Source organism: Thamnophis sirtalis, unplaced genomic scaffold, assembly GCF_051295495.1.
Source record: "Thamnophis sirtalis isolate CommonGarterSnake01/CBP01778 unplaced genomic scaffold, rThaSir2_p1.2 scaffold_4, whole genome shotgun sequence".
In the NCBI taxonomy this organism is placed as follows: domain Eukaryota; kingdom Metazoa; phylum Chordata; class Lepidosauria; order Squamata; family Natricidae; genus Thamnophis; species Thamnophis sirtalis.
Genome location: NW_028261384.1, coordinates 108,477,536 through 108,549,624, shown reverse-complemented (window position 1 = coordinate 108,549,624; position 72,089 = coordinate 108,477,536). Strand labels below are relative to the sequence as shown.

The 72,089-nt window shown below is 36.7% G+C and overlaps 3 protein-coding genes across 3 annotated transcripts; all 3 read right to left on the bottom strand.

Annotated features, from left to right (window-relative positions):
* Positions 1 to 726: 726 nt before the first annotated feature.
* LOC148046075 (vomeronasal type-2 receptor 26-like) lies at positions 727 to 1,572 on the bottom strand. The gene has a single exon (XM_087714484.1). The coding sequence runs from the start codon at positions 1,570 to 1,572 to the stop codon at positions 727 to 729; it is 846 nt and encodes a 281-aa protein (XP_087570610.1).
* A 28,732-nt stretch (positions 1,573 to 30,304) lies between these two features.
* LOC148046074 (olfactory receptor 10AG1-like) lies at positions 30,305 to 56,541 on the bottom strand. The gene is given in 3 exon segments (XM_087714483.1): positions 30,305 to 30,739; positions 30,741 to 30,869; positions 56,251 to 56,541. Coding segments are annotated over 3 exon segments (855 nt in total).
* Positions 56,542 to 62,266: 5,725 nt separating this feature from the next.
* LOC148046073 (vomeronasal type-2 receptor 26-like) lies at positions 62,267 to 70,951 on the bottom strand. Its single transcript, XM_087714482.1, has 5 exons — positions 70,664 to 70,951; positions 65,756 to 66,601; positions 64,959 to 65,186; positions 64,233 to 64,359; positions 62,267 to 63,168 (listed from the first exon to the last, which is right to left on the bottom strand). The coding sequence occupies exons 1-5, from the start codon at positions 70,949 to 70,951 to the stop codon at positions 62,267 to 62,269; spliced, it is 2,391 nt and encodes a 796-aa protein (XP_087570608.1).
* Positions 70,952 to 72,089: the final 1,138 nt, after the last annotated feature.

Below are 72,089 nucleotides of genomic sequence, written 5' to 3'. Positions count from 1 at the left end.
CTGATATTAATGGCATGAGGATCCGTGAAAAAAAAATCAAGTAGCTGAAGTCATTCCATATGTGATAATTAGATGTTATTTACATGGTTAAATCCAGGATGCCATACAATATCCTCTTCCTTCCTGATCAAATGAAATTTCATCTCCAGCACTGTTATTGAATGATAATGTTTTTATTAGATTAGAAAGCTGAAATGGGAAATAAAAAGGCAGACGTTAATGAGGTTTTGGTCAATCCAGTTCTGGATTTAGAGACAATGTAAAGGAAGGTCACCTGACATCAAAACTGTCATTTCAACATCAAATAGGATTACTTTATTTGTTAAACTTTCTTTCATTGTTATTTTTCTGGTGACATTTTAAATTGTTTTATTTTGAAATTTGTTATCTTTTGGTTTGAAACCAAAACATCAGAATTTTCATAAAAGACCATATACAAGTGATATATTATGGTTTTAAATTCATGGTTATCATATAACTTTTAAACTCCAGTAGTCTTTATATCTTATTTGACTATTGGTTGCATAGATTGACTTTCTTCATTCTTTGTTAACTACAATTTTAACTCTTTTGTGGAAATGAATTCATGATGGTAATGAAACATTAACAACAAGAATACAATCTTGATTACCTGTCAAATGACCTATAGGTTCTCATTGACTATACTGGTTAGGATTAAAAAGATACTGCAACTCTGCCAAATCAGAAGTATCATATCATTCTTTTTTATAATTTTTGGGTCATTACCTGCCAGAGCTGCTGATTTAGATGTTTCCTTTTTTCCCTTTCATTCATTGCCTTTTGTCTGGATATTGATGCATAGATGACATGTAAGGCATGAGCCACAGCATAAACAGCATTGTAGTTGCTATAGCTTTGGCCTGTTATTCTCGTGGGAAAGACATGCTCAGGAAGGTTCTCCAGTCTTTCCATCCCTGTGCAGGCATCCCTATTCTTACGATGGAACCTAGAGTCCTGGAATGTACAGTCAAATGTCCGAGTCCAGAAATCTCTAATGAAACCATCCCCTACTGAATTCAAAGGGTTTCTATTCTGGAGAAATTGCTGGAATCCCTGGATTTCATCGGAATGGACTGAAAAGGAAAATGAACCGTGGAATTCATGTATTGGCCACTCAGTGGCTGTAATGACGTTTTTCAGCTCCATCCCAACAGTTAGAAGCCAAACATGGCCGTTAGTTTTTCCTATAATTTGCCCAAATTTAAAAGATAGCAACCATCTCAAAAGATTCATGGAACGCAGGTCTCCACTGAAAACCAGAACCTTGGCTTTGCTATTCATGACATCATAATAAGATTTCTCTATACATTTCATGCAGTTTTCACCATGACACAAAATGAATGTATATACCTTTGCAGTACAGATACCATTTTTTGCAAATTCTGGAATGATGACATTCATAACAGTCTCTAGATGCATCCCATTGGCAATGAAGAATGTGATCCAATTCCAGTTGAAATGCTGCAGTAATTTCATAATTCCTCTATATTGATGAAGTAGATTTGGATTCATCTGATAGTAGTAAAGAAGATGGTCCTTTTCTGTCAGCATAATTGCAGAGCCATAGATGAACTGAAAAGATATTCAGATAAGAAATAAAGTTTTTCAAATGATCATGAATGTCCACTATTTCAATAAGGGATAGAAAGTAGTTGGAAGTGGACCTGATGTTGTGGTGATATGACACATCTCCTTGGGGTTACATGGAATTGTGTGGAATTTGACTTGTCATGAGGTTCCAAGGGACCCAAGTTATCCCGGAGTAGTGATGAAGACAGTGAGAACATGCTGTTGATTAGAAGGAGATCACAAACTCCTTGTTTGATCTGGAGGAAGCTCCCAATCAGGTGGGAAGAAAAAAGATAGCCATTGTGTGCCTGACATAAGCTGGGACAGCCGACGAATGAAGCAAGCATAAAAACTGAGGAACTGTGTGGTTGATCTTAGTGAGACTTTTCCAAATTCTGTTGAGGAACTTGTTTCCTAAAAACAAACCTGGTTCTATTGGGTCTCAAAGAGAAGGAGGTGGAATTCTTTGTTTTCCACTACCCAAGAATAGTGTTGAGCAATCTGGAGAGTATCTATAGAAGTTGAAATAGTGAAGAGAACCTTTCAGGAAAGAAACATTTGTTTACAGCTAGAAATGTCAGACTGTTTTTTAACTACAATAGTGCCTAAGTTGTAATTTTTTTTGAAATTTGAAATTCTGACTCTTGGGACTTTTAAAAAGCTTTGGATCAGTTACAATACAAGTTAATGACAGAGGAAAAATAAATAAACGGAACAACAGTGACATCCACAGGGGGATGAAACAAAAAGAATTAAAAGTGAGTGAAAGAATGACATTAAATATCTGCTGAAGATTAGCTTTTTGCTGAAAATAACAGCTGCACTGGCAAATTGTTTATATGGGACAGCAGAGACAAAATTGCTGTTAATTAACAGAAATGGACTGAATTTTCCTATGAAAAGGAAAAGAATTTTTTTTTTAATTGGGAAATCTAAAGTAATATTTTATTTGCCTTCAAGAGGTCTACATCAAAAAACAACATAATATATTATTGGAATATCCTAAAATTGGGAAATTATACTCTGCACTAGCACAGCAAAAAAAGAGGGGTGGCCATATATATTAAAGAAACAATAAATACTAGACAAATGTTTGTAGATGAAGGGGAGAAGTTTGATGGTGGAGGTAACAATGAACCATAAGCAGATAATTTTGGTAGCAATATATATATATATATCACAACTACCATTCAACTGGTGTTGATGGTTGATACGTATTGCTGCCAGCATCTAAGTACCTTTTTAAAATATAGGCTGTTCTGAGCTGTTGTTGTTGTTACTAATGCAATGAACACTGTTGTAAATAGTTTTATTCCTAAAACTGTTTGAACCCAGATAGCACACTGTTTAATTGAAAATGACATTTTTATATTATAAAATAAAATAAAAAACTTGAAGGAAAAAAGAAAGTGGGACTTATTCATTATATAATTTTTCATTGATTTTTTTGCATTTATTACAATCATAGAACTTTAATAATATATGAGCCCCTTAATCAAACCTAAGGCACCAAAGAGATCTTTACCTTTCCATTAAATTGTTCTCCAATTTCCAGTTTTTTTAAAAAAATTATTATTAAAATTTGTTTAACATATTTAAGTATTTAGTAAACAGTGCATTGTCTGGTTTTTTAAAACATATGTAAAATATTAAAAGTAATAATATTCTTTACTTGCACATAATAATATTCTTCCTACTTCTACCTTTATTATCTGACCATTGATAAAACAAATCGCAAGTTAAAAATATTTGTGTCTTCTTTGTGCTTTATCTTTAATGTTAACCTACCCATTTCTACACAATATAATATAATATAATAATATATTTTAAATATATTTCATCTGTAGTGGTTTCCTCATTTTTCAGTGTTATGGAAATACAATTTTCACTGTGGTCAAAACATGTTATATTAAATATACATTCATTTTGTCATATTTTTCTGGCAATATACCTAACAAATATTTCTGACTTTAAATCTATGTATTGCTTTGTCAGTTTCCCTAACCATATTTGTATTTCCATCCAGATTTTTTTTCCCTCTGAGCATTTCCACTACTTATGGGAAGATGAACCCTATATCTACTTGAATTTCCAACATTTGGTGGATATGGTTTTAAAAATCTTTGCTAGCCTTGTTGGAGGCGAATGCCACCTATAAATTATTTAAAGAGATTTCCCTTGTAGGTGGTTGCCATTGTCATTTTATAATTTCTATCCAAAGTTTTTCCCATTTATCTAGTTCTATACTATATTCAAATTTTTTGCCTATGGTAGCATGTTTTCTTTCACTTCTTCATTTCCATTTTAAGACTTAATAAGTAGCTATAGATTTTCTTTATTAACTTTTCAGCTGTTCCTAGTAGTATCTAATCAAGTATTGTTGCCTCTTTACAGTAACAATATATCTTTACATCTTTCTGTATCTCGATTGTATCGTGGCCACCATTCAAGGTCCACCCCTTAGTTTTGTCATTCCTGTTTTGTTTTAAGTTCCCCTTTCTCATTTAAAATATCTTTATATTTTACAATTTTTTCCCCCAAATTTACATCATTTGGATGTATCAGTGCTTCCATTGTGGAAAGCCAGGCTGGTATTTTCATATAATTCTTTGCTTTACCTTTTTCTCATATTAGAAGTAGAGAGTTCATTACATAATGAAAGTATCTATATATTTTATTAATTCCATACCACAGAAAGGCATGCCATCCCTATTGAAGATCATGTCCCTCTAACAGTAGCCATCTCTATTTCTGAGATTTATCAATTATTCACCCAAGTCAGTGCTGAGGCCTGGTAATAAATCTCCGAATCCTTTGTTTCTGGACCATTTTCAGTCTTATTCTTACTCTTACTCTTCTTCCTTGCCAGACATATTTCAAAGTTATTGCATTTAGTTCATCAAATGCATCATCTATGTTGACAAGAATGGTGTGAAGCAGAAAGAATAGCTTTGGCAGGACATTTATTTTTATAGTTGCCATTCTTCTTACTCTTGACAGCTGGAAGTTTTTTTTCAATTCCCCAAGTCCACTTTTATTTCTCGTATTAACCTTGCATATTTATTTTCTTTAATTATTGCACCTCAGGCTGTTAAGTAAATTCCCAAATATTTTACTTTCTTAATTACCTGAAGATTTTTAACTATATTTTCCTTTTTTCTTCATTTATTTATTTTCAGTCCTGCCACTTTTCCAAATTCCTCTATTTATTCCATTAGCCTGGAGCCAGTTTCCAATGGTTCTTCTAAAATGAACACCAGGTCATCTGCAAATCCCTGTAATTTGTATTTTTTTCTCTTTTGATTTCCATACCTTTTATTTCTGAATCTTGTCTAATACTTCTATTTAACGCTTCCAATGTTAATATTACTATTCATATCCAATTTACAATTTTTAACAAATCACTTTTTAAATGGAAAAAATGAAATTCATTCTTATTTTGAAATAAAATAGCAGACAGTGATTTTGAGCAAAATATCTTTCTACTAGGATAGAAGTATCCTAGATATAGTAAAGCAAAGCAAAGTAAAAGAAAGCAAAGTAAAACATCTATTTCTGGGATTAGAAATCACTGCATTTTACCATTTTAAAATGTTTATTAATAAGGAATGCAGTTTCAAATCATTAAAATATATTTCAGTCTGTATGTTATTTCACCTCTTCCAAACATTGATGACCATCAACGCAACATCATATAGTTGTCCTGTAACTGCTAATGAAATTAAATAAAAATCAAGAACTACCTTTTTGAACATTCCTCAAATGCTGAGAATTTGTCTTTGATGGGCCATACAAAATATACTGTTGGAACTGTAATAGACTTTAAACTCTTAGAGATCACTTTGATTGTGCAAGAATGCAACTATTTCCACATCCTCTATGACATCTTCCTCTTCTTTAGTCTTCTGTCAATAGCATCTATGGGGAAAATCTGTAGGCATGAAAAACCTCTCATGTATTTTCTGTCTCCATCTCTAGATATAAATATCCCACCTGTGGAATCTTGTAGATGCCCAAAATATTGGGTTTCCGATAGGAGCGTTCAGAACTCAGATCTTCAGTTACTGCCAAGAGAGTATCCTAGATGCCACATTTGTAGTTGGGCACAAGGTTGTTTTTTGAAGAGAGAAATTGTATTGCAGCATGATAGGTCCATTTGGAACTTAAATAGCTGTCATAAATATTGAATCCCAGTGTAATGTTTACTAACATCCTAGGATTGTCATTGATTTCCTTTACAGCAAAGGCCAAAGCTAAGATTTGCTGGTAATTCTCTGTCACTATTCTGAAAAAAAAAATCGTTTAATGTTTTCAGCTTTTGAGATTTTATTATAGTATTGTCTGGTTTTTTATTAGTATTTTCTATTATAACATTTTCTGGTTCATTAAAAAAAAATGTTTTTTAATTTGATTAAAAAGACCACTGTTCTTCAATATCCAGTGTATTTAAGAATAAAATTTCCAAATGTCTTGGTATTTGAACTTTTTGAGCTTGATGGTGTTTTTGTTGATATTTCACTATTCAGACTAGCTAACTTCACCAATCCTTGGGTAATAAAATGTCTGCAAGAAAATAAGCAAGTTTAGAGAGCACCAAGCAACCCACATTTGAAATCTGGGCTACAAATATTCTCTTTTATTTCCTAATGTTTGACCAACTATCTCTCCTAGTAATCGTAGTAGGGCTAATCCAGGTGTGCTGAAATGATCTTTTTTCTTTATTTCCACTCTTCAAATTATAAGGGTAAAAGATGCAAAAGTATCATTTTGGGAACATAAGTAAGACTCTCACAGACTGCCTTTCTAAGCTAAGGTATTTGGGGAGGGATTTTTTCTTTGAGTTGAATAGATCACCTTTTAGTGATGGTAGGCAGATGCTTTTGATCTTTATAATAAGAAAAAACTAAAACAGGAAAAACTATTTGGGAGACAGCTATAAAGTAATGGAAATTTTACATGAAAATAATGTAAGCAGTCAATTTCTCACAATATTGTCCAAATGTATTTAAAAAATGCAGGATGTTCATCTACACACATCAATTCATCTCATCTCATTGGAAATTAGGTGAATAGCAGTAGAATCATGAAAAAATCTACATCTAAATATTTTTGTTCACAAGTCCACAATTTAAAATAATGTTCTACAAAATGAATCATTTAATTTCAAAACAGACATTGTAAAAAAATATTGGCATCAATGGGGAAAACAGAAGGGGCTTCAGAGTATATAATCACTTCCTTCAGAAGGTAAATAAATAGACAGTAACTTCAATCACATATATTTAGAGAGTCAGTTTGAAACAGGGAGACCATGATTTTAGTCAATAATTGGTATGAATCAAGAAGTTGACTTTGAGCTATTCATAATCTTTTGGCATTAGCAAGAATACAGCAAGAAGCCACTAGTGAAAATCTTGCTAAGGATTCAAGGATTTATGTAGGCAGTCAACTGGACTCACAGTTCCCTTCAGGAAAAAAATAAGTCACCGCTTGGATTCACTATCTGCTTCTCACAGAAGACAACTATTCCATACTGTTCCCCTTTGCCGGGCTGAATGGAATTATAGTGTAGATTTGTAGATTTGTAGATTTATTTATTTACAGGCCGCCCTTTTCCCTGAGGGGACTCAGGGCGGCTTACAATCAAAAAAGGAAGGGGAGTGTAGGACAATACAAAAAAGAAATGTGCACAAAGTAAATTAGACAGTAAAACTCAACATTCACTCAGCATTCGGGAGGGGCAAAAATAAGATTATCCCCAGGCCTGACGGGCTAGCCAGTTTTTGAGGGCTGTGCGGAAGGCCTGGACGGTGGTGAGGGTACGAATCTCCACGGGGAGATTGTTCCATAGTGTCGGAGCCGCAACAGAGAAGGCTCTCCTCCGAGTAGTCGCCAGTCGGCACTGACTGGCGGATGGGATACGGAGGAGGCCAACTCTATGCGATCTGATGGGACACAGGGAGGTAATTGGCAGAAGGCGGTCTCTCAAATAGCCAGATCCACTACCATGGAGCGCTTTATAGGTGGTGAGTAGGACCTTGAAGTGCACCCGGAGATCAACAGGTAGCCAGTGCAGCTCACGGAGGATCGGTGTTATGTGGGCGAACCGTGGTGCGCCCACGATCACTCGCGCGGCCGCATTCTGGACTAGCTGAAGTCTTCGGATGCTCTTCAAGGGCAGCCCCATGTAGAGCACATTACAGTATTCCAGCCTGGAGATCACAAGGGCTTGAGTGACTGTTGTGAGGGCCTCCCGATTCAGGTAGGGCCGCAACTGGCGCACCAGGCGAACCTGGGCAAATGCCCCCCTGGTGTAAGAAGTTTGTTTTACCAAATATGAAATATAAGTATGAAAGAGAAAATATAAGGAAGGAATACCAACATCACAGATAAGTCAGGTTCGAGTGGAAGTTGATTGAAGTCCAGTTTATTACCGCTGACGATAGACAAGGAAATTATACCTCCATAGATGAAATCTCCTGACTGTGAATATCTGTGAACTCTTGGTGGGGAATGCCATACCCTACATTTAGCAACCTGAGTTTGGCTTACTGTGTGAGGAAACAGAAGCAACAGAAATATTAATGTCAACATTGTGAATTCAAATATATTCTGCAAAGCTAGATACCTGTGTTCACCCATTCCCTGAGTTATTGTGAGAATCTCTTGTGAATTCAAATATATCCTTCAAAGATGGTTTCGTGTGTTCTATCATTCCTTGAATTATTATGAGACTTTCTTACAGCAATTTTGTTATGCTATAGCTAGAAAGGATTTTGCGTGCATATTTATTCTGATCATTTTGGAATTAAATCTGTATTCCATGTGGAATGACTAAATAGCAGGTATCAGTAATAACAGCAACAAAACCTTACATCTATTTTATCTGTTCATAACATCCCAATTTCCCTTTTCTACTTTATTTATTCTGATATATAATTAGTGGAGAGAAAAGGCACCATACTTGTGTCAATGTAGTATAGGGATTTCAGAGTAATATGAGGGAGAACTTTTGTGTGCTTGAATTCCAGGGTCCAATGTCCCCAGCATCTTTTTAAATCATTAACCTACCTCCCTGTTTTGCTGTCAGTTCTGGATCCACCCTGACCTTCCTTCCTACTTCACTGCCTCCCTCCCTGCTGCCTGCATCCTCATTGCCTCCTATAGTAAAACTAAACATATATTTTATGACCTCCCATGTAACTGGTGGATATGATTAGGTGGCGATGTGATTGGGTGGGTATGGCTAGGTGATCACAATCCTAGTCCCCCCCCCCGAGGATTCCAGCATCTGGACCTTTAGCAATCTCCCAAAGGGTCAAAGGACACCAGACTCCATATACAGCTCTGAATCCTTAAGGCAAACCAAATGCAAGTGGTCCTCAACTAATGGCCAGTTGCTTAGCAAGTGTAATAATTTATGACTGACCTCCCCAGAGCTAGTTGATCTGCTTTTGGAGTTTTGACACACAAACACAGACAGACAGACAGACAGACACACACACACACATACACACACTGAGAGTGAGTGAGAGAGAGAGGGAGGGAGAGAGAGAGAGACAGAGAAAGACATATTTGAGCAGCAACAACATCCCACACAGTCATGTGACTGAGATTTTTTATTTCTGAGGTTTTCCCAACAATTCCTTCTAGTTTCCAGTAATAAATGCCCATTGGGGAAAAAGGGGTAGTTTAACAACCACAGTTGTTCATTTAATGCCACAAGGTTTACTTAATGGCTATTGTTATTGTCTAATGCAGTGGTCTACAACCTTAAACAGTCAAAGAGCAATTTTTCTATTTTATTTTAAACAGGGTTGTCTCCCTATCTCTCTCTTTATCCTTCTCCCTCTCATCTCTTTCTCTCTCCCTCTCATATCTCATCTCCTTTCCTCTCATTTCTTATCTCTTTCTCTTTCCTCACTATTTCACTCGTTCTCATCTCTCTCGTCTCTTTCTGTTTCATTTTATCTCTCTTGGTTTCTATCTCTCATCTCTTCCCTCTCCTCCCTCACACTCTCTCACTTCTCTCTTCCCTCTCTCTCTCTGTTCTTTCTCTCTTTATCCCTTGTCTCCTTGTCTCTTCTCTTTTTCTATCCCTTCCGTATTCTCTCTTCTCTCTCTTTCTTTCCCCCCACCACTCACTCTCTGTGTCTCTTGTCTCTCTCTCTTTCCCTCCCTCCATCCCTTTCGCTCTCTCTCTTTCCCTCCCTCCCTTTCTCTCTCTCTCCCTCCCTCCCTTCCTTTCTCTCTCTCTCTCTCTCTCTCACTGTCCATCCTGGGGGATGGGAAAGAACCTTAAAATCGGTGCTGGGTGGTGGGAGCCTAATGCAGCTATGCTTGCTGCTGCTTAGTCTCCTTGATGTGCCAAGGCAGGAGGTAATATTTTTGTTTGCTGCCTAAAAGGTCTGGACGGTGAGCAGTTGAGCAAGAAAGCGAGCAATCTGCCGGCTGCCTCTAATCTGCAGTTTACTCATGAGCACCATTGGCCTTCCTCTCTGCCTCTCCTGGCCAATAGTGCTCATGAACAAACTTGCAGCTAGGATCTCCTGTGTGCTTCCCTTGCAGGCCAGGCCAGCTTAGGAAAAGGGAACGTCTCCGTTGCTGTGATCTCGTGCATTCTTCCCACCCACCCCACCCCCCATGTGCATCAGTCCATCTGCTGTGGATATCACCTTCTGCCAGCTTGCCCTCCGCTGTCCATGCCTCTCCCGTTATCTTCAGACTTACCTTTGTCATCAGCGGTGCACAGAAGTATGCAGAAGTGCAGCTAGGTAAGTAGAGGTGGATCCGGCAAGGTGAGCAAGTAGCAACTGGGAAGGGGGCAGGGCCAGAAGTCACTACCAGTTTGGCAGACCAAGCCAAATTTCCCCAAAAAGTTGACCCAAACCAGTGCGAACTAAGTGAATACCACCTCTGAAGAGAATGCTTGTGTCTTGAAGAATCAATCTACTTTCTTGAAATTTATAGAACAATGATATGGGAATGATTTTATATTCTTAATCCATTTAAATCTCCGGGGCCAGGTGATAGCTAGTTAGACTTATACACCATTTTACAGTGCTTTACAGCCCTCTCTAAGCAGTTTACAGAGTCAATATATTGTCCCAACAATTTGGGTCTTGTTTTATCCAGTTCGGAAGGATGGAAGACTGAGGTGACCTTGAGCCTGGTAAGATTTGAATGCTAAATTTCAGGCAGCCCGCAGGTAGCAGAAGAATCCTGAAGTACTGCACTCTAACCACTGTGCCACCTTGATGCACCTCATGTATTATTTTTGAGAAATGTTGGGAGATGAATAAAAGAAAAAAATAAGTGAAAGAGATCATATGTTGCCCCTTCAAGAGAAATAAAAGAAATGGAAAGGTTTAGCCTTGTTAAAGATAGCTGGAGAACTATTTAGGCTAAGTAGTTAAGGTATCAGGTTAAACTATGAATTGCAGTCCTGTCTTATGCATTAAACCAATACAATTATTATATTTGAAGAGCCACTTTGGTGTAATTTCCAAGGCGTAAGTTTGGAAAAAATAAATTAAAATAAAGATTTGTACATCCAGATAAATACAATAAGGCCATAAAACGGCGGTGGTGAGACCCCTCCTGAAGAAACCATCTTTGGATCCAGCTGTACTTAACAACTACTGTCCAGTCTCCAACCTCCCCTTTATTGGGAAGGTTGTTGAGAAGGTGGTGGCCTACCAGCTTCAGCGATCCTTGGAGGAGGCCGATTACCTGGACCCCTTCCAGTCCGGCTTCAGACCTGGCTACAGCACAGAAACCGCTTTGGCCGCATTGACCGATGATCTCTGGAGAGCCAGGGATGGAGGCCATCCCTCCATCTTGGTTCTTCTTGACCTCTTGGCAGCTTTCGATACCATCGACCATGGTATCCTTCTGCGACGACTGCAGGAGGTGGGGGTGGGAGGCACTGTTTTGTAGTGGTTCTCCTCCTACCTCTTGGATAGGTCGCAGTCGGTGTTGGTCGGGGGACAGAGATCGACCACGAGGCCCCTAACATATGGGGTGCCGCAGGGGTCGGTCCTGTCCCCCATACTATTTAACATTTACATGAAACCGCTGGGCGAGATCATTCGGCGGCACGGGATAAGATACCATCAATATGCGGACGATACACAGCTGTATCTGTCCGCCCCGTGCCAACTCAATGAAGCGGTAGACGTGATGAGCCAGGGTCTTGAGGCCGTTAGAGACTGGATGCGGGCTAACAAGCTTGTACTCAACCCGGAAAAGACCGAGTGGCTGTTGTGTTTACCTCCCAACAATTTGGCTAGCGTTCCACCACTCAGGCTGGGGGGCCAAATTTTACACCCCTCAGACATGGTTCGCAACTTGGGAGTCCTCCTGGATCCACAGCTGACCTTTGATCACCACCTGTCGGCTGTGACCAGGGGGGCATTCGCCCAGGTTCGCCTTGTGCGCCAGTTGCGACCCTACCTGAATCCGGAGGCACTCACAACAGTCACTCGCGCCCTCGTGACCTCTAGGCTGGAATATTGCAACGTGCTCTACATGGGGCTGCCCTTGAAGAGCATCCGGCGACTTCAGCTAGTCCAGAATGCGGCCGCGAGAGTGATTGTGGGTGCACCTCGGTTCACCCACATAACACCTATTCTCCGCGAGCTGCGCTGGCTACCTGTTGATCTTTGTGTGCGCTTCAAGGTGCTTCTTACCACCTATAAAGCCCTCCATGGTAGTGGATCTGGGTACTTGGGAGACCGCCTCCTGCCGATTACCTCCTCGAGACCGATTAGATCTCATAGATTAGGCCTCCTCCGAGTGCCATCTGCCAGCCAGTGCCGGCTGGCTACTATGCGGAGGAGAGCCTTTTCAGTGGCAGCTCCGACCCTCTGGAACGATCTCCCCATGGAGATTCGTACCCTCACCACCCTTCAGACCTTCCGCGCAGTCCTCAAGAACTGGCTATCCCGCCGGGCCTGGGGGTAAAGATCTGATCCGCCCCCACCCGAATGTTGGATGAATGTTGTTTACTTTTTAATTATGTGTTATGTTATATGTTATTGTCTGTATCACCCTCCCTATAAGTTGTTAAAGGGCGGCCTATAAATAAACCTATTCAATTCAAAATAATAAACCTATTCAATTCAAAGAACTTTACACACAGTAGACATTGGGCTGGAATTGTACATTGAAGTGGGGAGGGAGAGAATGCTCTTTCATTTGGCAGCAGTTGTTGCAGCATAGCAGCATTTCTATGTTGCATGACATTTTTTTAATTAAAAAGTATTTATACAAATTTAACCACCCATTCTTGTATATCGGTAGAAGTTATTAGAGCAATCATATAAATTAAATAGATAAAAACAAAAACAGCATCTTGAATTAAATTTGGGAGGGCAATGAGAATTGGAATAGTGAAGCAAGTGACACGTGGGAATGACATGACCATAATTCTTTCCAGACAACTTCCTATGATTTTTCATGATGCTTGTAATATAAGCCCTACCCTCAAAAATAAGCCCCAAACTGATGCATTTCAGTACCATATTTCTCACAAAGTAAAACCTAACCAGAAATTAAGCCTTAATGCATCTTTTGGAGCAAAAGTTAAATATAAGACCAAATTTTATTTTGGGGAAATATGGTATCAGGTCATATTGTGTTCTTTCATCAAAGAGAAATGTTGAGAATGCATTTTTCATTATTCTGAGATGCCTTCGACAGCCCATATTTTGTCTATTGCAAAATCCTCTTTATAGATTCACTCTGAAGACCATGTCTGTGAACTCTGGCTCTGCTTTTTCCCAGGGATGCTCCACTTTATTGAACATGCTGTATACTGTATGCTCTATAAACTGTAATGAAATTATGTTACATTTTCAAAGGAATTTGGACTATGGCCACTATATGTGTATTCAGAAAATGAGCACTGAATATAAAATATAAAAGATATATAAGAGGAAATGAGGGAGGGAGAAGTGGAGGGAGGGAGGAAAAAGCAGAGAAAGGAAAGAAAGAACAAGAGAAAGCAAAAGAGAGCTTAGCTCATGAATATTGAGGATGCTGCCACTGTAAAACTGACATCTTCAGGTTCTCTTGCTGATTAAGTTCTCCCTTTTGTTAAGTTCAGGTCGCAATAAAATAATGCAGCATTTGGGAGCATAGATGCACCCCAGCAATCTGGCACTAGAGGTTAAGATGGAGAAGATCTTTTTTAAAAAAGATATTCTATTTAAAAAAATCCCTAAAAACCATTGTTAAGTATTCAACACACAATAATTTATAGTGTAACCATTTCAAGATATTGTACCAGCAATTATATATAGTGTAACCATTTCAAGGTATTGTTCCACCAATAATTTATACTATAACAATTGCAAGGTATTTTACCAGCAATAATTTATACTGTAACCATTTCAAGTATTGTACCAGCAATAATTTATACTTAAACCCTTACAAGGTATTCTACACACAATAAATTGAAGTAAAACATTTTAAAATATTCTATACTCAATACTTTTAAATAAATGATTAAAAAAATTATATATACATTTTAAAGTATTGAGTATAGAATTTTTACAAATGGTTTATTATAATTTATTTTGTATAGAATCTTTTTTTAAATAGTCTAAGACAATTTTAAAAAGAATCCACACACAATAAATTGAAGAAAACCATTTTAAAATATTCTATATTCAAAACTTTTAAGTAAAACAATTAAAAAATATATATGCACAATATATAAAATATTTTTTAAAAAACATTAAAAAAATAAAAGAAAAAAGGTGGGTCACTTACCAGCAGGCAGAATAAGCAGCTCTCTAATGGAATGGATGCAGCAGGGAGCAGGCAGGCTACGAGGCAACAGGACAGGTAAGCTTACCGAATTGGAGGGGAAAGGGTTGTTAGTTACCTAGGCATGCTGCCTGCAGATGGGGGGCTTTTGGATGCATGGCATACATCAGCTCATGGCTATCATGAGGGAACGCCTGCACACATGGCTGAAAGCAGGTGGTCGGCATCGGGTTAGCTTTCACGAGTGAAGACCTTCAGGCCTTCCCTAACTAAAGCCGTGAAAGCTAGCCTGCAGCCGCCGCTACTGGCCACCCGCTTCGTCCGCATGACATATTTCAGTTCGCAACTTTCACAAAAGCCACAAAAGCAAGCCTGCTGATGCTGCTGTCACTGCTGTCCTGAAGGCCTTCTCTCACAAAAGCTAGCCCACTGCTGCTGCCCACCTGCCTTTGACCATGTGGCATATGCCTGCTTGCAGCTTTCACTAGGGAAGACGTGAAGGCTTTCATTCGCAAAAGGTAACCTGCCGCCTCTGTCACCCACCGGCTTTCGGCCACATGGTACATGCCAGCTCGTGGATTTCATGAAAGCCATAAAAGCTAGACTCCTGCCACCCCCCATCATGTTTATTTGCTTACCTGAAGGAAGCAGCAAGCTGCTGGAAGGCGAATCAAAGTGAAGGGAGGACTGATCAGCAAACTCAAAGTGACAGCTGCTCGGGAATGAAAAAGAGAGGAATGTTGGGCATTCGTGCCACACTTTTAAACAGGTTGCCTCCAGCCCGCTCACAGATTGGCTGGACTCCAGCCAATCAGTGAGTGGCAGTTTGGGCTAGTTTAGTGTGGACAGGCGGGGGAGTGAGTGAGCTGTGAGGGGTTGGCCACAGCGAGCGAACAAAGGGGCCAGGGCAGGAGTTCTGGAAGTTACTTCCGGGTCCACCGGTCGAACCACCTCTCACCGGATTGGTAAATTTCACGAAATGGTTCTCCCGAGCCGTTGCAAACTGGCAGAAACCCACCACCGGACCTCCCCAAAAATAAGGCCAGGTGCTTATTTGGGGAGTCTTATTTTCAGTGAGACATAGGTAGAAATTATCTAATTTATTCGTGAAATTCAACTATCCATTAGGTTTTTTAGATTTCAATAACAGCCATTTCCACAGAGCAAATTATGTGAATAGCAGTAGAATTGTGACAAACATCTACATTTAAATATTTTTGTTCACAGGTTTACATGTTCAAATCATTTCATACAAAATTAATTATTTAATACGAAAACTGAAGTTGTAAAAATAATAAAACATTGGCATCCATGTGGAAAATAGGAGCGGGACAGAGTATATATTCATTGTCTTCAGTTATTTATTCATATAAAAAAGGTAAATAAGTAAATTGTGAAATGGAGAGACCATGATTCTAGTCTATCCTTAGGCATGAATGATGTAGTTGACTTTGGACTAGTCAAACTCCTCTGACTCTAGCAAGAAGACAGTGGAAAGCAACTAGTGAAAATCTTGATAACAAAACTTTATGGCTTTGTGCAGGCAGTCACCTGGACCCAAAATTAAAGTTCCTTTCATAAAAAAGAAGTCACTGCTTGAATTCACTATCTGCTTCTCACAGAAAGTAACTATCCCAGGCAGTTCTCCTTTGCCTGGATAGATGGAATTATTATGCAAAAAGTGCTAGATATGTTTTCTGTATATTTGATCCAACCAAGTATGAAATATAAGTAGGGAAGAGTAAAAATAAGGAAGGGAGCCTAACGTCTCAGATAAGGCAGATTTGAATGGAAGTTGGTTGAAGTCCATTTTCTTGACATTGACGATAGGCAAAGAAAAATACCTCCATAAATGAAATCTCCTGACTGTGAATAACTGTGAACTCTTGGTGAGAAATGCCATACCTACATTTAGCAACATGAGTTTGGCTTACTGAGTGAGGAAACAGAAGCAACAGAAATATTAATGTCAATATAAATATAATAAACAAACAAACAAAACAAATATTGTAAATTCAAGTATGTCCTGCAAAGATTGATTCCTGTGTTCAACCATTCCTTGAATTTTTGTGAGAGTTTCTTAAAGCAGATTTATGATACTATACCTAGAAAGAATTTATGATACTATACCTAGAAAGAATTTTGCACATAGATTTTTTCTGATCGTTTTGGAATTAAAACCTATATTCCATGTGGAATGACTAAATAGCAGGTATCCGTAATAACAGCACAGATCTTATATCTATTTTAACTACAATATTTACAGAGTTTACACCCTCTGCTTTGTTCATAACATCCCCATTTCCCTAAACTATTTTATTTATCTTTGCTCCATAATCAGTGTAAAAGGACCATATTTGTGTCAAAATAGCATTATATTATGAGGGAGAATGTTTTGCATGTCCAAGAATTCCGGGGTCCAATGTCGCCAGCATCTCTTAAAATCAATAATACGTCTCTCTGCTGTGTTGCGAGTTCTGGATCCTCCCCCATCTGCCTCCTGCTTCCTCCCCCCTCCCTACTACCTTCTGCCTCATTGCCTCCTAAAGTAAAACTAAGCCAATATTTTCCCACCTCCTAAACTGTTAATGATAAAGAAACAGGTAGGTGACAGGACACATTATCTCACTGGCCACCAATCAATTACATAACTGTTGCATCCCAAAATGTTTGTGGCAGGGATTGATCCCTGTGTTGGTTGGTACTGGTTCACTTTGCACATCTGCCTGCCACGTGTTGCTTGCGCATGTGCAGTTGAATGAAAATTGTTCAGCTGAACCAGGCTAAACCAGGAGCAACTCACCTCTGGTTTGAGGGCAAGTTATAGGGAGAAAAGCAAAGGCTATCAACTATCCTGAGTCATTTTTGGTGGCACCTAAAGCAACTGAATTGAGGCTTCAGTACAATTAAAAGACTATAAGAAGGATTCAAGGGAAGCTCCATTCAGAGCAAATTGCAATAGTCCATTGCTGATAGCAGGACAACCTAGAAGTAAGAAGAATTACAGGACATTTAGAACAATGAATCAGTGGAACAACTTGTCTCCAGAAGTTGTGAATGCTACAACAATGGAAGTTTTTAAGAAGAGATTGGACAATCATTTGTTTGAAATGGTATAGGGTTTCCTGTCCGGGTGGGGGTTTGGACTAGGAGAACTCCATGGTCCCTTTCAACTCCTTTTGTCTTGTCTTTTTTTCTATAAAGTTTTTAACTGTTTTTTTATCATTTATACTTTCCAATGCATGAATGGTGTGATACCTGCTTATCATAAATTTCAATACAAATAAACATAATATTATTACTCATAGTTATCACATTTCATTTTCATTTTTCATATTGTTTATACATACTTTTTTACTACCACCTTTCAGTTTCTTTTTTATATATATTTATTTTTGTTACACAAACAATACATACAGACAACAATAAAAAAACAAAAAAACAAAAAAACACACAAAAAAGATCATCATATACAACTCTTCCTTCTTTCCATATTGTAGAAAGTGTATCAGCTGTTTACAAAAGGCTTTTGTGCGTCTCTTCCTCCATCATCAAATATAATTCATATTAATTCAAATATCTTAACTCAAATATTTATTATATTAACATCATCGTACCTCCACTTTTATTTAACTATAGTTATTTAAACATCCTTCATCCTTAAATATACCAAGATTCAATACATAACCACATACTGGCATTTTCATTAATTATTTGTAAAATCCTCCATTAACATTAAATCCTCATATCCTGTTTTAGCTAAACATCCATAATATTTAATTCCAAAATTTTCTAATCCTCCATGTATATAATTTATTATCATTATCCTTTCTTTATTTAACTATATCCTATATCATAACATTTCCCCCTATTAGTTAAAATTTATCTGTATCTAGTTTTGTTTTTATATTATAATTGTTATTGTTATTAATAATCTTTATATATAGTCCAAAAATATTTCTAACCTTCCCTTCTCCTACCCAATTATTACTTATCATAACAGCTCAACATTGTATACATTACTATCATTATCAATTTTTATTTAACTATACCTATTACCACTGGATTTAACTAAGTTTAGCTAATTTTGAATTATACTCTTCCATCTATCAACCTGTATCTCTCCAATAACAAAACAATCTTATATCTACTGCCATTTGTGGATCCAATTCTCCAAACATATTTTTTAACAAGTTTGTAGGAAATGATCTTTGCACCTTCTTGTTTGTAGTATCTCTCATATAATGTTGACGCCCTCCTTTTGTTTCCTTTATCAGCTTGTCTTTAATTCTCAGCAGTGTTATCAAATATTTTGCAATTTAGTATTTTATAGTCCATAAGTTCTTTAATGCTTTCTTCTCCTTCTATGTCCTGCCCTTTGAAATAAATTTTCTCTCCATTTAATTCCTCTTCAAATATTCCATTCTTTCCTCCCTCAGAAATAAACCAATCGCCATGAATATCCACAACTCAAACTCTTTATCTCCATTTTCCATTTCAATTTTTTGACTTTCCATCTTCTTATTTTGTATTTGATGAACATCCTCAGTTTTTTCATCACAATTTGTTGCCAAATAAACCAAATAATCCAATTTTCTCTCAATACTTTCCTCTGTATCAAACACCCTCTTCAAAGCTGAAAGTATCGCTTGGAGAGATGCTTAAAGAGACGCCATGTTTATACGCAGTTGTATTTTTTCTTAAAAGCTCAGCAAGACTGAAACACTAGCAAGTGAAAGCAAACTACAAAGGAACAGCTGTACAATCTTATCAGATCTTAAGCCAGAACAGCCAAGCAATAAAAGTATTGAGATGTAAACAGTCAATTTGTAGCTTTCGGAGAGTCAGAAGAAATGTTAGAGAAATCCATCCATTTGAAAAGGTTTATTTAGAATCAATCCATGTAAATAACATTTGAAAAGTAAGATAACCACTGTCCAGAACCATTAGAAAGATAAAAATCACCGCTAAGTTTTTCTATTCTTTGATTTAGGTTAGTTTTAAGATTTTTTTGGCAGTCCATTTTTTTTAAGCAATAAAGGTTTCTTACCACCTTAACACTTCTTCTCCATATTGCCCTGACTTTGTCCGCCTTGAAAGACTGGAATTTTTACTGCCAGCAGAAGACTTTAGGCCTCCTTTGCTCAGAGATTTTGCAATATCCCCGAGATCAGCAAGATGTAATTTTCCTGTTGACCATCTCTTCGGGATGATTTAGGTCCGTTGGAATCCCCCAGCAATAAAAGTAACGAGTGCGATCTCAGAGCTTTGAGATCGCACGTCGTTTCATCACGGCATCAGGATCTGCCCCCACCTTTCAGTTTCTAAAGGTTGGGTGGCACCTTGCTGTGAGTGACATAGAGTTGACCATGGCCACTCAGTCACATGACCCTCCAATAAGTCATGCTCACTGAGCTATGCCCACAGAACCACCTGCAGCCTGTCACTTTATGGTCCCCCTCCCCTTGCATCAATATATCCTGAAGGGACACTGCAGTCTGTCTCCCTTCCAAGTAACTCCACTGTGACACCATCCCTCTGCCACAGTAGGCTATTCTCCTGGCCAGGTCTAGCAATAGGGTGTGGCCACACAAAGGAAGGTAATAGGGTGCATGTGTATGGCTGGCGTGAAGAACAGAGCAGCAACAAGACTTTTTCAGTTCTCTTTTGTAGCCTGTAGTTTTCAGCAAAAGAAGACTGCAGACATCACTCTTGTTCAATGCAAGAAGCCTCCAGCCACCACTGCCAGTTCAGTTCCAGTTGGCAAAAATGTGGTAGCTCGAGGATTCTCATGCCAAAAAGGAAGCTGGAGGCTTCTTGAGCAGACGACTACCCAAAAATACAGTTTGAAAAGGAGACCTTAAGAAGTTCCATCACTGCACAGTAGAATCACAGGGATTGGAAAAAACATGAATAGATGTACTGTAAATGTTTAAATGATTGTGATTGGGACTCTTCTCTGTAACTAAAAAGGTTAAATCATGGCAATCGGACCAAAATGTGCATGTTACTTTTCATTTTGATGATCATCTAGGCTAAAAGTATATAAAAACGTTAAATGATCTCTTTGGTCCAGTTGCCAAATTTTTGTGATGCATTCAACTCAGTTTCCCTATGTTAAATCAATGTTATAACAGCTGCATTGTCTCCCAGCTTATCTCTTTGCATAATTTAAGGGCTGGTTATAAATTTTAAAGCCCAAACTAGCACAGAACAAGGTTATTTTCAGAACTTTCTTGGAGTATCTGCACATTCGATTAAATTGGATAAAGAGGGCATTCTGTATGACCAATTATTTAAACGTTGCCACACAGAGGAGCTTTTCCACAACAGCCCCTGCCCTATAAAAATCTTCCTCTTGACAACCAACAGGCTAAATGGTTTTAACATTGTGGAAATCCTTGAAGATATGCTTTGTCTGGCAGGCATTAAGCTACTGAAGGTACTGGTGGATTCTAAATTTTTTGTTACTGGTTTTGTGGCTGTGTCTAGGTGGGGGGCATGTGAATGAGTGGGCATGGGCAATTTGACATCACTCACACACATTCATTCACATAACCCCCCCCCAAAGACACACCCACCAAAATGGTCTCAAAATTTTTTGGGATTCCAATGAAGGGAAAGGGGGGAAGAGAGGGGGGAAAACTCCCCAAAATACACCACCGGAGGATTTAGGATGTGTAAGTCAAAAGAATCGAAACATTCAACTTTGCAGCCTGGAGGCCATGCCTGTGTTTATAAATCAGAGGGCAAGTTGGGGAGGGAAGCAACTACATGTAGGAAAGAGTGTGAGATAGTAAAAAATGTAGATGGAGGAGGAACTGGCTGCAACCCCCCAAAACACCTCCAGGTGCAGAAGGGGCCATGGGAAATCACATAGCCTGGATTCCATGTGTGCTCATGTGCCCTGTGGTTGTAATATTGTGGCCCAAAGGACCACAGAAAGACAATTCTGGATTGTATCAACAGATCCTGCACCAATCCTAACAACACAAAGTACTAAATATTTCTTTATTAGATTTATATTATCTCTTTCCTCGAGAAGTTCAAAGTAGCCTCCAGTATGCCCCAGCCAATTCAAACACCACATCTTCTTTTTGAGCAGGTACCTCTTCCTCTTGTTCTCCTTGACCTGGCTGAGCTCTTCCTGGCTTTTGCTGCTGTTCATTGTCTCTGCTATTAGATTGAAATGCTCTCTGTGCTTCTCCTCACCTGTCCACAGCACGTCTAAGCTGAGGGGTCACAAATTGTCAGACGCAGCATGGCGAGGAATGGGGAAAGCTGCGGGGCTCATACCCTGGCTGCCAACAGTTCCCCTCAGCTGCATGCAGAGGGAGCTTCCACCCCCACTATGCCCCAGGTTCCCCCTTTTGCATTTTGTTTTTGTGCTTTCAGGTGAAGCAGAGGAGCCATTCGGCTTCATCAAATTCCTGTAATGGGTAAGTTGAGTATTGGGAGGTGCCCAGCCAAGCAGAGCCCTGGCAGGCTGTGGAGCACAGAGCCAGGATGCCGTGCAGGGCCAGCTTCCCTCCACCCAAAGACATGAAATGGAACAAAAAAGGGGTGTTGTTACAGTTGCGCCTAGTTCCTCCTCCACCCCTGTTCCAAGCCAGAATTGGGGGGACTTTCCTTCCTCCCTCCTGCCCCGCTTGCACAATCCAGTGCCCCATCTGCATTTTTTCCTTTCTCCCATCCTTTCCTTCCCATTGTTCTCTCTCCCACCCCACTGGCCCACCTGATTTATAAACACAGGCATGGCCTCTTGTCTGCAAAGTTGAATGCTTCAAATCCTTCTAGGAAACATATGGCTTTTCTTGGCGCTGCACACCACAGCTTGTCTAGGCCTTGCTGGATTGGCACCTCCCATTGCTACAACTCAACTTATCCATTGCAGGAATTCGATGAAGCCGAGTGATTCCTTGCCAAGCCGTAGATCCAAACTAAACCTGGACATTTCCCATGGCCACTGCCCTTTCCTACTTCTGCCCTCTCCTGCTGCAACCACTGCCCACTCCTGCCACTGCCACCCTCTATGTCATGCTGCCACTGTCCCCACCGCAACTGCAAGGGGGCTAGGCTAGCACAAAAACTTACCTGTGTGTAGGCAGGAGGAGGCAGTTCTATGGATGCATCTGGCAAAGGCAAGGCAGGGCGAGCAACTACCGATTTCCCCAAACCAGTCGGAACTGAGAGTAACCCATGTTGTGGGTGGTTTCTCATTATGATATTGTAAATATTGAATAATGTTCAAAATGTTATATCTTACAAATCTAGTTACTTATATTTATTAATTGGTTTGTTGATTAATGGTTCAAGATCATCACAAAACTTAAAAACATAATACACTATAAATACATGCACAAATTACAGTACATACATATATAAAAGGAGAGGTGTTGGACTAGAAGACCTCCAAAGTTCTTTTATATCCTTTTTAAAAGCCCAGTGTATTGTGATCAAAGCTAATATCCTTGCTTTGAGGGATAGCTTTTAACACATTTTTAAGAAAATTACACCACAGTAAAGATACTGTTGAAAGAAATGTGGGACTCCAAGCTAGCCTAACTAATGGATATGGCCCAGGTAAGCCTCCCATGCCGGCACAGACCCCATTGAGTCTGAGGGTGGACTTTATCTTGGCCTTAACCATTGGATCTAGGTTTTAAAGGGGTTTTGAGTTTGAGCTCAAAGGCTGCCTGGAAAGAAGGTGAGTACCTTTAAATTTTAATTCTCTAAAGTTTAATTTTAAAGCATGGCAAAGCATGGGAGATGTGTGTATGCGTGCGTGTGTGGGATCCTTCTCCTGAGCACAGCTGGATCCTGGTTCCTCTGTGTGTTTTACCAAGAGAGCCTGGAAAGTATTAGGGTCAGGCCAGAGCACAGGACCTTCTGTTAGGGAAAGGAGAGAGTGTGTGAAAATGGATGGAAAAATGAATGAAAATTTTGTTGTTGCTGTTGTTCTGTGAAAGCAAAAAGAAAAAGCAAAGGCTCATTGTGTGTAAAGAGAAAGAGGTGCAGGTACTAACTGTTAAAGGGAACAGAGGTCCTCTGCAGATTACCTTTTTGATCTGTAAAACCCTAGCGGAAATTCCCTGGAAGGAAGGGACTGAATACTTCATTAGGGAATTTGAAGTCCTTCCCAGAATCTTTTTTTTTTCTGAAAACTTACGGGGCGGTGGTCACCCGGCTAAGCCAAAGTGAGCCCTGCATGTAATGGGTCATGGGAAGCGTTAGCTCGAGGGTGACAGGAAAATCCCTTGGAGATTTCCTAGAAGCCTGGGACGCCAGGCACATGCCTATCTTGGCAGGCATGAAGGCAAGGAAATTGTGTGAGAAATGAGCTTTGCTGAAAGATAATACAGGAAGACTAATTTGGCTACATAAAGGTACTTAAAAGAAAAGGGGAAAATGTTGCAGTTTCTTTTTTCTCTTGTCTGTTTGTCTGTTTGTCTTCTATGTAACCACGTGGTTTGTTTGTTAAGATTTGTGCCTTCCCTAATTTAACAGATTTGTGCTGGGAATATGTAGGATGTGAAAACCTGAGAGTTCTGTTTTTTCCCCTTCTTATTTTCTCCTTGTTCTTGTGTAAATGTGTGCCTAAGTCTTTGTGCACCCTCAAGGTAATTGTAACTAAGATGTCTCTGAACCAAAAGATAAGGATTTTAAAGTGTTCAATGAAAGAAAAGAGTAAACTGGCAGAAATTGCCTTCGCTCAGTTTGTTGCCCCCTTCCCCCCCCCAAAAAAAAAACCAGAGTACAAAGAAGTATTTTTTTTCCTTCCTTCCTTCCCTTTGCCTTAAAGTAACAACCCAGGAAATGTTTTAAGTTCATTTACAGGAAAAGTTTCATCCTTGCTTCTATCGTGTTAAATGATTTTACCTGTTTATTTCCTTCCTGAAGCATGTGAATCCAGACCCCATTTTGCATCTGTGATATCCCCATAATGTTACCAGTTTATCTGTTTAGTAACTGATGATTTTACCCTTTTTTTTTACTCTGCCTGCAAGCTTTCTACCCCCCCCCCCCAAGCTCCTCCCTTACCCTTAATCCCCCAACAATGCCTTTTCTGTGGGGGAGGGAACCTTGTTTTCATGTTTTTCAGGCCTGGAAGATTTACTCTTCAGGTGAGTAAAGATATTTTTTTTCTTTTGGAGGAGGAGAGTGTTGCCTTGTGTGTGCATGTATAAGATGAAGGAAATTCCTACTAAAGGTTTGCCTTCAACCTGAGTAAAACCCTCTGCACATCTATCTGGCCAACCTACTCGAAACCTGGCCCCTAGAAGACAGTTTTAATTTAGATTTTGTAACAAGTTTGCTGATTTTCTGGCCACCATCAGATGAACTGAAGAGAAGTTCTACCTGAGTTTCTTCCCTGAAGTGACTAAGGAGTCCACAGGGATATGTTAGAAAATTGTTGCAGCTGTAATAGTTGTCTTTTAAAAGAAAAGTAGAGCTCGAGCCCCACCCAGATGCAAATGATGTGTTAATAAAATATCTATATATCTTGCCAGCGCTCTGCTGGGAGAGCTAAGAGTTTGGACCTTTAAAACTATGCCAGCGCTCAGCTGGGAGGACCAACCCGGAACCCTGGCCAATGCAAACAATGTGTGGACAAACATCTCTATACATTGTCTCTATAAATCTTGACCTTTAAAAATATGCCAGCGCTGCTGGGAGTTCAAGATATATAAGAGTTTGGATCTTTAAAAATTAGCCAGCGTGGGCTGGCAGATCCAATTTTAAAACGGAACACCCCAGGGCAGAGACAGGTATTAACCATCTAGTGCATAAGGAGATAGAATGGACGTAACTTCGAGAAAAAATAAGAAAGTCAGCAGGTAATGAGGTAAAGCCTGACTGAATGGGAAGACCTAGGTAATTGGACTTGATTACTTTGATGTAATGTCTGTTAAAAAAAAAAATCTTAGGTGTGCATCTAATAACATGTAGAAATGAATTGACTTGATGGTGATATGTTTGATCAGCTAGCTAAATAAATAAATAAGCTTGGGCTTGAAGCTGTGGGGGAGGGAAGAGTAGTTAGGATTTAAACTGCTCTCTGAGTTTCCCCACTGCTTGGAGAATGAGCCACATGTTCCCCAAGTAAAGGGAATTGAAGACTTAAAGGGACAGAACCTCCCCCAGGCCTGGAGGGAAGTTGAGATCCCTTAATAATAGAAAATGGAGCTCATTGGCTTATGTACAGCTCCCTGAAATAATTGTAATAATCGCTTTGTATGAAGAAAGAATGAAATGGGATATTTTTGTATGTGAAATTAATTTACACAAGCAGTCTGATTGCAGTGCAAATGTGAGTATGTCGATGGTAAAAGTTGGTATGAATATACTTTGATTTCCTTTCATATAAAGAAATAGTAAGTTGCATGGTTGTTTAATGGTATGTGTGTGTATGTGTTTGAGTGAGCGAGGGATCCATTAAGGGAACTGTGCCTATTTAGGAAAGTAGGTAAATTATGAGGACAGGTTGGGCAGTAGAGAGTAAAGAGAAAGTGATGAAAGAGTGGGAGAGGGGAAGAAAGGAAAGAGTGAAAGAGACAGAAAGAGACAAAGAGGAGAGAGAAAAAGAGTGAGAGAAGGGAGAAGGAGAAAGTGACAGAAGAATGGAAGAGAGGGAAAGAGAAAGTGAAGAGAGGGAAAGAGAAAGTGAAAAGAGGGAAAGAGAGAGAAGAGAGGAAGAGGAAAGAGATATCCCACAGCCCTTATAACACCCCTGTGTTTGTTATAAAAAAGAAATCTGGTAAATGGCATTTTTTGCATGATTTGTGGGCTGTTAATAAAATTCTCCAACCCATGGGAGCGCTGCAGTGCGGCCTCCCCAATCCAAATTTGATTCCCCAAGAATGTGATCTCATGACACTTGTCCACTATTTCTCAGACACCCGCCCTTTTTGCAGCCCTAATTACAAAAGCCCTTCCGCTCCAGTGGAAGCCTCCATCAACAGCTTTTTCCTATCAAAGACACTATAACTGTCTTTGCCGATGGGAGCAAACATCGGGGAGCATGTGCCTGGCAGGAGGATGGTACATGGCACACCCAGCTCACAGAGCCACAAAAATCTGCCACTTTAACCATTTTTTTCCTCTCTCTTCTGAGAAATTTGGAGTAAATGGGTGACTTGCTCCTTTACCTTTCACTGTTATCTTTTCATCTATAAAAGTTATGCAATTACATTTCCTTTTCTGCTCTGAATACAATTTTGATTTTTTTTTCTCTTCTGGAAATTTTGAGGTATAAAAAATAATTTTGAGATATTTTGCTTACATTTGTAAATGTTTTAACATACTTAATGAGAATTTGCTTCCATCTGAATGGAATCTAATATCTTGAAGTGTTGACTCAAAGTACCCTTTTTATTGCATTTTTTTAAAAGCTGTTTTTCTTCCCTTTCTCTTCTACACTTGAGTGCATTTTTAAAAGCTTGTGAGTCAAGGTGCTCTACCCTATGATATTTTGTTTGTTTGTTTGCAACACAAGTTGTTGTCCCTTTTCAAAATTTACTCATCTTACTGCAAAAGTGTCTCAATCATAGAAGCAGTGGGAATGTCATGTTCTATGAAATTTACATCGTCTGCTTTCTGGAATAATGTTTGGATTTCCACTTGGACAGAATGGGTGAGATTCCACAACATGAGACTAAAGATATGTCTGTAAAGAACTGTATACTTGGCCTCTCCTCTCTTTTTCTTCACCTCAGAAACAAAGGACTGCTAGCTCAAACCATAACTCTTGAATTGGCTGCTGGTGATTGCATCCTGATAAAACCTGACATGAGGAGAAAAAAAAAACTTAGCCAAGCCTGGGACAGACTCTACCAAGCCTGACTGACCACTCTTACCAGCAAGCTAAGCTTACCAGCAAGCTCAACTAAATTAAGCTTAATGCCATCCAGCAGATATGAAAGAATGGACCCTGAGATGGAGAAGTAAAGACCAAAAGACTTTCTTCCATCCCCAGAAGACAGCTGTAAAGACTATTGGGGAGGGTGAAAATTGATCCTAAAGTTTTCTTTCTTTGCTTCCTTCACAGAAATTCATTGTAAGGTTTCTTTCTTGTCTCATTTATATTGTAATCAGTTTAATGTATTCATGTAAGAATTGTATTTAAGAATGGCTAGTACAGCAATTTTGAACACCTTAGATTTCTGTCTAGTGGGAGGGAAAGTTTGTCCAAAATGTCTGTATTTTCTGTATTGTAGAACCAGCTACACACACACACACACACACACATACACACACACAGAAAAAAAAGGGAGGGAGAGAGAGAGAGAGAAGAGCCTATTCAGAATTAGATTGAAACTATCTCCTCCACACACAGTTTTTTCCTAGCTTGATTTTTGCCCCAGGCACAAAAGCCTAAACAGGGATTTCTCCCTTTTAATCCCATTGGGGGAGGATCAATTCCCCTCAAGCAATTCCCCCAGTTGAAGAGCTGGCAGAGAGGATCTCCAAAAACCCCAAGCCCTCACTGTGACAAAAACAAAAAAAAAACAAAAAACCCCACGCTGCCCAGTAAAACAGGATATGTTGCACTGGTGGTCTCATGAGTAGGGAGTCTCCAGGAGTCCCCAGGCTCATTCTGTGTAATTTTACAAATAATAGATAACCTGGATTGCACACCATCTAAACTCAATTTGGCCTCACTAAAATAAGAGCCAGGGCAGGTTGAAGAACCATCCCTTTTAAAATGGGCAGCCTGTAACTTAAAGGGAAAGCAAGGCTGTGAATAATTTTTGGGATTTCTGTTTTTTTAAAAAACCTGTCTGAAAGCTCACAGAAAATGATATGTGATACTAACTGGCATGGAAAATTGGATACTGTAAATTTCTTTCCAGAAATTTGTGCCCTGGTTGCTAGACCTTCATGGTTGAAAGCTATCTGGGAGCCACTGAAGAGATCCTTCTGCTGTCTCTCAATGCTTTTTCATCAGAAGAATTAAGTCTCCCTGATCTGACCAATTTTAATCTTTTGTCAAAACATGTGCGTTCCACTCACATGTTTTGAAAAAAAAAAAAAGGAGGGATTGTAGGAAGTTATCATCCAGCCCTCTCCCAGAAAAATGAAATATCCTAGGAAATATTGAAAAGGCAGAATATTTCTCTGGATGTGAAAAGAAACCTGTTTCAAAAGACAGAATAGTTGCCTATAGCTTTCCGCCCATCCCCAGCTAATGGGCCATTAAGATGGCCAGGCTAGCCCACTTTACATAATAAAGACTTCTCCTCACTGCAGCTGTAGGGGGAAGGGATATTACTCAACTGACCACAAGGCAACTGAGAATTCATCACAGCCTAGAGAGTAGCCCCCTGCATGGCACCATGGGAGTCTGACAACCAGTCAATACATTTCTTACACAGGAACAGGAAACAGAGAGGTGGGACTGAACAGGGTATAAAAGCCTAGCAAGCCCCTTCCTCAGCCCTTCTCTTCTTCTCCATCAACATTGAAACATGTGATCACCTTTTCTGTACAGGGCTCAAGCCATGTGGCCCTGTACAACAATAAACCATCTTCCCAAGCAGCCTCCATGTCTCCAGTGTCTTCTTCCCCACTTGGAGCTGAACCCAGAAGGACATTTCTTTCAACAATACAAAACCAAAGTAGAAAAAAGTACTAATAAAGCATTAGGGATTTTTTAGTGCTGTTTTTGCCATTTCCCTTATATTGTTCCCCCAACCATTAACTGCAGTTTTAATATTTATAGTCTATATTGAACATTGAAGGTTACTGTTAATATCTCATTTTTAAAGTCTTCCTGCAATCCATATCCCAAATTTCCAAATTTGTCTTGCTGTGTGATGTATTATGTAAAAGAACAACTTCTGCTTATATTTTATTAGATTTCTACTGTGATATATACTGTTATTTTTGTCCTATGTGTAGTCTCCAATTTTAACTTATCCAAGTTGTTTGGATTGACAACTTTTTTTATTATACCCGTTAACATGCATTTTAGTCAATCATGACATTTTCCATTTGGAATTATAACTAATAAAATATCTGTGGTCTCCTTGTATATACAGTGTATTAAAGTCTATTACATTTGTGTTCATTTTGTCCTTGCTAGAAATTGTGTAATTTTTTTACCTGATTATGCTGCAGAACTTCTACTGGAAGAAGTGTTTGGCAATATATAGGGAGTATTATTTCTTGGAAGTAAAATAAGATAACAAAGGATCCAAGTTTGTGTTAAGAATTTAAAGGAAAAGGCTATTTGTTATGTCCATTTTTCTACAGTATTTTTCTAAATGAGGGAATAATTGTACATGTTCCCAAACAGGTGAGTCACCAGGATTTGAATTTGACAAACTAAATTTGACTTGATTGTTTTACTCTGTTTCCTTGAAAATAAGACCTCCTCAGATAATAAGCCCAATTGGGCTTTTGAGTGCATGTGCCAAAATAAAACCTTCCCCGAAAATAAGCCCTCCCTGAAAATACTGCAATAGAGCAGCAGCCATGAGGTCACAGGCTTGCCACCTCCTGCACATCAAAAATAATAAGAGCTTCCCAAAAATAAGGCCAAGTGCATATTTCAGGAATTGAAATATACTACAAGACAGGGTCTTATTTTCAGGGAAACATGGTATGTTTATGAAAGTGTATAGGTTTTTTTTCAGACTCCTGGAGTAAGGCAGTTTCTGTACATCCAATCTACAAAAGTGAATAAGATTTGGCATGTTTACATATTTCTTTATGCAATTTTCACATTTTCACATTAAACAGTTGAATTATATTAGTAGGATAACTAAAACTTTAGGCATTATTTCTATAATGATTACTTCTAATTTGAGATCTTTTATATTTAAGTGAACTGTTCATTCCTCTTCATTGTAGGAATTTTCTAAAAGAATGTTATGACTCTTGGACTCACATGATACAAACTCACAACTACTTCAGATTGTACAATACATGTAAAAAGTCAATCCAGTGGTGTCCTTTCCCAGAGTCTCATAAAGGCACCTTTCACTTCTTTATTCCTCAAACTGTATATGACTGGGTTTAAAGCAGGGCTAATGATTGTATGAAAAAGGGAGATGTATTTGTCTGTATTTGGAGAAGAAGTGGAATTGGGTTTCATATACTTAATACAAGCAGAACCAAAGAATAAGGTCATAACCATGAGATGTGAGGAGCAAGTGAAGAAAGTCTTTTTCCGGCCCTCAGAGGATGAGATCTTTGAAATGGCAGCAATGATTCCAGAGTAAGACATTAAAATCAGAAGAAAAGGAAAAGTTGCAAAAATCACCACAACTACAAAATCAGTTATTTCAATTCTAAACGTATTCCCACAAGCCAATTTCAATAATGGAGGAATGTCACAAAAATAATGATGGATAATATTAGAATTGCAAAAAAGGCATTGTGAATACCATAGTTGTATGGCTAAAAGACATGAGAAATCCACTCAACCAAGAGGCTACAACTAAGTTAGTATAAACTTTTTGCCCCATTAGGACAGAGTAGTGCAGCCTTTCTCTGGAAAACTGTAGTTATTCTATTTCAGAGCAATATGTTTTAACAACAATCAGAACAGAGCAAAATATACAATGCCTTAAGAACTAGAAGGTTCAAGAATTTTAAAACAAAATTTAGTCTATTACAGACATTTCCAGGTTTCTAGAGAAATGTAAGTATAAAGTTTAAATTATAAAAAGGATAATGAGAAACCAGAATACTGATACAGGAAAATCCAATGAAAATGATTTTTCAACCCAATTTCATGCTTCTACTGTTTGAAATGTTTCTTTCAACAGAAGAATCATTTGTATTGGACACCTATGTAGTTTTTAGGGAAAAAAAATATGGTTCAGTTATTTTGGGGAGTGATACTCAAAGAACACCATTATTTTACCTATTTGCTATATATCTTACATCACGGGTGTCAAACTTGCTGCATCATGTGATGTATTGCGATGTTTCCCCCCTTCATTACACTGAGATGGAAATGGCCCGTGCATGATACATCTGGCTGGTGAGCTGCCAGTTTGACATCCCTGTCTTACAAGATCTCTTCTCATATATTTAATATATAATGTTATTCCTTGTTTTATGGTTGTTGTTTTTTCCCCTTTCCATATCAACTGTTTTGGAACTAATAGGAAGTGAAAAGGAAAAAAAAAACCTGTATGGAAGGTGACTCATCAAATAGGAGTTCATATTCTATTGTAATTCCAAAAAGTATTTTAATATCAGAAATCCTATTATTTTCTTTTTGTTAAGCAAAATGATATAAATATCAATATTATAATTGTGTAAAACAGGGGACTAAGAATTCCCCCAATCTCAGATATAACAAAACTAGCTGTGTGGCCTTGGGCCAGTCACAATCTCTCAACTGAAACCATTGTTACAATTGTCATTTTGGAGAAAATAGGAGATGAGCAAATTATTAGATTTAGATTTAGACTTAATGAATTTATAGGCCGCCCAATCCCGAAGGACTCCGAATTATATATGCAAGTCATATATAAAAATGGCTGAATGAAATAATAGTAATGATGCCACCACAAAAATGGCACGACAAAGTAGCAACAATGGTGCATTGGAATATCTGCTTGAAATACCATTTGCCTGCAAACATAAACTAGTCAGACCAGAAAACAGACAAAATAATAGAAATAGCAATAGCAGTAGAAATGAAGAAATTTGGGGTGTTAGAATTTAAATAGATCACCATCTCCCACATGACATCCCAGACTTAACTATTGTCAATTTAAAAAGACAAAACAGTCTGGATAGTAGATGTTGGAGAAGAAAAAGAGAAGAGAAGGAACTGGGAGGTGAGGGATCACCAAATACAAAGATGTACAAATAGAACTAGAACAACCATACCAAAAGAAAGCAAAGCAAATACTAGTAGAACTAGATAGCTTGGATGCAATCCCCCAAACTGGAGCACTACTAGACTACCATTGGCATTGGCAAATAAACATCAGTCAATTGCAAAAAGACAACTTTACTTGGAACAGCTTACATCCTGCAGTGATACATTTAACATGATCAAATAACAATACCTGCCTATCATAAATTTCTGAGAAAGATTGCAATAAGTTGATAAAAATACCAAATTCAGTCTAAACATCTAGCTTGTGAATAATAATAATAATAATAATAATAATAATAATAATAATAATAATATCAAACATTAGGATAAAACTCTCTTTTTTTCTACATTAGTGATGCTCATGACATCATTAAAGAAAGAATCTGCATTTGCTAAATATATGAAAAAGTTCATCTTTCCCCAGAGAAACCTCAGGAAATTTTCTATTTAGTTTTTATCATATGTGAATGCTAAACTTCAACAGAGGCAGAATGACAGATGTATAACAGATATCCAAGAAAGATAAATGCCTAAGAAAAAAATACATGGGAGTGTGTAGAGCCTGACTAGAAATAGTGGCCAAAAAAACTAGCATGTTCCGCATTAGGATATAAAAGTAGATTATCAGGAAAACAGCAAAAAGCAACGCTTGTAAATCAGTTCTTTCAGAAATTCCAAGGAGTACAAATTCAGTAGGTGTGGTACGATTGTCATTCATAATTTTTGGGTGCTTTTCCTGTATGGAAGGAAGCAGGAAAAAAGAAGGCAACAAGGAAAATACATATATATTTAGGACTTGGTCATTTTTATTTTATTTTTACATTTATGACAAAAAGAAAATCAGCAATACTAATTTCATACAAATATCAGAACCTAACCTATGATGTTCACATTTTAATTGTAAACAAATAATTTGTACTATTCTAATCTGAAACAAGTTTAATTTTATTTTGAATTCTTTTAAGTTTGAAATACACATGTGCATTCAAAATCCATATTCAGAATTCATTACATCAGGGGGGAAATGTGAGTGTGTGTATATGTATGCATACATACATACATACCAAAAAATAAGCAGAAAAGGAAAGAAGAACAAGCAGGTGACAATACCGATATAAAACTACTCAATTTTATGGGTGAAATGAATCCATATTTGAAATAAGTCAAACATTAAATTAAAAAGGAGGGAAATATTTGTTGCCAATAAGGAAATGGATTGAAAAGTGCACTCAGTATGTTCATGTATTTTTTTTATCTAAAAGTAACACTAATAATCAATTCAGCTGAATATATTGCTCCAGGTTTGTTCTTTTGTTAGATTATATAGGTGACAAACATTTATAATTCAATTCCTGTGTCCTTTCCTTGTTAGGTTTCAGAATTAATATCTCTTATATTTAAACGAAAGAGATACAAAATGCATTTACTTGCATGTATCAACAATGTAAAGATATTAAGAGAAATTTGAAATGTTTTTTAACAACTAAATATTTGAAAACCTATAACCAGAAAAAGAAATACTTATGTTTACAGGCACAAATATGCTTATTTCTGATAAGTTTTGATTCTAAGACTGCAAATATATGATAATTTGTGTTTTTATAACTAAAGGTATTGACCTATATCTCTATCATTATAAGCAACGTGACTGTTTTCATCTTATTCATTAATTCTAGTGCTAGCTCAGCTCAGAATATGTAGCTTTTACCCAGTTTTATATTATCTATATGCTGACAGAAATGCTACTTTTAAAATGCATTCCATATATTTTGTCACATATAGAATCTCCTTGTTTTAAACAATAAAAATAGCTAGCAAAATATATAAAAATAATTTAAAAATTCTAGGCAGAATATGGTCTGAAGATGAATACTTACCAGTGAAAAGCTGAGATTTTGTTAAAATTTGAATGTAGTTTTCAACTACTCATGCACTGTAAAGAATTAGTGATGTTTAGTTATTATAGTTCAATTTCTACAAATAGTTCCAGGCATTTCCACTGATAATGAAACAGAAAGAGGAGAAAGAGTTATATTGAAAGCAATAGTATACAGAATGATGAATGAATTTAACTTCTTTCAATTAATTTCCATTGGAACTGCCCATAGGGGAACCATGTCAATAGCACTTTGATTTAATATAATTCATAGATCATTTGCCATTTATTTGACTATAACTGATGGCTTGCCCTGCCTTTCTTTCTTTCTTTCTTTCTTTCTTTCTTTCTTTCTTTCTTTCTATCTATCTATCTATCTATCTATCATCTACCTACCTACCTACCTACCTACCTACCTACCTACCTATTTGTCAGCCACCTTATGCTTGTGTGTGCTTTGTTACTATGTGGTGACAGACTGCCATGAACTCAGGTTTGGGGGGGAGGATGAAGTTTGGAATGCTTTGGGAAATGAAAGGGAGTGCTGTATCTTTTTGAAACACTGCCTCAAGGTCACCAAGGTGGAAGAAGGAGGGAGCTGCATACTAAACTACACTTGGACTGGCTGTTAAAAAAAAACATATTGCCTGAACTTAGTTGGTAATACTAGGGTGGGTAAAGAGAGACAGTAAATGGAGGGAAAGTAGAACTTAGGGATTTTGGCATACAATTTTCAATTGTGTAATAAACTTGATCTCTAAAAAAACCTACATATTTCCAGTGACGTGTGGTGAGGTTTATGGCTGATGAGGCAAGCGGTCAAAAGCCGCCCTATGTCAGACACAGCGCCAGGGCTTTTGGATGCAGCAGGGCAGCTTTTGCCTCTAGCGCTGGGGTGGCGGGGCGGACACAATACCAGGGTGTTTGAACACCCTTCCGCTGTGTCCAACATAGAAGCGTCCCGCTATGTCCAAAAACTCTGCTGCTATGTCCAAAAGCCCTGCTGCTATGTTACAAAAGCCCTGTCCAACATAAAAAATATTCCAGCCAGCGAGCCAGTAGAGGCGGGTAAAACACACACAAACACACACACACACACACAGATTACTTACAATAATACAATTACTCACAAATTACATTAATTTTGAATTCCTCCCCCTCCCTCTGACCCACATATCCTTTCCAGCTGTTTCACAGAGGATTTTAACTCTGCTCTTATCTGCCATGATGAAAATGTGCCTCATCTACATAAGGAATTTTTCAGCTTTTAACCCTTGCTTAACTCTGCTCAAGTGATCATAAAGATAGACTAAATGAGGCACTGGAGGGCACTTTTTTAAAGAGGCTTTTTAAATAGTTAAGCACTAAGCAGAGTCATCCACTGTGACTCTGGCAGCAACTACTTCAGCCTTTTTCCTTTTACATTTTTTTTCTTTTCATGATGACAGTGGTGAGGCCCTGCCTTCCCTGCCTCCCTGCCTCCCCTGACTGCGTAATTCTCAACAAATGGAGCCAAGGGTGATTTCTATTTAGAGGTTTAAGTTGTGGCAGGTCCAACACTGTATATCAGCTCTACTTACCTACTTACATACCATATATCATGTCTGTCTGTCTGTCTGTCTGTCTATCAATATCCTTATATAACTATCTGTGAATCTGGGGTTTATTTTACAGTTACTGAGTATTTGCTATTTGAAGAAGCCCCTGTGAAAATGATTAAAATGGAGACAGGAGAACAGCAGAAATCATTATTCTTGTTTCAAGGGACACAATGAGAAGCATGTTATCTTTATTCTTATTATACCTTTTATATGGAAAGATAGTGGCTACAATCTTATGAGTAAAAAGTTTACAATATCAGGAGGTTTATCGGTTAAGGTTTATAGTTTCAATGAATAAAAACAAATCTAATCAAGGGGACTTACTAATAAGAAACAACCTTGTGCTTGCAGCTTAGCATTACCATGTCAATCTTTCCCCTTTTCAGAAGTAGAAAATTAAACTGTTCTGTCTCCCAAAAATATATTTATCATATTCATTCTAATTCAAATAGTGTAAATTGACTTAATCAGACTCCTCTATCACATATAATTGCTTACACAATTATAACACTTCCATATAAGACTTGAAATAAATGGGAATAGTTCAGACTTCTATGTTCTTGCTGAACATAAATTTATTCTTTTGTAAATATGTGTATAAGTAGATGATTCTAACATGAATAAGGACAGATCTGACAAAGAAATGTATGCCTGCATAAAATGTTTTTTTCTAAAATCAAGCCTTCTTGATTTCTGCCTAATAAAGACCAGGATTTTATCCTTTTTTACAGTTTCACTGTAGGACAACTTAAAAGAAGTGATTGATGGATTCACTCTGTTCTCCCTTCAATTGGAATAAAGTTATATATATATATATATATATATATATATATATATATATATATATATATATATATATATATGTGTGTGTGTGTGTGTGTGTGTGTGTGTGTGTGTGTGTGTGTGTGTGTGTGTGTGTGTGTGTGTGTGTGTGTGTGTATATATATGTGTGTGTGTGTGTGTGTGTGTGTGTGTGTGTGTGTGTTTTATTTGTGCTGATAAATAAATAAAGGGAGACTGGTATAGATCCATTTCAAGCCATTTAGCTCTCATCAGCTAGCCATACCCTTACTGGGATTTGAACCTGGGCTATATTGCAACCTGGGCTATATGCATAACGGCTCTTATCCGTTATCAGCGAAGCCAGGGTGAAAGGTATCTATTAGATTTTTACAACCCCTGGTAAGCTCCAATTATGAGAGGAAGCTAACTGCTTCCATCATCTGTCAATCGGCTCGTCACAAGAGTCCATCATGACAGAAACCCAATGTTTTTTACTGTTGCCTTTCTTATATTTGTGTTTTTTTATTTGTGCTGATAAATAAATAAAGGGAGACTAGTATAGATCTATTTCAAGCTATTTAGCTCTCATCAGCTAGCCATACCCTTACTGGGATTTGAACCTGGGCTATATTGCATACTAGGCAGACTTCTTTGCCATTAGGCCACAGGCTCTTATCCGTTATCAGCGAAGCCAGGGTGAAAGGTATCTATTAGATTTTTACAACCATAAACACATACATACATACATACATACATACATACATACATACATACATACATACATACAAGCTAAAGAAACATTAAAATGGTAAAAATAATGCATTTTTTCTGAACTATTATGACTATTGTATGAACTCTGGAAAATGTGTAGCTTTTGGAAGGAACATACAGCTTCTTCAAAAAGATTGTCCAAACTTGTTTGTTTCAATTCTGAATAATTTATACCTCTAATAAATATCATTAATATATATTAATGTTTACAATTTATATTAGAAACACAAAGACCCTAAGCAATTGAGAGACAAAATCAAAATTTTCCACTGTCAACTTTTGCTTGAACTATTTCAAATATCTGTCCAGAGAATAACTTGAAGATCTGAAAACAGAAGGGGGAAATTTGGTTTGGAAGAACAGAGCTTTTTACTTGTTATAAAACAGAATTACCCTAGAAAATATGGTAAATAGCTTAGAAGAAAGGGAACATTTCCCCACAACACAATGTTGCCAACAGGGGTTCCTTAATGCCTTCCATGTTGTTCTTTGTAAGATGATAATATTTGTAAAGAAGCAGATCTTGACATTCCTGGTGGACAATGCTGCTGCTGGTTGGGAAGGGCCTTCAGTTGACATGCCAATTTTCACCCAGAATCTAGCAGTGGTTACTCTTGTCTTAATTATCACTTTATTAGGCTATTATAATACATGAGGTCATTACATGAGGTATATTTGGAGATCATTTACAAGCATTAAATAGTTTAGAATGGAATGATCCAGCTGTTGTCAGGTTCTTATTAACATACACATATTATATCTATGCTTTATAATTACACTTAGGTTTTTTTCTAACTTGTTTGAGTTTATAGAAAATGAAATACTCTTTCTTTTCCATGGAGAAAGAAAGAAAAGGAAAAGAAAGAAAGAAAGAAAGAAAGGGGGAGGGAGGGAGGGAGGAAAGAAAGGAGTGAATGAGGAAAGAAAGAAGGCTGTCTTCAAAATATCTTAGATATGTCTATGGCAAAAATAAAAATTGAAGGAAAAGGAATAATTATATTTTAAAATTGGAATAACCAATAACAGCTTATTTTATTTACTGATTAAAGCACCATGCTAGAAACCAGAAGACTATGAGTTCCAGTCCTGCTTTTGGCAAAAATCCTTTGGATCAGACTCTCTTTGTCTCCATCTAATTCCCCTAAATGGATTGTGATTGTCTGGAAATAAAAGAAGAAAAGAGTATCACATAATACACTGTAAATCTAATAAATATGGGATTTAAAAAATATTTTAAAAAATAAATGCTGAAACTTACATGCTTGTATTAGACATCAAGAAACAAGTATGTAAAATGTCATCTGCAAGGTTATTCTTTTGCATGCTTTTTCTCATTTTATACTCATGGTTTTCTAGGGTCAGTTCTATTGCTTGATTTAATGAAAGATGTTGCAGGCATGAATAAGTTGTACTTTGTTTTTTTTAAAAAAAATCATTCCAAGTAATTGAGGAGTTAATTATTTACTAACTCCTTTTGACCATGGGGATATTTTCATTTCAAAAAGAGGAGAATGCACCCTTTTTGAAATATGATACAAGTGCAGTTCAAGAAGTGAAGAAGGAAAAGTTGTACATCTCTGTACAGGATATCAGAATGTAGCATTTGCCAAATCTAAATGTGGGAAAGAAAAGGAACATTATTTCATTGAATGAAGTAATAAAAACTAGCAAATGGTGGTGATTTCATAGTTTAAAGAAGGAATCAGAAAACCTAATGGAGTACCTAGAGTTAGATCTCCAACTACTAGTTGTAATAGCTACATTTCCAATACTATAAATGATATCTCCTTGAGTAAAGAGGATTATGTTACATGTTAAACATTTAATTAATAAATATGATAGTGGAATCGTTGATTAAACAGGCATCTGTCCGTAATGTTAGAATCACAAAATATGCAGAATTGAATATTATTTCAGCATGGGTAAATGGATAAGCCTCTCTGATGAGTGAGTTACTCTATAGGAAAATGGATACAGAGTTCAGTTCAGAGGAATGTATGGAGTACTGTCATTACATGTCAGCATTGTGAGGTACTCCATACAAGAAGCACATCCAGGGGAACTAGCTCTAGTACTAGCTCTACTTTACTGTAAAGTTACAGTAACATAATCTTGCAAATCTGAAAGGTTATATCTCTCACCTTTACAATCCAAGAAGGCAGGAAGCTAGGGTCTCTCCTAGGATATCTGCAGTGCCTGCATTTTTCTGCACATTCAGATTTCATGTATTAGACCATTGTTTAGTCAGTGGCTCTTCCAGTCTTCCAAGGACATTTTATATACCTTTACATCATCATTATTTGTATTTGCTAAGGTAAATTGGGACAGATTCTGAGAAGGACAAGCAAATCAGAAACTAAGTCCAAGGAAAAATTACATGTAATTCATGTAAACTGATATTTAGCCTTTATTGGAAAGCTACAATAAACCTCTGTATATATGATATCCCAGACAGGATGTAAGACTATAAGATCAAGACTATCATTACAGGGTGCAGATTAATGAAGGTATGTTAAGGAACAAATGAACTTTTAATGTCAAGAGCAATTTGGCATTGCAACAGGATAAAAAGACTCCAACTTGCAAAGATTAAGAGCCACAGGTTGAGGCCGGTCCAATATGAGTGGTTTGAAATGGTCTTTTTCAACATTGTGATTCTATATACTATGAGACAGTTATCCACATAATGATTCAGCCAGTCCAGCTTTTTATCTTATGCTGTATTCTTATATATGTATGATTTCATGTGTATGTGCATATGCCTATTCAGCATAATCACTTAAAGAATAACTTAAACAAAAACAAAACAAATAATTTGTAAAAAAAATTATCTTAAGTGACAGCATAAGTAGTTAAAAGCTCTATCAGTTCATTGTAAGCAATAGAAGATTGAGAACTTTTACTTTTCAACCAAAGACAAATTCTTGTCAATTTTTGAAACCATTTGATTTCACAAGAAACTATATTTTAGGTAATTTTTGGTAAGGCCACACTTGGAATACTGCATTCAGTTTTGGTCACTATAATGTAGAAAAGATGTGGACACTCTAGAAAGAGTGCAGAGAAGAGCAACAAAGAAGATTAGGGGATTGGAGACTAAAACATATGAAGAACGGTTGCAGGAACTGGGTATGTCTAGTTTAATGGAAGAGGGGAAACACGATAGCAGTGTTCCAATATCTCAGGGGTTGCCACAAAGAAGAGAGAGTTAAATTATTTTCCAAGCACCCGAGGGTAGAAAAAGAAGCAATGGGTGGAAACTAATCAAGGAGAGAAGCAACTTAGAACTGAGGAGAAATTTTCTGACAGTTACAACAATTAATCAGTGGAACAGCTTGCCTTCAGAAGTTGTAAATGCGCCAACACTGGAAGTCTTTAAGAAGATATTGGATACCCATTTGTCTAAAATAGTATAGGTTTACTGCCTAGGCAGGGGGTCTTTTAAAGAAAATATTCCTAACAAACTGAAAAGATTCTATGTTGCAACAAGAAAAAAATAAAACAGGAACCTTTGGCCTAATAAACCAGATTACTTCTTTTCCAGTTGAGAATATCTCATCTACAGCACAACTAGAATGCTGACCAAGTAGAAAGCAATAAATAATAAATACTAAAGAATTTCAACATCACACTGTAGTTTCCAATATATCTTTATTTTTTATTTTATTTTTTATTTTCTAGTTCTGAACATACATAGTTTGTGGACATTGCATTGACTGGGTCAAATCTTTTTTAAACAACATCAACAATAATAATACAAATAGCATGTGAAATTCTTAACTTCTAACTTCAACAATATTTATCTCATTTCATATTCCTTTTATATTTCCCCATTAATTCTTTTAAACATAAATAACAAATCTTTGTGCCTGATATTTATTATTCCTTTCTAGGTATTATCCTTCAATATTATGAATATCACTCATTTTTCCACATAGTTTCAATGTTCCAAATGTGTGGAATTACTAATATCACCAATTATTAACAATATTCAATCCATCATGGGATTACAATATATTTTAATACACTATTAAATTAATTACATTCACTCTACCTAATATTAGATTACCATCTACTAATCTGCATTTATTGGGATTATGGTATTTTCCCATTTTATTAATATATTTTCTCATTATCCGTCATCCCTGAATCTTTCTAGAATTCAATCATTTATTGACTTTTGGTCAATCTTGTACATCTCTCTCTTGGATTCTTATATCTCTTTTTAATTTTTTTGTATCTACTAATCTTTCCCTTCTGAGTGTCTTTTATCTCTTTTTGTTGCATTATTTAAATACCCATACCCATTTCCTTGAAGTAACTTTCAAAATATTTTTGTCCCCCCCGCCCCATTTTTTCTGTATTTTATAGTTTCTTTTTGGAATTTTCCACTTTTTCTCTTCTGGTTCTTTTTTCTTTTTCTCTAGGTGTTTGGTGTGCAGCTAATTTAAGCTTAGGAGTCTTCTTTTCATATTCTTTTTGTTACTGCAAGCCATTAGGGTAAAAGTAGTAATTATCTCACCCAGTTTCAATGCTCTGTCATTACACTGCTTCTGCACAATCTTGGTCCCCCATTGTCTCATCTTTCTTGACTGCCATTCTGGTGAGCTTGCTTCAGACCAAACGAGGAATTTCTCATGGTCAGCAAAGTGCGCCACCTTCCTTCACTTCCCATTTTGGGGGGCTATGATCCTGAAGGGTTTCCTGGCAGTAGTTACCAGCTGAATTTTGTGGGTCTCACTCGAGACTGCCATTTTCAAGCTGTTCTCGCAAAGACTGTAACCAGAAGCTTTCTTTATTTTTTAATTATTATTAAAATTATGTTACATTTTGAAAGGGATTTGGTTAATTTAGATGTCAGTTTATGATGGCTATATGTGCGTTCCAGAAAATGAGCACTCTGCATAAAATTCAAAACATATAAAATGGAAAGAAGGAAGGAAGGAAGGAAGGAAGGAAGGAAGGAAGGAAGGAAGAAATAGGCAGAGAGAAAGACAGAGAGAGAAACACACAACAGAGCAAGAGAGAGGGATATGTTGAGAAAGAGAGAGAGAGAAAAAAAATAAAAAAGAAAGAAAGAAATAAAGAAAGAAAGAAAAAGAAAGAAAAAACTTAACTCATAAATATACAAAGCTATATCACTAAAATGTCATTCCTATCCTCTTCTGGTACTATTGGGGATGCTGCCACTGCAAAATTGACATCTTCAGGTTTTTTTGCTGATCAAATGCTCTCTTTTGTTCAGTTCAGGTCTCAACAGAATAATGTAGCATTTGGGAGCAAAGATGCACCCCAGCAACCCAGCACTAGAGGTTAAGATGGAGAAGATCTCCACAGTGACCATGTATTTTCCTTTGGTGCTCAGGTAAGTTGGAACAAAAGTCAACCACACACTGCAAAACACCAACATGCTGAAAGTGGCTTCATTAAAAGTGTCTGGCAACTTCCGGGCAAAGAACGCTACAGTGAAGCTGGCAATGGCCAGTAATCCCAGGTAGCTCAAAACAAGATAGAACATGATGGGTGATGACTCATTACACTGAAGGACAACTTCTTCACTTATCGAAAGCATATCACTATCTGGAAAAGGGGGGAATGTTGCAAGCCACAAAACACAGATGCCTACTTGAGGAAAAGTGCAAGAAACAACAATGAAGCTGGCCAGTCGTTTCCCTGTCCACTTCTTCATCTTGGATCCTGGCTTTGTGGCCATGAAACCCAGAACTACAATAAGGGTTTTTGCCAACACACAAGAAATTGCCATTGTGAAAGTGACCCCAAAGGTTGTTTGGCGGAGGAGACATGTTATTGTTAGTGATCTGCCAAGGAAGAACAATGAGCAAAGAAAACAGAGCAGAAGTGAGATGAGAAGAATGTAAGAAAGATCACGATTGTTCGCTTTCACTATGTGAGTATTGTGATGCTTCCTAAATGTCTTCAAGATCTGAATAGTAGTAGCAGACAACAAGACTGTACAAGTAACTATGATCAAAACCAGAGGTTCTTCATAGGACAAACAGCTAATGACCTTTGGAATGCATCCATTCTGTTGCTTGTTTGCATACTGATCTTGTGGGCATTTGAAACAATTATCCATATCTGCAAAAGTTCACAAAATTAAAAGGGAAAAATTGTGTGTTTTTAATTCTTTCAGTTAGTTGTCTAGTAGCAGTAGAATTTTAATGACATTTTTAAAATATAGGCAAATTGGAAAATATGTAATGGTTCATTTGTTACTGAATGAATGACCTTAGAATAACAAAGAATAAGAAAAAAACATCACTTTTTATGTGACAAGCTGTTTCTGGTTGCTCTGACTTCACATTAAAGCCTATAAATTGTTGCATGCACTGCTAAGTCACTTTCCTTTTTTAAAAAGAAACTATTCTAAAGTACACGGACAACAAAGCAAATTATGATATTCGTGAATAATATTGTGAACGATATCAAGTGGCCAAGCAGAATGAAAAAAATGAGTGATGCATCCTGGGCAGTATGGTTCCAGTAGATGCAAAACTGGGATACAAACTCAAGGGGGATGAAAGTTTGCTGACCAAAGCTCCCCCATTTTCCTTCAATCGAGGTGGAGAAAACATATCTGGAACTAATATTACCAGTTAATATAAATCATTTATTTTTTATTTCTTTATTTTTTTATCATATTATAGCTCAATAAGAGTTGAATAAAGGAATACACCAAGGGGAGAGATAGAGGGAAAGAAGAGGGAGGAGTAAGGAAGGAGTAAGGGGAATGTAAGGAGGGTGTAAGGGGAATGCTAGGAGGAAGGGGAGAAAGGAAGGTTTGAGGGGATAGGGAAGTAGGGAAGGGGAGTGTTAGAGGGAGGAAAGGAAAGTTGGAGGGGAAAGATGGGGTGTATGGAGGATGGAAGTGTCAGGTGGGGTTGTGAATGAGTTGTGTTTTCCTTTTTATTTTATTTTATTTCTTTTCTTATAGCAAATATCCAGTATATAAGTGATTGTAAAATGGAATCTGAAAATGAATAAAATATATATTTGAAACAAGAAAAAGAAAAGAAAAAAAAGAAAAAAATAAATCATTCTCGAGTAATCCTAATTTAGAGATGGCCCAAACAAGTTAAAAAACTCTTTGGCACTGTCATTTCTGCCATATTTGGCTTCACACCTTGTGGACATCCTGGGTGGAGGGAACACTGAGTGTGTGAGGGGCAAATTGACAACAAACATATGCAGTGATGACACAGGAAATGTGGAGGGGTGATGACAACTTGATGAAAGCCAGGGAAAGATGGAACCACACTTTGTGCCAATACTCAAAGGCCCTGCAACCTGAGAATGGAAGATAGATTGCCCCAAAATCTCACTGATTCTCAAAAAGACCCTGTGTGGTTCTTCATTGGCTGAAGACAAACTGGTCTTGATGAGATGGCTGGAATAAGGGGGAAAGCATATAATCTTTCAGGTGGAAAACTTAATTCTAGCCTGACTTTTCTGCAATCAGCAACCCTTAGGAAATTAGTGGAGTCAAGGTTCTTTCTTTCCCAAATGACCTGACAGGAACAAGTCTGACAGGTTTTTCATCTCATTTCCTCAACCCACATATAGGACTCTGTATAGACAGTGGTTATTCATATTACAAGAAAGTTAGGAAACAGTTATAGAAAAACATGTTACAGCCCTTTGTTGTACTTGTTGTTTGACCCTTTATTTCAGCTGCCATCTCACCTGTTTTGTTAGATATCCACCCTTTTGGACAAGGCACACAATTGTAACAACAAAATGGTTCTCCCTCCTTTGTTTCTTTCTGGTAGCCAGGCTGACAATTGTCATTACAAACAGAGATAGGTAGTTTCTGTTGGCAAGATAAGATGAAGAGAATCATCCTCAAAAATCTCAGAAATATTAATGCTTGAGTATCGAATAGTGACATTCTCAAATTGTTAGTAGAATTAATATTACTAAAACATTATTTGAGAAAAAATAACAAAATATTCCTTAACATTTAATAATTGATTCAGCTGAGATTACTACAACTTAGGTAAATGGGTCAATCTTGTGAGAGAAAGATAAACTTTTTTCAGAACACCCAGTAGAATATTATTAGCATTTCCAATTTGTGTATTGTATTGTATATTATATTACATTATTTATGGCCAATACTGATCAAGGAAAAACTAAAGGAAACTTGAACAAATTTTCTGAAGCCTTTTCTTGGATTTCCTCAACAGGCTGCACCTTGAGGGAAATCCAGAGAACTCTGATCAAGAACACAAACGTTATCTGGAAGAACTGATATTGGAACCCTGCAAGGAAGAGAATGTATTTCAAACTAAGTTCACTGATATTAATGGCATGAAGATCAGTGGAAAAAAATCAAGTGGCTGAAGTCATTCCATACATGATAATATGATGTTACTTACATGGTTAAATATTGGATGCCATTCAATATCCTCTTCCTCAATGATAAGTTGTTGGTGTGGAGGTGCCCATGGATCCATCCTTCCAACTTTCAGTCCAATAAAAGATTCATTTGGGAAGGTAATCCAATTAATGATGTCAATTCCTGCAAGTAGAGAGCCCTCCTGATCAAAGGAAATTTTATCTCCAGCACTGTTATTAAATGATAATGTTTTTAGCAGATTAGACAGCTGAAATGGGAAATAAAAAGGCAGAAGTTAATGAGGTTTTGCTGGATCTAGTTCTGGATTTAGAGACAATGTAAAGGAAGGTCACCTGACATCAAAACTGTTATTTCAGTATCAAATAGGATTCCTTTATTTGTAAAACTTTCTTTCTTCGTTATTTTTCTGGTCACATTTTAAATTGTTTTATCTTGAAATTTGTTATCTTTTGGTTTGAAACCAAAACATAAGAATTTTCATAAAACACCAAACATGAATGAAATACTATGGTTTTTAAATTCATGGTCATTGTACAACTTTTAAATTACAGTAGTCTTTATATCTTATATGACTATTGTGTTGCATAGCTTGGTGTTCTTCATTCTTTTTAAACTGCAATTTCAACTTTTTTGTGGAAATGAATTCATGATGGTAATGAAACATTAACCAACAAGAATACAATATTGATTACCTGTAAAATGAACAATAGGTTCTCATTGACTATACTGGTTAGGATGAAAAGATACTGCAACTCTACCAAATCAAAAGTACCACATATCATTCTTTTTTTATATAATTTTTGGGTCATTACCTGCCAGAGCTGCTGATTTAGATGCTTCCTTTTTTCCCTTTCATCCATTGCCTTTTGTCTGGATATTGATGCATAGATGGCATGTAAGGCATGAGCCGCAGCATAAACAGAATTGTAGTTGCTATAGCTTTGGCCTGTGATTCTCATGGGAAAGACATGCTGAGGAAGGTTCTCCAGTCTTTCCATCCCTGTGCAGGCATCCCTATTCTTAGGATGGAACCCAGAGCCCTGGAATGGACAGTCAAATGTCCGAGCCCAGAAATTTCTGATAAAACCATCCCCTTCTGAATTCAAAGGGTTTCTGTTCTGGAGAAATGGCTGGAATCCGTGGATTTCATCAAAATGGACTGTAAAGGAAAATGAACCATGGAATTCGTGTATTGGCATATCAATGGCTGTAATGATGTTTTTCAGCTCCATCCCAACAGTTAGAAGCCAAACATGGCCTTTAGTTTTTCCTATAATTTGCCCAAATTTAAAAGATAGCAACCATCTCAAAAAAATCATGGAACGCAGGCCTCCACTGAAAATCAGCACCTTCGCTTTGCTATTCATGACATCATAATAAGATTTTTCTACGCATTTCATGAGGTTTTCACCATGACACAAAATGAATGTATATACCTTTGCAGTACAGATACCATTTTTTGCAAATTCTGGAATGATGACATTCATAACAGTCTCTAAATGCATCCCATTGGCAATAAAGAATGTGATCCAAATCCAGTTGAAATGCTGCAGTAATTTCATAATCCCTCTATATTGATGAAGTAGACTTGGAGTCATTTGATAGTAGTAAAGAAGATGGTCCTTTTCTGTCACCACCATTCCAGAGCCATAGATGAACTGAAAAGATATTTAGATAAGAAATACTGTTTTTCAAATGATCATGAATGTCCTCTATTTCAATAAGGTATAGCAAGTAGTTGTAGGTGGGCCTGATGTTGTGGTGATATGACACATCTCCATGGGGTTACATGGAATTGTGTGGAATTTGATTAGCCACGAGGTTCCAAGGAACCCAAATCATCCCGGAGGAGTGATGAAGACAGAGAGAAAACTTTGTTGATCACAAAGAGACCACAGGCTCTTTGTTTGATCTGGAGGAAGCTCCCAATCTGGTGGGAAGAAAAAGTTGCCCATTGTGTGCCTGATGGAAACTGTGTCAGCTGACCAATGAAGCTTGCATAAAAACTGAGGAACAGTATGATTGATCTTAGTGAGACTTTTCCAAATTCTGTTGAGGAACTTGTCTCATAAAAACAAACCTTGGTGATATTGGGAGTCAAAGAGAAGAAGGTGGAATTGTTTGTTTTCCACTACCCAAGAATAGTGGTGAGCAATCTTGAGAGGTATTTATAGAACTTGAAATCATGAAAAGAGAACCTTTCAGGGAAGAAAAATTTGTTTACAGCTAGAAATGTGGGACTGCAGTTTTTAACTATAATATTGTCTAAGTTGTAATTTTTTTGAAATATGAAATTCTGACTTTTTGGACTTTTAAAAAGCTTTGAGTCAGTTATTACAATACAAGTTAATGAGAAAGTAAAAGAAAAGTAATGGAGCAATAGTGACATCTACAGGTGGAGAAAAAACCAAAGAAGTAAAAGTGAGTAAAATAATGACCTTGAATTTCTGCTGAAGTTTAGCTTTTCTGCTACAAATAACACTTGCACTGGCAAATTGTTTATATGAGGCAGCAGAGACAAAGAGTGAAACAGTGTAAGTTTTTAGACACTATAGCTCTTTGAACCTATGTGGAAATTTAATAGGCAGAGTAAACAGAGACCGGGAAATAGCAGGGAATTACTATTTTTATTTTTTCCCCCTGAACTCTCCCTTTGGTGATTTATGAGCTTTTGTTTTTGGTGGGTCTATGTCAATTACAAATTTATCAAGAGAAGAGAACAGTGTTTAAAGAAGTTGGGTACTAACAAACATTTTTTTTTGGGATTACAATAAAAAGAAAGTGTGAAATTACTTGGAAACTGAGAATTAGAAGAGAGGGAAAAAGTAAAAGGGCTCTGGTAATAGTTTGACTTGTAAAAATATTTTTTTAAAGTGGGAAATTGGTTTAGGATTGAGGAATCATTAGTATAATATTTGTGTTATTGTTGTTTATCTCTTTTAAATAACTTAATGTTTTTAAGATTATCTAAAATGACAAGTACTTCAAACTAGGTAAATTGGGGGAGGAAATGAATCTGTGCCATCATCATCATTATCCTTAGCAGCATCTAGTTCAGCAAGTCAAAGATATTTGGATAGCATGTTGCAATAGGAAAAAATGAACACAATGCAAGTAGAATTGAAATCAATGCTCCAACTACTACAACAAAAAATTTTGAAGACATGAAAGAAATAATGGATAGGATGGATGATAAAATGGAGAATATTCAATAAATAATAACTAAAAATGAATAATGGATCCAGAAAATAGAAGAGAAATCAGAACAAACAGACAAAATGCGGAAGACATAAATAACAGACTTACACAGGAAGATAAAAATCTTGAGAGAATAATAATTACATTGGAGATGGATAAAACTAAATGCTTCTTGAGGTTCCAGAACATTGAGGAAGAAAAAGGAGAAGATGAGCAAGTTTATTATCTCACAGAGATAATGGCAGAATTGTTGGTGGATGACCTGGAGGTGGTTAAACAGGAGATGTGTGCTACAATAGATGAAATATTCAGAGTACCGTATTTTCACGACTATAAGCCGCACTGAAAATCCTAAAATTTGATCCAAAACTGGCAGTGCGGCTTATAACCCGGTGCGCTTTATATGTGAAAAAAGATCTCCCAGCTGCTTTCGCGGCTTCCTGGAGCGCCAAGAACCTTTGCACTCTTCTCCGCTTCTCGCGACTGCAATAAATGTCCAGAAGCGGCTTTTGGGGCTAATGGGGATTGGATTTCCAGCTCGATAGCCCCTGCCGCTTCTGGAAGTCTATTGCAGTTGTGAGGAGCCGAGGAGAGTGTGGAGAAGAGCGCGAAGGTTCTTGGCGCTCCAGGAAGCCACGAAAGCAGCTGGGAGAGGCGCACGGCTTGGTTTATCCTCCCTGGACGTTGCAGCAGCAGCCCCAAGCGCACCGATCTCTGTTTTTTTCGCATCGGGGCATGCTCTTGCAGCACACCCCGATGCGAAAAACACTGAGATCGGTGAGTTTGGGGCTGCTACTGTGACATCCAGGGAGGAGAAACCAAACCGCGCGCCTCTCCTGCTTCCCGGAGCACCAAGAACCTTCGCGCTCTTCTCCACACTCTCCTCGGCTCCTCACAACTGCAATAGACATCCAGAAGCGGCAGGGGCTATCGAGCTGGAAATCCAATCCCCATTAGCCCCAAAAGTGGAGAATGAAGACATAGAAGATAAACATAAGACAATAGATGAATTTATTAATGGAGCAAATGTTGGTGAAAGTGGAAAGAAGGGAGTATGGAAAAGGGAATTTGACGAATTGGAGCTCTACCGTAGATTCCAAGATACAGAAGAAAAAATATTGGACTTGCTAAACTTAAGAAGAGATTTTTTTTTCAAAAGCACAATTGACAACCAAGCTAATTTTATTATCAGCTGGAGGGCAATGAGATTACCCAAGAGATCCCAAGAGGGCAATGAGATTACCCAATAAAGTGTGGGGAGAAGTTTATAAAAACTTTATAAAGGAGAAAAAAAGAAGACTGACACCACAATTGGCAAGAGATGTTAGACTGTTTTGCTACTTGAAAGATACCAGTTGACAATGAAAGTTGATAATAAAAAAAATAGTTGATTTTGATGATCAATAAGTAGGAATTTAGTAATTCTTAGATTGTTTTAGATTGTTATTAAATGTTTATTCATTAACAAATAATTAACTATAATAATAATAATGAAATGATAATGGATACAGCTTAATGATATATACATGTACTGGCAAACTAGTAAAAGAAATTTGGATGTATGTTGTAAATTGCAATCTGGGAAAAAGACCTATAAATTTAACAAATTTTTATTTAGATCATATCATAAGGGTTTTTTGGGGGGAGGGGGTCTGACGACAGGAGATGGGACATAAATAGTAAATGATTTTTAGCCAATTATAATAACAACAAGGAAATGTCAATGTATATTGTTTAATAATATATACATGCTATGATATTGGCAAAAGTAACTTGGATACAAATTCTAAACAGCGAGTTGGGGGTAAAAAAGGGAGGGAGTTTAGAAACTTTATTAATTGACTTTTACTTTGTTCAATTAAAATTTAAAAAAAAACTTTTTAAAAAAAGAAAACAACATAATAAATTATTGGAATATCCTAAAATTAGGAAATTATATTCTTCACTAGCACAGCAAAGAAAAAAAGAGGGGTGGACTTATATATTAAAGAAAGAATAAATGCTAGACAAATGTTTGTAGATGAAGAGGGGAGAAGTTTGATGGTGGAAGCAACGATGAACTATAAGCAGATACTTTTGGTAGCAATATATGTATCACAAATATCATTAAACTGGTGTTGATGTTTGATACAGGTTGCTGCCAGCATCCAAGTACCTTTTTAAAATATAAGCTGTTCTGAGCTGTTGTTGTTGTTACTAAAGCAATGAACACTGTTGTAAATATTTTTATTACTATTTTCTAAAACTATTTGTACCCAGACAGCACACTGTTTAGTTGAAAATGAAATTTTATATTATAAAATAAAATAAAATAAAATATCTTGAAGAAAAAAAGAAAGTGGGATTTGTTCAGTTATATAATTTTTCATTGATTTTTTTTGCATTTATTACAATCATAGAACTTTAATAATATATGAGCCGCTTAATCAAATCTAACACACTTAAGAGATCTTTACCTTTCCATTAAATTGTTCTCCAATTTCCAGTTCTTTTAAAAAAAAATATTATTACATTTTTCTTTAACATATTTAACTATTTAGTAAACAGTGCAAGTTTTAAAAAACATTTATGTAAAATATTAAAAGTAATAATATTCTTTACTTGTACGTAAAAATATTCTTCTTACTTCTAATTGCTATCATTATTATCTAACCATTGATAAAACAAATCCCAAGTTAAAATTTTTGTGTCTTCTTTGTCCTTTATCTTTAATGTTAACCTACCTATTTCCACACGATCTAAAAAATATTTTAATTATATTTTCATCTATAAGAGTTTTCTCATTTTCCAATGTTATGCAAATACAATTCTCACTTTGGTCAAAATATTAAATATACATTCACTTTGTTATATTTTTCTGGCAATATACCTAAGAAATATTTCTGGCTTTAAATCTATGTGTTGCTTTGTTATTTTCCCTAACCATATTTGTATTTACATCCAGATTTTTTGGCCTTTGAGCATTTCCACCACTTATGGGAATATAAACCTGATATCTGCTTGCATTTCCAACATTTGGTGGACATGGGTTTAAATATCTTTGCTAGCCTTGCGGGAGGCAAATGTCACCTATAAATTTTTTTATACAGATTTCTTTTGTAGGTGGTTGCTATTGTCAATTTATAATTTATCTTCCAAAGTTTTTGCTATTTATCTAGTTCTATAGTATATCCAAATATTTTGGCCAATGCTAGCATTGTTTCTTTCATTTGTTCATCTTCCATTTTAAGGCTTTATAAATAGCTATAGATTTTCTTTATTAGCTTTTCATCTGTTCCTAGTAGTATCTGGTCAAGTTTTGTTGGCACTTTATAGTAACAATATATCTTTACATCTTTCCATATCTCAATTGTATAGTGGCCACCATGCAAGGTCCACCCCATAGTTTTGTAATTTCTGTTTGGTTTTAAGTTCCCCTTTCTTATTTAAAATATTTAATATGTTACATTTTTTCCCGAATTTACAACATTTAAATGTATCAGTGCTTCCATTGTGGAAAGCCAGACTGATATTCTCTCTCTCTCTCTCTCTCTCTCTCTCTCTCTCTCTCTCTCTCTCTCTCTCTCTCTCTCTCTCTCTCTCTCTCTCTCTCTCTCTCTCTCTCTCTCTCTCTCTCTCTCTCTCTCTCTCTCTCTCTCTCACACACACACACACACACACACACACACACATGCTTTAGCTCTTTCTCATATTAGATGTAGAGCATTCCTTACATAATGTCTTTCAAGTATTTATATATTTTATTTTTTCCATACCACAAAAAGGCATGCCATCCCTATTGAAGATCATATCCCTCCAACAGTAGCTATCTTCTATTTCTAAGATTTATCGATTTACAGGTCTGCAAAAAAAAAATTTTCGAGAGCTGTTTTGATTATTCCACGTAATCTTTATGTTTTTTGTTGCGCTGAATCCAAAAATGACCTCCATTTTGTCATAGGACATCAAATTTCCTGACAATTTAGGTAACTATGTTAAATAAGGCAAACTCGATTCTTCTTCCTTGTGAGGCTCCTCTTGGTGCATTTATGCTTGTGAATAGCATCTGGAATGTCTCTCCGAAGCATCGAACAGTAGTCTGCCATCATTGTAATGCTCCATTTCCCCTGGTATCTCTTTTCCATCTCTTTAATGTCTTGGTAGAATCGTTCACCTTGTTCCTCACTCACAGCTCCCAAATTTTCAGGAAAGTAGTCAAAGTAAGAGTAGAGGAAATGCACTTTCAAACTCATCAGGCAACCTAAAGCTTGAAATGCTTTCAGCATTCTTCCGATGATCTTTTTTGTAGTGAGGGACTTTGTTATTGCCTAACAATTTCTGTACAACTTCTTTAAATGCAATCCACCCTTCTTTTTGAGGATCCGTCATGGTATTGACAAACTCTTGATCAACTATAAGCCTTCTAATGTCTGGTCCGATGAACATACCTTTCTAAATTTTGCCTCCGACAGGTATGGAAACTTGGTGACCAGATATTTGAAGCATTCTTCATCTCTTGGTAGTGATTTTATAAATTGCTTCATCAATCCCAATTTTATGTGGAGAGGTGGTAGAAGAACTTTATGGGAACGTAACAAAGTTTCTCGGAGGACATTTTTTTCACTAACTGTTAGCACGCTCAGCTGCCAACTTTTCTTGGTCCAATGATTTTGTTGATCTTGATTGTCCCATAGACACAGAAAACAAGCGTATTTGGTATACCAGCTTGTTTCCCGAGCAGCATGCACAAGACCTTCAAGTCCCCACACACTTGCCAACCATGGTCTTCATAGTTAAGTTCATAGGTTTCCTTCAAGTGTACAGAATGACCTACAGGTATGGAAGCGTAAAAACCATTGTGGAGTAAAACTGCTTTGAGACTTTTTCTTGAAGAATCTATAAAAAGACACTATTGCTCTGAATCATATTGGATTTTAAATTGACCCAACAGACCTTCGACATCAATGCAATAAACCAACTTGTCTTCCTGGGTGAAGTAAGGAACAAACTCTTTTTCATGATGTCTGAATCATAAAGATGACACTCCTGGCAACAATAATATCCTGCTTTTCAGCCTTGATCAGTGGCATCTTTGGGAAGATTCAAGTATCTTCCCAAATCATTCATCTTCTCCTGAGAAAAACAATTTTCATCTTGTATCATCTTCAAAGTCAGAACTTGATTCATCATCTGGTTCAGGTATGACTTCACCTTCATCGGAGCTAGGTATCTCTTCCAAGGTAGCAGGGGGTTTGGGTACTGGTATATCTGTGCCATGGGGGATGGGATGAATTGCTGAGTGAAGATTGGGGTATGAAATGGAATGCTTCCACTTGGAATAAAACCCTTTCACATCACATGAACAAAAGTAACAGTCATCACTATGGTTCTTTTGCTATTGCCATACCAGAGGAATCCATAATGGAAAGATTTTTTCTTACCCTTGAACCAGTTTCGGAGGTCCTCAACACACCGTTTGCATACTTTATGAGGCGCCCAAACTTTATTTTAATCTCCAATTTTTAGTCCAAACTATGCAAAATATACTTTTTTCACAAAGTCTGTAATATTCTGCTGTTGCTTTAACACTGTGTATTCACCACAGATGAAACAGAAACTGTCTGGCGAGTTAATACACTTTCACGGAGCCATAACATAACGGTTGAAGAATGACGAGCTAACATGAATTGCGATGAAAAAGTGTGGACAACCTAAAACCAAAAACCTGATGATGATTCATGCACAAGTGTGGCATGCAGGAGAAAGCAGCACTGTGTCTGTACACAAGATGTCACAGTGCTGGCCACGCCCCTGCACTGACCAGAGATGCTGCTATCTGCCCTGTGTCTCCCTCCCACTGGATTCTTCAGGAAAGATTAACCCCTTCTACCATTAGAAGGACAGATCTAAAAGTTGCTTAGCTTATGTGTATATTGCTAACAGTCAGATTTACAATGCTATATTTTTTTTACATAACTCGGACAAACTCTTTAAGGTTTTTTTGGCATTTTATATCTTAAATGCACTTATGTGAATTAATTAATAGTAATTTGGACTTTAAATTTGGTTAAAATCCCATAATATAAAAAATACCAAAAAATTTTTAAAAATGATAAATTTGAAGATAATTTTGCATGTTGTGGCAAATAATGACGTCTAGGAGTTTTTTGAATATTTTATTTGTTTTCAGCACAGAAAAATACATGGAAATTAGATGAAAATAATCAAACAGCTTTTTAGTCACAGACCTGTGATCCCTCATCAAAGTCACTGCCAAGGCCTGGTAATAAAGCTCCCAATCCATTGTTTTGGGCTCTTGGAACATTTTCAGTCTTATTCTTGCTCTTTCTCCTTGCCAGACATATTTCAAAATTATCGCATTTAGTTCATCAAATGCATTATCTAGTTTCACAAGAATTGTTTGAAGCAAAAACAATAGCTTTGGCAGGACATTTATTTTTACAGTTGCTATCTTTCTTACCCTTGACAGCTGCAAGTTTTTTTTTTCAATTCTCCAAGTCCACTTCTATTTCTCACATTAACCATGTAAATTTTTGTTCTTTAATTATTGCACCTCAGGCTGTTAAGTAAATTCCCAAATATTTTATCTTCTTAATTACCTGAAGATCTATTTTCTTTGTCACTTCATTTTTCTGTTTATCTGTAAGATTTTAAACTATGTTTTCATTTCTTTCATTCATTCTTTATTTATTTTCTGTCCTGCCACTTTTCTATATTCCTCTATTTATTCCATTAGCTTGGAGCCAGTTTCCAATGGTTCTTGTAGAATGAATAGAAGGTCAGCAGCAAATCCCTGTAATTTGTATTTTTCTCTTTTGATTTCCAAAACTTTTATTTCTGAACCTTGTCTAATACTTCTATTTAACACTTCCAATGTTAATATTACTATTCATATTGATTTTCCAAATTTTAACAAATCACTTTTAAGTGGAAAAAATGAAATTCATTCCTTTTTTGAAATAAAATAGAAGACAGTGATTTTGAGCAAAATATCTTCCTACTGGGGTAGAAGTATCCTAGATATAGGAAAGTGTTTATGAATAAGGAATGCAATTTCAAATCTTTAAAATATATTTCAGTCTGTATGTTATTTCACCTCTTCCAAACATTGATGATCATCAATGCAATGTCACATAGTTGTCCTGTAACTGGTAATGAAATTAAATAAAAACCAAGAACTACCTTTTTGAACATTCCTCAAATGCTGAGAATTTATCTTTGATGGGCCATGCACTATATACAGTTAGAACTTTAATAGACTTTAAACTCTTAGAGATCACTTTGATTGTGCAGGAATGCAACTATTTCCCCATCCTCTATGACATCTTCCTCTTCTTTAGTCTTCTGTCAATAGCATCTATGGGGAAAATCTGTAGGCATGAAAAACCTCTCATGTATTTTCTGTCTCCTTCTCTAGATATAAATATCCCACCTGTGGAATCTTGTAGATGCCCAAAATATTGGGTTTCCAATAGGAGCGTTCAGAAGTCAGATCTTCAGTTACTGCCAAGAGAGTATCCTGGATGCCACATTTGTAGTTGGGCACAAGGTTGTTTTTCGAAGAGAGAAATTGTATTGCAGCATGATAGGTCCATTTGGAACTTAAATAGCTGTCAAAAATATTGAACCCCAGTGTAATATTTAGTAACATCCTAGGATTTTCATTGATTTCCTTTACAGCAAAGGCCAAAGCTAAGATTTGCTGGTAATTCTCTGTCACCATTCTGGAAAAAAAAATTCATTAAATGTTTTCAGCATTTGAGAGTTCATTATTGTATTGTCTGATTTTTTATTAGTATTTTTCATTGAAACATTTTCTGGTTCATTAAAAAATTGTTGCATATTGATGAAAAAGAACATTGTTCTTTGATATGCAGTGTATTTGAGAATAAAATTTCCAAATGTGTTGGCATTTGAATTTTCTGACCTTGCTTGGTTTTTTGTATATATTTCATTACTCAGACTAGATAACGTCATCAATGCTTGGGAAACAAATTGTCTGCAAGAAAATAAGCAAGTTTAGAGAGCACCAAGCCACCCACATTTCAAATTTGAATTACAAATATTCTCTTTTATTTCATAATATTTGACCAACTATCTCTCAGTATGTGTAGTGGGGTTAGGCCAGGTTTGCTTAAATGGCATTTTTTCTTTATTACCACTCTTCAAATTATAAGGGTAAAAGATGGAAAAGTATCATTCTGGGAACATAAGTGAGACTCTCACAGACTGCCTTACTAAGGAGGGATTTTTTTTTCTTTGAGTTGAATAGATCACTTTTTAGTGATGGTAGGCAGATGCTTTTGCTCCTTATAATAATAAAATAATAATAAAAAAACTAAAACAGGAAAAATTAATTGAGAGAAAGCTATAAAGTAATGGAAATTTTAAAAGAAAATAATGTAAGCAGTCAATTTCTCATAATATTGTCCAAATGTATTTTAAAAATGCAGGTTGTTCATCTACACATATTGATTCATCTCATCTCATTGGAAATTATGTGATTATTAGAATCATGAAAAAATCTACATCTAAATATTTAAGATACTTAATATCTAAGTCCACAATTTTAAACAATTTCATACAAAATGAATCATTTAATTTAAAAACAGAAGTTGTAAAAAACATTGGCATCAGTAGGGAAAACAAAAAGGGGACAGAGTATATAATCACTTCCTTCAGAAGATAAATAAATAGACAGTAATCTCAATCAGATATATTCATAGAGCGAGTTTGGTGTGGGGTTTGAAACAGGGAGACAATCATTGGTATGAATCAAGTAGTTGACTTTGAGCTAGTCATACTCTTTTGTCACTAGCAAGAATACACTGGGAAGCCACTAGTGAAAATATTGCTAAGGAGTCAAGGATTTATGTAGGCAGTCAACTAGATCCACAGTTCCACTCAGGGAAAAAATAAGTCACTGCTTGGATTCACTAACTGCTTCTCACAGAAGACAACTATTCCACAATGTTCCCTTTGCCTGGCTGAATGGAATTATTGTGCAAGAAATTTGTTTTACCAAATATGAAATATAAGTAGGAAAGAGAAAATATAAGGAAGGAATATCAACGTGTTAGATATGGCAGGTTCGAGTGGAAGTTGGTTGAAATCCAGTTTCTTGCCAGTGACGGTAATAAAAGAAATGATACCTCCATAGATGAAATCTCCTGACTGTGAATATCTGTGAACTCTTGGTGGGGAATGCCATACCCTACATTTAGCAACCTGAGTTTGGCTTACTGTGTGAGGAAACAGAAGCAACAGAAATATTAATGTCAATATTGTGAATTCAAATATGTCCTGCAAAGCTAGATACCTGTGTTCTCCCATTCCCTGAGTTATTGTGAGAATCTCCTACAGCAGTTTTAATATTTATCCAGAAATGATTTTGCATATAGAATTATTCTTGTCATTTTGGAATTAAAGCCTATATTCCCCGTGGAATGACTAAATAGCAGGTATCCGTAATAACAGCACCGAAACATTACATTTATTTTATCTGTTCATAACATCCCAATTTCCCTTTTCTACTTTATTTATTCTGATATATAATTAGTGGAGAGAAAAAGCACCACATTTGTGTCAATGTAGTATAGGGATTTCAGTGTACTATGAGGGAGAACTTTTGTGTGCTTAGAATTCCAGGGTCCAATGTCCCCAGCATCTTTTTAAATCATTAACCTCCCTCTCTGTTTTGCTGTCAGCTCTGGAGCCTCCCTGACCTTCCTTCCTACTTCCTTGCCTCCCTCCCTGCTGCCTACTTCCTCACTGCCTCCTATAGGAAAACTAAACATATATTTTATGACCTCCCGTGTGACTGGTGGATATAACTAGGTGGCCATGCGATTGGGTGGGTATGGCTAGGTGATCACAATCCTACCCCCCTCCCATGAGGATTCTACCATCTGGACCTTTGGCAATCTCCCAAAGGGTCAAAGGAAATCAGATTCCATACAGAGCTCTGAACCCTTAAGGCAAACCAAATACAAGTGGTCTGAGACCCCCCAGGGAAAAGGGCGGCATACAAATAAAGGGAAATGAATGAAAAATGAATGAAATGGTCCTCACTTAATAGCCAGTTGCTTAGAAAGTGTTCCAATTTACAACTGACCTCCCCAGAGCTACTTGATTTTTTTTTGAGGCGAGGTGGCGCAGTGGTTAAATGCAGCACTGCAGGCTACTGCTAGATCAGCAGTTCAGCGGTTCAAATCTCACCGGCTCAGGGTTGACTCAGCCTTCCATCCTTCCGAGGTGGGTAAAATGAGGACCCGGATTGTTGGGGGCAATATGCTGACTCTCTGTAAACCGCTTAGAGAGGGCTGAAAGCCCTATGAAGCGGTATATAGGTCTACTGCTATATTGACAGCCATACACAACACACACACACACACACACACACACACACACACACACAAATACACACACTCAAAGACACATTTTTGACCAGTAGCAACATCCCACACAGTCATGTGACTGAGGTTTTTTAGTCCTTCTAGTTTCCAGTTAAAAATGCCCATTGGGGAAAATGGACTTGTTTAACAACCACATTGTTCACTTAATGACCACAAGATTCACTTAGTGACCATGGTGTTTGACTAACCAAGTGACGTACAACCTTAAACACTCAGAGCCATTTTTCTATTTTCTTTTAAACAGGATATCTCTCTCTCCCTCTTCTCTCTCTTTCTCTATCTCTCTCTTTCTCTATCTCTCTCTGTTATCTCTCTCTTTACACTCTGTCTCTGTGTCTCTTCTCTTTTTCTTTCCCTTCTGCACTCTCTCTCTCTCTTTCCCTCCCCCACTCTCTCTGTGTGTCTCTTCTCTCTCTCTCTCTCTTTCCCTCCATTCCTTTCTCTCTCTCCCTCCCTCCCTTTCTCTGTCCATCCTGGGGGATGGGATGGCACCTTAGAACTGGTGCTGGGTGGTGGAAATCAAATGTCCAGTGGCTGATGAGCCATATATTGAAGATCAGATGAGGGCAATGCCGCAGTCTCCCCCAAAATAACATATTTCTTGTCACTTGCGAGCACTTCTCATGAGGAGGAGAAGTGTGGTGGGAGGAGAATTGCTGGGTGTCAAAGAGATTTGTGACTCCTAAGGGGAAACAAGCTCATAACATCTTTGCCTGAGAGCATCGCTGACAGCTGCTTCCTGAAGTTCAAGAGGTCTATGCTCGCTGCTGCTTGGCCTCCTCGATGCACCAAGGCAGGAGGTGGCAATTTTGTTTGCTGCCTAAAAGCTCTGGGCAGTGAACAGTTGAGCAAGCAAGCCAGCAATCTGCCAGCTGTCTCTAATCTGCAGTTTACTCATGAGCACCTTTGGCCTTTCTCCCTGGCCAATGGTGCTCATGAGTAAACTGCAGCTAGGATCTCCTGTGTGCTTCCCTCGCAGGCCAGGCTGGCTTGGGAAAACATATGAGAAGGTCTCCATTGCTGCGAACTCCCATATGCTTCCCACCCTCCCTGTGTCCATCAGTTTATCTGTTGTGAGTATCACCCCTTTTCCAGCTTGCCCTCCAATGTCTACGCCTGTCCCATTACCTTCGGACTTACCTTTGTGATCAGCGGTGAGCAGAAATATGAAGAAGTGCAGCTTGATAAGTAGTGGTGTGGTGCGCAAGGTGAGCAAGTAGCAACTGGGAGAGGGGCAGGCCAGACAGAGATCACTACCAGTTTGGCAGACAAGGCCAAATGTTCCCTAACGGTTAACACAAACAGGTACGAACTAACTGAATACCACTTCTAAAGAGAATGCTTGTGTCTTGAAGAGTCAATCCTGTTTTTTGAAATTAATAGAACAATGATATGGGGATGGTTTTATATTCTTAATCCATTTAAATCTCCAGGGCCAGGTAATAGCAATATCTAGATAGACTTATATACCACTCTACAGTGCTTTACAGCACTCTCTAAGCAGTTTACATTGTCAGCATATTGCCCCAACAATTTGGGTCCTTGTTTTACCCAGTTCGGAAGGATGGAAGACTGAGATGACCTTGAGCCTGGTAAGATTTGAATTGCCAAATTCCAGGCAGCTGGCAGGCAGCAGAAGAAGCCTTAAGTACTGGACTCTAACCACTGTGCCACTGTGATGCCCTTTATGCATTATTTTTGGGAAATGTTAGGCTATAAATAAAAATAACTGAAAGAGAGCATACGTTGCCTCTTTGAAGACAAATAAAAGAAATGGGAAGGTTTAGCCTTGATAAAGACAGCTGGAGAGCTAGTTAGGCTTAGTAGTTAAGGTATCAGGTTAAACTATGAATTGCAGTCTGCTCTTATGCATTAAACTAACACAATTATTATATTTGTAGAGCCACTCTGATGTAATTTCAAAGGCACAAATTTAAAAACTGGGAGATGGTGAGTTCTAGTCCTCCTTTAAGCACAAAACCACTGACTGATCTTGGTCATTCAGTTTTTCTCAGTTTTTCTCCTCAAAGGTAAAAAAAATAAAATAAACCATAAACAAAAAGTTAGTAAACATACAAGGGTATAAATTACAATATTGCAAATACTGGATCTTCAGTATAAAGTTTTAGAGGTCAATTCCTGGAAGATTATATTACCAGGAATTACAAGTATTTATAGAATTTTAACCACCCATTCTTGTATTCAAGCTGAAGCTATTAAAGCAATCATATAAATTACATAGATAAACACAAAAACAGCATCTGGAATTAAATTTGGGAGGGCAATGAGAATTGGCATAGTGAAGCAAGTGACACATGGGAATGACATGACCATAATTATTTCCAGACAGCTTCCTATGGTTTTTCATGATGCTAGTAATATAAGCCCTACTCTCAAAAATAAGACCCAGTTAAGATCGTCTGCCAAGATTGATGCATTTCAGTACCATATTTGTCACAAAGTGAAACCTAACCAGAAAATAAGCCCTAATGCATCTTTCGGAGCAAAAATTAATATAAGACCAGGTTTTTTTGGGGGGGAAACATGGTATCAGGTCATATTGTGTTCTTTCATCAAAGGGAAAAGTTAAGGAGAGATTTTTAATTACTCTGAGATGCCTTGGACACCCCATATTTGGACTATTGCAAAACACACTTTACAGATTCATTCTGAAGACCATGTCTTTGAACCCTGGCTCTGCTTTTTCCCAGGAATGCTCCCCTTTATTGAACATGCTGTATACTGTGTGCTCCATAAAATGTAATGAAACTATGTTACGTTTTCGAAGGAATTTGGATGATGGCCACTATATGTGTATTACAGAAAATCAGCACTGAGTTTAAAATATAAAAGATATATAACAGGAAAGGAGGGAAGGAGAAGGGGAGGGAGGGAGGAAAGAGAGAGAGAGAGAGAGAAAAGAGAGACAAAGAGAGAGAGAGAAAGAGAACTTAGTTCATGAATATACAAATCTATATCACTTAAATGTCACTCAAACCCTCTTCTAGTAATATTAATGTAAAACTGACATCTTCAGTTTGTTTTGCTGATTAAATGCTCTTTTTTGTTAAGTTCAGGTTGCAATAGAATAATGTAGCATTTGGGAGCAAAGATGCACCCCAACAATCCAGCACTGGAGGTTAAAATAGAAAAGATCTCCACAATGACCATATATTTTCCTTTGGTGCTCAGGTAAGTTGGAACAAAAGTCAGCCACACACTGCAAAACACCAACATGCTGAAAGTGATGAATTTGGCTTCATTAAAACTGTCTGGTAACTTCCGGGCAAAGAAAGCTACAGTGAAGCTGGCAATGGCCAGTAATCCCAGGTAGCTCAAAACAAGATAGAACATGATGGGTGATGACTCATTACATTGAAGGACAACTTCTTCACTCATTGAAAGCATATCGTGATCTGGGAAGGGGGGAGATGTTGTGAGCCACACAACACAGATGCCTACTTGAGGAAAAGTGCAAGAAATAACAATGAAGCTGGCCAGTCGTTTCCCTGTCCACTTCTTCATCTTGGATCCTGGCTTTGTGGCCATGAATGCCAAAACTACAATAATGGTTTTGGACAACACACAAGAAACTGCCATGGTGAAAATGACCCCAAAAGTAGTTTGGGAGAGGAAACAGGTTGTTGTTAGTGGTTTGCCAAGAAAGAGCATTGAGCAAAGAAAACAGAGCAGAAGTGAGATGAGAAGAAGGTAAGACAGGTCACGATTGTTTGCTTTCACTATGTAAGTATTGTGATGCTTCCAAAATATCTTCAAAATCTGAACAGTAGTAGCAGATAACAAGACTGTACAAGTAACAATGATCATAACCAGAGGTTCTTCATAGGACAAATAGCTAATGACTTTAGGAATGCATCCATTCTGTTGCTTGTTTGCATATTGATCTTGTGGGCATTTGAAACAATTGTCCATATCTGCAAAAGTTCACAAAATTAAAAGGGGAAAAAGTAATAATGTATCAGTTTTTAATTATTTGTGATAGCTGTATAGTACCAGCAGTGGAATCTTTAATGACATTTTTAAAAATATAGGCAAATTGGAAAGGATGTAACAGATGACCTGTTACTGGATGAATGACACCTTAAAATGAACAAAGAACATCCCTTTTTATGTGACAATTTGATTGATCTGACGTAATATAAAAGCCTATAAATTGTAGCATGCAGCAAAATGACAAATTTAGGCATTCTTTTATGCATCATATAGTAATTTTTTGTGTGTTTACGTTATTTCAGATATGCATGGATATGTAGCTGTAAAGAATGTTTTTCTTTAAAAAAATGAAACGATTCTAAAGTACAAGGACAATAAAGCATATCATGATATTTATGAATAATACTGTGAACGATATCCATTGGCCAAGCAGAATGAAGGAATGAATAATACATTCCAGTAGATGCAAAACTGGGAAACAAGGTGAAAAGTCTTCATTGGCCATGTGGCTCTTCATTGGCTAAAAAGACCTGGTCTTGGTGGGAGGCTGCTAAGAGGGGAAAGCATATAATCTTTCATAAGGAAAATATAGTTCTAGCCTGACTTTTCTGCAACCAGCAAGCCTTAGTAAAAGAACAGAGTCAAGAGACTTTTTTTCCTAATGGACGTGAGAGGAGCAGGTCTGACATGTTTTATATCTCATTTTCTCAACACACATTTTGGATACTGTATAGACAAATAAGTTGTGGTTATTCAGGGACGTGCAGTCAGGGGAGGCAGGGGAGGCAGGGCCTCACCACCGTCATGATGAAAAGAAAAAAAAATTAAAAGGAAAAAGGCAGAGGTAGTTGCTGCCAGAGTCACAGTGGATGACTCTGCTTAGTGCTTAACTGCAGGGGGAGGTGAGAGAACCACATGCCTCCTTTAGACTATCTTTATGATCACTTGAGCAGAGTTAAGCAAGGGTTAAAAGGCTAGTAAAAACTAGTAAAAGCAATTTGTTGTAGTTGTGTTGTTAGATCCTTTGTTTTAGCTACAATCTCACCTGTTTTGTTAGATATCCACCCTTTCGGACAAGGCACACAATTGTAACAACAAAATGGTTCTCCCTCTTTTGTTTCTTTCTGATAACCAGGCTGACAATTGGCATTACACACAGAGATAGGTTGTGTCTGTTGGCAAGACAAGATGAAGCAGATCAGCCTCAAAGATTTTGTCTCAGAAATATTAATGTTTGAGTACAGAATGGCATGCACAGACATTTTCAAAATTTTATGTACTAGGACTCTTACTGAAACTTTATTTCAGATAAAATAACAAAATATTCCTTAATAGTTTAATAATTGCTTAGTTGTGATTACTACAGTTTCAGAAAAAGTGTCAATCCCAAAATCCCTACATTATTATCAGCATTTCAAAATTGTGTTTTCACAAAATGAAAATTCTGATCATGGAGATCTAAATAATCAAGAGAGATCTCTTAGTGTTGTATAACATAACACATTGTTTATGGCCAATACTGACTTAAAAAAAATTGATTACATTTTCTGAAGTCTCTTCTTGGGTTCCCTCAACAGGCTGCACATTGAAGGAAATCCAGAGAACTCTGATCAGGAATACATGACATTCTCTGGAAGAATTCGTATTGGAATCCTCCGAGGAAGGAAATGTATTGCAGACTAAGTTCACTGGTATTAATGGCATGAAGGTCAGTGGGGAAAAAATCAAGTTGCTGAAGTCCTTCCACTCATGATAATAAGATATTATTTACCTGGTTAAATCCATGATGCCATGCGATCTCCTCTTCCTTAATGATAAATTGTTGGTGTGGAGGTGCCCATGGATCCACCCTTCCAACTTTCAGTCCAATAAAAGATTCATTTGGGAATGTAATCCAATTAATGATGTCAATTCCTGCAAGTAGAGAGCCCTCCTGATCAAAGGAAATTTTATCTCCAGCACTGTTATTAAATGATAATGTTTTTAGCAGATTAGAAAGCTGAAATGGGAAATAAAAAGGCAAAAGTTAATGAGGTTTTGCTGGATCCAGTTCTGGATTTAGAGACAATGTAAAGGAAGGTCACCTGACATCAAAACTGTCATTTCAGCATCAAATAGGATTCCTTTATTTGTAAAACTTTCTTTCATCATTATTATTATGGTCACATTTTAAATAGTTTTATCTTGAAATTTGTTATCTTTTGGTTTGAAACCAAAACATCAGAATTTTCATAAAACACCAAATATGAGTGAAATACTATGGTTTTTAAATTCATGATCATCATACAACTTTTAAACTACAGTAGTCTTTATATCTTATATGATGACTATTGTGTTGCATAGCTTGGTGTTCTTCATTCTTTTTTAACTGCAATTTCAACTTTTTTGTGGAAATGAATTCATGATGGTAATGAAACATTAACCAACAAGAATACAATATTGATTACCTGTAAAATGAACAATAGGTTCTCATTGACTCTACTGGTTAGGACGAAAAGATACTGCAATTCTGCCAAATCAAAAGTACCACATATCATTCTTTTTTAAATATATTTTTTGGGTCATTACCTGCCAGAGCTGCTGATTTAGATGCTTCCTTTTTTCCCTTTCATCCATTGCCTTTTGTCTGGATATTGATGCATAGATGGCATGTAAGGCATGAGCCGCAGCATAAACAGCATTGTAGTTGCTATAGCTTTGGCCTGTGATTCTCATGGGAAAGACATGCTGAGGAAGGTTCTCCAGTCTTTCCATCCCTGTGCAGGTATCCCTATTCTTAGGATGGAACCCAGAGCCCTGGAATGGACAGTGAAATGTCCGAGCCCAGAAATTTCTGATAAAACCATCCCCTACTGAATTCAAAGGGTTTCTGTTCTGGAGAAATTGCTGGAATCCCTGGATTTCATCAGAATGGACTGAAAAGGAAAAGGAACCATGGAATTCATGTATTGGCCACTCAATGGTTGTAATGACGTTTTTCAGCTCCATCCCAACGGTTAGAAGCCAAACATGCCCTTTAGTTTTTTCTATAATTTGCCCAAATTTTAAAGATAGCAACCATCTCAATAGCATCATGGAACTCAGGTCTCCACTGAAAATCAGCACCTTGGCTTTGCTGTTCATGACTTCATAGTAACATTTTTTTATACATTTCATGCGGTTTTCACCATGACACAAAACGAATGTATGTACCTTTGCAGTACAGATACCATTTTTTGCAAATTCTGGAATGATGGCATTCATAACAGTCTCTAAATGCATCCCATTGGCAATAAAGAATGTGATCCAATTCCAGTTGAAATGCTGCAGTAATTTCATAATCCCTCTATATTGATGAAGTAGATTTGGAGTCATCTGATAGTAGTGAGGAAGATTATCCTTTTCTGTCACCACCATTGCAGAGCCATAGATGAACTGAAAAGACATTCAGATAAGAAATATTGTTTTTCAAAAGGTCATGAAGGTCCACTATTTCAATAAGGCATAGAAAGTGGGATTTATTCATTTATATAATTTTTCATTGATTTTTTTGTATTTATTACAATCATGGAATTTCAATAATAAATGAACTCCTAAATGAAACCTATTGCCCTAGGATATCTTTATCTTTCCACTAAAAAACTTTTTCCTGTTGTTTAATTTCCAAATTTTAACAAATTGGTTTTTAAGTGGGAAAAATGAAATTCATTTCTATTTTTAAGTAAAATAGCAGACAGTGAAATACAATTTTGAGCAAAATATCTTTCTGTTAGTGTATAAGTATCTTAGATAAAGGAATGCAAAGTGAAACAAAGCAAAGTAAAACAACTATTTCTGGGATTAAAAATCACTGCAATTTTCCATTTTAAAGATTACTGATTTAGGAATGCAGTTTAAGATCATTAAAATATATTTGAGTCCACATGTTATTTCATCTGCATCTCTTCTGTTGTTTCAATGTGACATAGGTGTCCTGCAACTGGTAATAAAATTAAATAAAAACTAAGCACTGCCTTTTTTAACATTCTGAAATGCTGAGACTATGGCTTTGATAGAGCCATACAAAATGTACAGATAGAACTGTAGTAGACTTTAAACTCTCGGGGATCACTTTGATTGTCCAATGAATACAACCATTTCCCTATCCTTCTCTTCCATTCCATCCTCCTCTTCCTTCTTTTTCTTTCAATAGCAGTCATGATGAATATCTATAGGCATAAAAAAGCCCTCATGCATAATCCAATAAAATTAAGATGGAAAGGTCAAAGAAGAAGAAAAAGATGGATGATGAATTCAAATATTGTAAATGAAATAGAATACACTCAGATTCTGGAGAAAGAATTAAAACTATTCTTTACAATAAATAAAAAAGAAGACACCTCAATTCAAAATATCTGGGATACTATGAAAGCATACACAAGACGCCTTATGATTGCCTACATGGTGAGAAAAACTAAAAAAAAAAAAAGAGCAAACAAGGAGGCATGCCAAAAGAACTTAGGAAAGCTGAAGAAGAACTACAGAAAGATTCAAAGAATAAAATTAAAAAAGAAAAAATAGAGATGATAAAACATAAGATCAACTTAATAACACAAAAGGAATTAACACAGAAAATTAAAGCAGTCAGACAGAATTACTTTGAACAAGCCAACAAACCTGGACGATGGCTGGCATACAGATTGAAGAATGAAGAAGAGAAAAAAGGATGATATATCAATTAAAAGATGATGAGGGAAGAATTCAATACAAAGTGGAAGAAAAGAAGTATATTATTCATAAATACTTTGCAAAACTATACGTGCAAGATAGTATGGAGGAAAATAAAATAAAACATTATTTAAACACAGAAAAGGTAACACCAATCTCAAAAGAACAAGGGAGGCAATAAACAGGCTAATAACGTAAGCTGAAGTGGAATTAGCCCTGAAAAATCAGAAAAATAATAGAACCTCAGGACCAGATGGAATATCGGTAGAGCTATACAAATATAACAAAATAATATTGGAAGAGCTAGGAGTGGAAATGTTTAATGAAGTTTTAGGAAAAGCCAAGATACCTGAATCATGGACAGAAGCAATAATATCGCTAATCCCAAAAGAAGAAACCAATCTACAAGAAATTCAAAATTACAGGCCAATTTCATTATTAAACTCAGATTATAAAATATTTGCAGCAATTATGGCAGGAAGAATTAAACAGATTTTAAATGAATGAATACATCCGGACCAAAATTTTTACCCCACAGACACATTAAAAATAATACAAGAGTCATCCTAGACATAATAGTGTATTACGTGGTGCATCCAGAAAAGCAAATAGTACTGGTTTTCCTTGATGCACAAAAAGAATTTGACAACATAATCTGGAAATTTATAATAGCACTATTGGATGAGATGAAATTCGGAGAAAAATTTATAAAAATCATAGAAGGATTTTATAACACTCAGACAGCCAAAGTTCTGATGAATGGAGATCTAACAGAAAAGATTGAAATAAAACAAGGAGTCAGACAGGGATGTCCCTTCTCTCCTTTGCTGTTTATATTAACTTTGGAAATTTTACTAAATGAAATTTGGAAAGACTAGGGAATGAAAGGTGTAAGACTCAAAAATGAAGAATATAAGGCCCAAGCCTATGCCAATGATTTAGTATTTGTTCTAGAGGACCCATTAGAATCCAGCTTGAAATTAATTCAAAAATTAGAAGAATATGGCGAAGGGCAGAACTAAAGATCAATAAAAACAAAACAAAAATGATAACCAAGAACATGACAAAAAAGCAAGAAGAGGAACTGGAAGTAGCAACCAGAATGAAAATACTAAAAAGTGAAGTACTTGGTGGTCTGGGTGTCGGCAAAATGTTCCACAATTAAAGACGATAATCATAGTAAATTAGTGATACAAATAAAGAAAGATTTAGTAAATTGGAAAAATATTCAGTTATCACTCATGGAATGTAGAGTGACAATTAAAATTAATATCTTACCAAGAATCCTATTCCTATTGCAAGCCGCACCTATTAATCCATGTAAAAAAAATTTCAAGAATTAAATAAAATAACCTCTAGGTTCATTTGGCAGGGGAGTCTTAGCATTACCAAATTGGGATTTATATGCATCAACAGTAACAATAACATTGGTGAAGGACTGGATAAAGAATAAAAGAATTTTGACCTTAGAAGGCCATGATTTGCAAGCAGGTTGGCATACATTTCTATGGGATGATAAAAATAAAATGCACAAATACTTTCAAAACCATTTAATCAGAAGAGCGTTATTGCAAAAATGGCTCAAAAAAAAAAATTCCACTATGTCAAAATCCCAAATTGGCTATCACAAACAGAAAGGATGACTCACCCAAATTTTACAGATTTGAACAAAATCCTAAAATACAGAGATTTAATTGATAGAAATTTAAAAACAGTTGAAGAATTGGCAGATCAGAACATGAAAGTTGACTGGCTAACTTACCTCCAAATCAAAATTAAATACAATAAAGATACTAAATTGCATGACATCGAAACAGAACCGCATGAATTGGATAAAAGTATTCAAAGCTCAGATAGAAAAATGATAGGGAGAATATATAAATTCCTCCTGAAGTATAAAATGGAAGAGGAAATTGTGAAAGAACAAATGATAAAATGGGCACAGAACTTTGGCTATAATATTGAGTTAGACAAATGGGAAAATTTTGGGGGAATAAATTAAAAAATGACACTATCAGTTACATACAAGGAAAACCAGTACATAATGTTTTACAGATGGCACCTGGCACCAACAATGTTAGCTAAAATCTTAACAAATACCTTCCCAAAATGTTGGGAATGCAAATAAATACACGGAACATATTACCATTTATGGTGGACCTGTGAGGAGGCTAAATTTTTTTTGGAAAAGGATCAAAAATTGGCTGGAGGCAATAACAGGGGTTAAAATAGAATGGAAACCTGAAGTTTTTTTTATTAGGAATTATGTCTGCGAAATACAAAAAAGAAATCCAGTATTTAATACTACATATAATTACGGCGGCAAGGATTGCCTTTGCCCAGAAATGAAAAAACAAATTAATTCCAAGCGAAGATGAAACAATAAGAAAGGTTATGGATTGTGCCGAAATGGACAAACTAACTAAAGAAATCCAGGAAAAAGAAGAATCAGAATTCTACCAGATATGGGATAAATGGTATAGGTGGATGGAGGAAAGAAACAAAAATCAATGAAGGAATATAACAAAACTCAAAAAATAATAGTTATGAGTAAAATAAGAGGGTTAAGAATAGTGAAATCCAAATGAAATACAATAGAAGGGGAAATAATATAAGGTGAGCGGTATCGATTGATGATTGCTATTATAAAGAACAGGAAGTTCCTATTCGTATTGTATTGTATAAATGTGGTGTACGTCTAATTTTTGTGTGTGTGTATTTTACATGTTTGTTAATAAAAATCTTTTTAAAAAGCCCTCATGCATTATCTATCTGTGATAAATATCCCACCTGTGGAATCTTGTATATGCCCAAAATATTGGGTTTCCGATAGGAGCGTTCAGAAGTCAGATCTTCAGTTACTGCCAAGAGAGTATCCTGGATGCCACATTTGTAGTTGGGCACAAGGTTATTTTTCGAAGAGAGAAATTGTAGTGCAGCATGATAGTTCCATTTGGAACTTAAATATATATCATAAATATTGAATCCAAGTGTAATGTTTAATAACATCTTAGGATTTTCATTGATTTCCTTTACAGCGAAGGCCAAAGCTAAGATTTGCTGGTAATTCTCTGTCATTATTCTGAAAAAAAGTTTTCATTAAATGTTTTTAGCATCTGAGAGTTCATTATTGTATTGTCATTTTTTAAATATTTTTCATTATAACATTTTCTGGTTCATTAAAGAATTGTTGGATATTGATTAAAAAGATCATTGTTCTTCAATATGCAGTGTATTTGAGAATAAAATTTCCAAATATGTTGGTATTTCAACATTCTGAGCTTGATTGCTTTTTTGTAGATATTTCATTACTCAGACTAGCTACTTCATCAATGCTTGGGTAATAAAATGTCTGCAAGAAAATAAGCAAGTTTAGAGAGCACCAAGCAACCCACATTTGAAATCTGGGCTACAAATATTCTCGTTTATTTCCTAATGTTTGACCAACTATCTCTCCTAGTAAGCGTAGTAGGGTAGCCCAGGTTTGCTTCAATAACATTTTTTCTTTATTACAACTCTTCAAATTATAAGGGTAAAAGATGCAAAAGTATCATTTTTGGAACATAAGTGAGACTCTCACAGACTGCCTTTCTAAGCTAAGGTATTTGGGGTGGGATTTTTCTTTGAGTTGAATAGATCACTTTTTAGTGATGGTAGGCAGATTCTTTTGATCTTTATAATAAGAAAAAAACTAAAAGAGAGTTAAAACTATTTGAGAGATAGCTATAAAGTCATGGAAATTTTAAATGAAATTAATGCAAGCAGTCAATTTCTTACAATATTGTCAAAATGTATTTGATAAATGCAAAATGTTCATTAACACACATCAAGGTATCTCATCCCATTGGAAATTTTGTGAATAACAATAGAATCATGACAAGATCTGCATCTAAATATGTTTGTTCACAAGTCCAAAATTTAAAACCATTTCATACTAAATTAATCATTTAATTTCAAAACAGACATTGTAAATGTAATAAAACATTGGCATCAGTTGGGAAAATAGGAGGGGGACAGAGTATATATTAACTTCCTTCAGAAGGCAAATAAATTGACAGTAATCTCAAGCATATATATTCAGAGAGCCAGTTTGATGTGGTGTTTGCAGAACTTTGAAATAGGGAGACCATGATTTTAGTGTATTATTAGTGAATGAATCAAGTAGTTGACTTTGAACTAGTCATACAGTGGGAAGCAACTAGTGAAAATCTTGCTA

Coding starts and splice junctions, on each gene's coding strand:
- LOC148046075 (XM_087714484.1), bottom strand. CDS start 1,572: ATGCTGACAGAAAAGGACCATCTTCTTTACTACTATCAGATGAATCCA.
- LOC148046073 (XM_087714482.1), bottom strand. CDS start 70,951: ATGACAGAGAATTACCAGCAAATCTTAGCTTTGGCCTTCGCTGTAAAG. Junction 64,360..64,958: donor GGCATCATGGATTTAACCAG/GTAAATAATATC, acceptor TCTTGCCAACAG/ACACAACCTATCTCTGTGTG. Junction 63,169..64,232: donor GTGGATATCTAACAAAACAG/GTGAGATTGTAG, acceptor GAACTTTTGCAG/ATATGGACAATTGTTTCAAA.